We start from the raw sequence: 72,089 nt of genomic DNA on the forward strand, positions 1-72,089 counted from the left end.
CTAGGTTATCTCCTCACAATCCTTCCCAATTACAATGGAGAGCCAGGTAGTAAACCCCATGACCCAAGTGATCCCCAAATGTAAATGAGGCCACCATCTATCTCTGTGACCCCAGCAGTGAAGCCCATGGTCATGGCACATGCAGCAGCAGTAGCACATCAGTGACCACTCTGGCAGGGGCAGTGGTCCCTGGATACTGCCCTAGAGGCAGAGGAAAATTAGACAAATCAAAAATTAATGCTATAGCATCACCTAGTGGAAGCAAAAAGGAAAGACTACTGAATTGGAATCAAAGCAAAAAAAAACTTTACAAAAATCAGGTGTTAAATATACTACGTGCACAGAATTAGGAACAGTTCATCGAACACCATTAAAAATCATGGCAACATGGCTTTGCAAAAATAAAAAACAATTCTCTAGACACGGAAGATAGAAATGACTGTTCTCTAATTTGTAGAGAATTCAAAAGTATAATGATGAAGAAATTCAATGACCTAAAAGAAAACTCAGAAAATCTTTCAATGAGCTCAGGAATAAAATTAATGAGTAGGAGTATTTTGCAGAGGGATCAAAACTAAAAAAGAACCAGAAAAATTCTAATGCTTTAAAAATTCAGTAAATTAGATGAAGAATACAATAAAAAGCATTGGAAATAGACCACACAAAATATTAATGATAGAAATTAAAAAAAAAATTAAAGTGGAAGAGAAAGAAATAGAGTATCTGACACCATAAATAAAGGTGTAACATAAGGACAATGGGTGTCCTAGAAGAGAAGGTAGAGAGGAGAATAGAAAGTCTGCAAATAAAGGAAAGCAGCTGGAAGAAAAATTGGTGGAGAAATCACAATAGGATATGGACATGGAAGATGTTTTTTGAAAGGCCTCACTGCAATAATTTTTAAAAAAGCATCTGAAAACATCCTTTGGAGACTTAGAATTTCTAAATTATTATTATTATTATTTTTTAAAATTTATTTATTTATATAAGCTCTAGGGTACAGTTAGAAGTGTGGGAGGGTGAGAGAATTCACCAGAGCCAGAGCTGAGAGCAGAACAGGCAGACTGACAAAGTACACTGCTGAAGGGAGCAGTGGGTGGCAGGAGAGGCCTGCGTGCCATGTGGGACCCTCGCCTGGCGGCCTGTGATCTAACCGGCGCTGCAGAGGCTGCGGGCAGCTTCGCAACCCAGCGCTCAACCGCTGCACCACCAGAATTTCTAAATTACTGATTTTTTTTTTAGTCACTCAAATGAAAAATGATTAAAAATACATCCACAATGCTATTTGAAAACATGAGTTATTATGGATGCTAGATGGCACCTCACTGTTAAAAGTTCTCTGAGAAATATACTATGTAAATCACAAAAATTCTGTTTGAAATTACAGAGGTGAATCATGGACATAAAGTGGTCATGCCATTTGGATAATGGCACTAGCAGCATTTAGTTGAGAAATAATACACAAAGTCAGGGCTCGTGATCTGCAAAAATAAAATTTTCTTGGCATTAAAAAAGAAAAAGAAACAACAGTATAATAGCAGGAAACTTCCTAAACTTGGGGAAAAGGGAGGCAAGGAATTTTAGTAATGCATCACTTTATGACAGGGATCAATTCTCATAAATGTAGTTATGTGATTTCTCCTTTGAGCAAACAGCATGAAGCACACTGATACAAACTGAAATGGCAAAGTTTACTACACACTTAGGCTACATAGGGACCATCATCTACCATTATGTGGTGCATAACTTTATACAAGTACATGAAGAATTATTCAAACACCTAAGTATTTAAATGCAAAATAACCTATTAAGTAAAATTGTCAAAAGTCAAAGATAAAAAATACTAGATTTTTCCCTTTCATCTTCACTATAGAAAATTCCATCCAAAACACAAATTAGGGCCTCCCTGGTGGTGCAGGAGTTAAGTCAGCGCTATCAAGCTATCAGCAGCCACTGAAGCATGAGTTAGATCACGCCAGGGAGCTAACCCACTTAGCAAGGCAGACTAATCCTATCTTGCACACTGCTCCCTTCAGCAGTGTGTTTCAGTAGATCTGCCTGTTCTGCTCCCCACGTCTCTCATGAAATCTCTCACTCCCCCACCTCTAACCTACACCCCAGTTCCTATATGCATAAATAAAAATCATTCTTTTAAAAAAACATACATATTACCAAACTCCAGAAGAAACAGTTGTGTATTTATAATAAAGAAACTGTACCTACATTTAAGAGTTTCCAAGAAAATCTCGAGGCCCAGATAGTGTCACTGACAAATCCTAATTCTGTACAGTATCTTTTTTTTAAGATTTTTATTTATTTATGCAGACAAGAACTGGGGTGTAGGCCAGAGGTGTGTGTGGGTGAGAGGATTCCCCAGAGACAGAGATGGGGACAGACAGGTGGATCTACTGAAATACACTGCTGAGGGAAGCAGCAAGCAAGACAGGAGAGGTCTGCTACTCTACGTAGATTAGCTCCCTGGATGGAGATCGAACTCATGCTATAGTGGCTGGCGAGAGGCTGATAGTACTGAATTTAACCCCTGCGCCACCAGGAGGCCTATAATTCTATACAGTATCTTTGAGAACACAGAAGGCTATACTTCCCAACTCATATCACGAAGCTAATAATACTATAAAACCAAGTCAGATGAGGACATTAGAAGAAAACCATTGCCAAGCTCTCTGTCACCCCGAGATGATGCAGGTGCCTCTTTTTCTTTCTCCTTTTCTTAATAAACGTGTCCATTTAAAATGTTAAAAAAAAGTGAAGAAAACCACTGCCAATAGTCCTCATGAGCAGAAATACAAAATTTATCAATAAAACTTTAGTGAATTACCAAACTCAAGAAGATATAGTCCTATATACATTTTATCTGAGAATGCAGGGCTGCCTAAATAATCATTGTTGTTCATATTAACAGAATTAAAAAACAAACAAACTATATTGAGCCAATACAGATAACAAAGCTTAAAAAACTCAACATTTGTGATAAAACCTCTGAGTACACTAGAAGGCTACTCCTTAATCTAATAAAGGACATGTATAAAAACCCACTTAATAGTGAAAACTGGAAAACAGGAACAGGCAAGAATGTTCACACTCATTACTCCTACTCAATACTGACTGAAAGTCCTAGCTATTCCAATGAGGCAAGAAAAGTGTAACACATCAATTAGAAAGACGTAAAATTGTCTTTATTTAGAGATGGTATTTGTCTATCTAAAAGGATCTAACATAAACTGCAAGAATTAAAAATGCACTTAGGGTCTCCCTAGTGGCGCAAGGGGTTAAGCCTCAGCATTATCAAGCTATCTGGAGCCACTGCAGTAAGAGTTCAATCCCCAGCCAGGGACCAATCCACATGGTGCAGTAGACCTCTCCTGTCACTCCCCTCAGCAGTGTATTCCAGTCAATCCACTTGCCCATACTGCTCTCCGCTGTCTCTTGTGAATCCTCTCATCTCACTGTACCTCTGGCCTACACCCCAGCTCTTGTATGCATAAATAAATAAACCTTTAAAAAATAAAAATAAAAATGCATTTAGCAAGATTACAGAAGATCAGCATATGAAAGTCAATTGTATTCTATTCTAAGCAATAAACCGTTGGAATTTGAAAGTAAGAAAAAAACATTTAGAATAGCACCAAAAAAGCATTTGTTATAAATCTAATAATACAGTTTGTGCAGGATGAAAAAATTTAAAAGCCTAAATGCAAAAATATTTCACTTAGAGATATTCAAAGGCTTGAGGATTCAATAAAGATAAGAATTTCCCCTTATTTGAACTATACATTCAAAATCTCAGCAAACTTTTTTGTAGAGACAAGCTGATTCCAAAATTTATACGGAAAGGCAAAGAAACTGGAATAGCTAAAACAATTCTGCAAAGAATGAAGTTGGAAGAATCACACTATCCAGTTCAAGGCTTACTACTGTACCCAAGGCAGTGTGGTAGAAGCAAAAGAACACACACACCATAAAACACCACAGTAATTGCCACAGGTAAGATCCTGTGATGAATGCTAAAATTATTGGATGAAGCCTTACAGAGGAACTGGATATTCCCGTAACCTCAAAGTATTTCTCCCCAAATTTACCAACTACTATGGTGGCTTTTTATGGCCACATGTTTTTTGATATTCCTTTCTTCAGGAAGCAAAGCTTAATTCCTCTCCTATTGAGACTATACATCTAGTGACTTACTTGTAACAATGGAAAGGCACAAACAATAACTTTACAGTAGAGAAACCCAGCAGATACTACCCTAGATACTACCCTGATGTAAATCAAAATGGGCATTATTACCTCTGTGGTATTCTTCCCCCAAATTCATACTTAGGCTAATCATGAGAAAACAGACAAATCCAAACTAAGGAACACTGCACAAGATTTCTAATCATTACTCTTCATGGTCAGGTCATGAAAGATAAAGACAGAAATAATCAAAGATTGTAAGAGACTAAAATATGACAACGAAAGGATCCTGGACTGGATTGTGAACAGAAAAAAATAAAAGATACTAAGTGGAAAAACTAGGGGTAGGACTTGCAATTCTTGTGCAAATCTAAATTTTTTTTCAAATAAAATGCTTAAAAAGTAAAAATTACCAGTTGTTATGACTTATTCAAATCAGATGTTTAAAAATACTATGAAACTACAAGTAAAAATAAACCAGATGCAAAGACTGGTAAGATTGTCATTCATAAGCTGAATTTCATCAAAATAACTGCATTGTTCATCAAAACAATCCATCATCCTTAATAAGCATTATCAAGTTGAACTCATAAAAACACATTATACCCACTTTTGTTTTATGTATTAGGGGTCCCTATAAAGATTTCATTGGAAAAAAAATCTTCTGAAAAAAGACTGCACATTTTAGTTATGCCACCTGTTAGTGACTGAGATAACTGCTGACAAAAAAGATTTGATATTACCAGTACTTCTGATAAATGACTTAACTGGGAGGAAAATGTTGTCTATGTGGAATATCCATATTGATATTATGAACCATATTGGTCATCAGTTAGAATAAAAAACATTAAAAAATTAAGACAGTCTTTTGGTGCTATTATTGGCTTCATAAGCTTAGAGGATATCTGAGGTATATTAGACGAAGCCCATTTTATATGTCCATATTATCCCTTATCAAACACCACTTTAACACAGAGTCACACATTTCTTTAAAAGAACTGGACTACAATTGGAAAAGAGGTGAAAACACAGGGGCATGGAAGAGAGTATTCTTGAATGCAGGGGAAAACCATAAAAAACTAAGCTTATTTAAAGGCAGGGTTAATCACGCCATTATATACAGGATGGAAAAAACAAGGTGTAGAAGCAATGGAAACTGAGTATGAGAGAATGTAAAAGGTGGATTCAAAGAGCCTGTGCTCTACTTGACTTCTACTGTGATTCCCATTGTAGAACACACTTAGCCCCTCTGAATTCCTAGTCTCAGATCTATGGTTTGATAAAGAGATGTGATACAACAAAGGGTTCCCGTTAAATTCTATTATTCTATCAGGCAATCACAATTTGGGAAATATTCCCTAAACATAAAGAAAAATGTTGTTGGCATCAACTTAATAAAAACCATCAAGAAACAAGTAATATATATCACTAAGCATATTTCCTGTCACAGTGAGGAAAGGAAATGGAAGGGAAAATTAAAGGAACAAAGAGGAAAAGGGAAGATAAGTCTAGCATGCAGTATAAGTCTAGCATGTCATTCTCACACCATCAGAGATTTAATACCTTCCTCATAAATGTCACCTAAAAACATCATTCTATATGAGGTATTTCTTTAGGAGTTTAGGAAAAATAATGTCACTTTCTGAGGGGCAAGAAAAAGTCTCTTTACACTCATTTTTATTAAACAAGGCTGATAGTGGAACTTTGTTTATTTAATGCAGAAGCATATAAGTCCTTCTATTAGAGAAATTGTACATATTGGTGAATATGGTCAATGATCACATCTATTGGTCAATTCTTCAAAAATCAGAACCAGTATTTAGAATAGATTCTATGCTCTTCATTACATTGTGAAATGTCTTGTGTAGTCATATTCTATTGTTGGAATGACAGCTTGTACAAATTTCAAGAAAATCAAAAGATACCTAACGGTCTTCAGTTAAGGCAAATAAATTAGCAGAACAGTTTTATGATTTAAGCAAACACTGTAATTATTCATTTTACTAAGGAATAATTTCTCAGGAAAAAATATAAAACAAATTTTTAAACCAAGTATATCAAATAAATTCAGTCATGCAACTTTATTCAAGATGAGACTCCCTGTAACCTTGATGATTTACTATTTGAGTATAAAACTCATGTAAGTCCAATTATTTTTACATAAAAATAGGGACAAGGTTGTTTATGTTTAAATGAGTGGAAAATAGTCCCTTTACTACTTCTAAGGTTGCTACAGTAAGTCAGAAAATTAGGCAGCATAAAGAATATAAAAGTCCTAAAGAAAAAAAAAATTACATGTGCAAATCCTTCAAGAGGACTGAATCTGGGTTGGTATATGTGCATGCCACAGAATCTACTATAGTGAACTGTCTGGAAAGAAATTCTGAATTTTTTCCTATGTTCACTGAACTTGAAAACATTGAGCTTCACATTTATTGGAGAAATGGATGACTCAATTATGAATTTTATATTTGAATGTAAAAGTAAGAATTTTCTAAGTTGCTACCTAGTTTCCAATTTGAATGTTTAAATTATGCTTAATAGGATTTCAGCAGAAAAATCTGTTTGGATTAAAAGTTCTTGTTTCCTTATTAAAGCAGTCCAAAATTCCTCTCAGGGACCACTTTATTAGCAATGCTTAGGTAATCTACAGTTCCAAGACAGACCCTTCAGTCTACATCTGACCCTGAATGGCATAAACTAACAAGTCTAGTATTGATCTACCACCAAACTAATTCAAGGTATTTGTCCTCTAAATCATTAACTTTGTGTCCTTTTGATGACTCCTTTGTGCATGTATTTTTAGATCCTAGAGTTTATGTAATTTATTTTTCTTGTCTACCTCAGAGAAATGAGTAGGAAAACCAAAAGAAATTACAAGTATGTGCTCTTATCTGGAGTAAAATGAAAATACTGTTTTTTTAAGAATATCTGAAATATACTTCACATGCTTTACTTTTCAAAAAACCTATTGTTAAATTCTTTGCTTCAGAGACCTCAAACCAACATAACCTAACTTTTCTCTTACCTGATGGGAAAGCCCATTTTGGGCAAAAATGTTTAATACTCATTATGTTATCCTCTAATCTGGTAGGTTACTCCACTTTCACCAATACACTAATCCACTGAGAGTAATGGTTTGTTAACGGTTTGGAAAATTCTTACTTATTTATTCATTTATTCACACACTTACCCAGTGCCTCTGTAACAAACAAAAGCATCTGGCAAGCCCGGCCTAGAAATAAATATTGATCTGAGGCCCTGAAACAAGATAGGGTTACCTGGTACACACAGGTACATTTGCTAATCAACGGAACAAAGCAGAATATCACAATCTAATGTTTCTACATTAGTAAAAAGCTTCCACTAAGATTTTCAGATATGAGGAGCTAAAATCGAGATACAGTTATTGTGCATTAAGACTGTACTAAACTCCTCCCCTCCCCCACCAAAAGTAATCCTAAGAGCCAATCTATCAATATAGGTAAGGATACATGTGAACACCAAGCTCTCCTCCTCCTTCTGCAACAGTCTCAATGATTTTTTTCATCACCTCAGCATGCCTAAAAGCAAAAGAACAAATCGTAGATAAATTAGATCAAAATAAAAACAGTATTTTCTTTTGTGAAGATAGCTTCCTTATTATTGTCAGAATATTAATTTTAACAAATAAATTGTTCTTTCCCCTACTCTCCCAACATGTCAAGATTGTTTAGTCAGAAAGCTTTATTGGGGGAGGGGGTAATTTTAAAAAGCTACGGTAGCCACAAAGGAACACGGCACTAGTGAATTTTACTAAAGGGAGGAGGACAGTAAACCAGAGAAAGGGAAATCACACCAAGGTCTAAGTGCAGAGCAATGTCTGCTCTGAAAAACAAAAAATCAAAGCAGGCACATTTTTAAAAACTCCATGGTATCAGCTGGTCAAAAAACAGTTTTTATAATTCATAAAATTTATAATGCTGTGATTTTGAATATTTAAATATTTAGCTGAGAATAAATAAGAACTGGATTTTTGAAAAGCTACTTGATCAGCCAGCAAGATCACATGATTTTTCCTTGTCTTAATTTTATTATACAATTTATGATTTAGAATTATTTTTGGCTTTATATAAAAAATATTTGAAATTTGTGTCTGATCCACAAATCTACGCATAGCCAACTGATGTTTCTCCTTTGCTTTGGAAAAGAATGCTATCAAAATAATTGCCTAGGCATACAAACTAAGAAAATAGTAATGTACAAAGAAATGGGCAATCTTTCATACATACTCTGCTTGAATAAGGTCCCTTTAATTGTTACAAATATAGCCTCATGACAGAGGCAGTCAACTTAGAACAGTAATTGTATTAGCACTGAGGAAATGAAGGTATAATCTGGGTTCAGGATGGCCCATGACAAGGAAGGTCTAAAATATCCTTGAAGTCTTACTTTACAAGCTTCTAGTTTTTCTGCCCCCTTCACATACCATTATTAAATATTTAACATTAATTACAGTTAAATTATTTATCTCTTTTCCCTGATTGAGCAAAATTTCTACCTCAGAAAGAGACATTTGATAAGCACCAACATCCTAAAACATCTAACCAGAAAAAGGAACCAACAGAAAAATTCTCAAATTAAAACCTTTTAGATCAGATAATTCAAAACCTAAAACTAATGAGTCCTGAATTTCTATTCACAGTTAGCAATATTGACAGTTTTTGACATAAGCTAGAAAAATGAACTAGGCTTTCTATGGGATAAAGTTATACAATAAAGAGACTACAAAAAATGAAAAACTGTTAAAGGATGTTCTTAAAAACTAGAATGTTGCATTTAATTAGTCAATGGGATATCAGTTTTCATCTAAAAAATATTATCAGTTAATCAATGATCCATTAGCAATAACTAATCCAAAGAAATTACATGTAACTTTTTTTTTAAAGGAAGATTGTGAATAAATCATGCATATAAAAGAGCCTGACTTACATGGCTCTGTAAAAACAAACTGCTACAGAGAAAATCCCAAATTATAAAATACCCTTGATTTGGTAGTGCTAAAAATCCTCTTAACAGAATAATAAAGACGACTAGAAACTCTGTATACATCTTCCTTCCCCTAACCAATGAGTGGGGGTAAATAGGGTATTCCAGGAAAAGCACAAGGTTAACTATATTCATTCAAGAAAAGGCACATACCAATAGAGCAAAACATGTCTAAATGATGAATACTTTTTAATCTAAGAAGGATCTTCCAAACTAATGTTAGAACTAAAAACAGAAGCAAAATCAAAGAGAATACAACTAAACACATGCACAGAATACACTTAAATTAAATAAATTTAAATTGATTAGGTTTTTTTCCTTTTATTTAAGCACAAGAACACTTCTAAAGAAGACAAATTTTATTTGCTTATTATTAAATAAAATTTGTCTTTAGGGTGATATGTTTATAGATTCCCAAGTAACAGGTCCATGGAGTGTGTGTGTGTGTGTATATATATATATATATATATATATATAAATACACACACACACATATATAAAATACACACACACATATATACACAAACACACACCTGCATGGGTGAACTGAACACATAGGAGGTGGTGGGAGATGAGGATGGTTTTCAATGGTGACTGTTTTCTTCACATGATCCTGACTGATGTCTTCATACATGTGCTCAACTGTTAAAGGCTGCCGTTGCTGAAACCATTAAAAGATGCCATGAAATGACTGTTAAAAAAATTTAGGTCTAAACGTCAATGGTTGCATTTATCCCCACCCCCACAATCACTTGCAATTTAGAATTCCAGCTTATTTAGGATTACCATATTATTATGGAGAAAGTTTAGAATTCATTTATACCAGGGAAGGCAAGGAGGATAAAGTCTATACATTAAAATTGTGTGACATCAGTCACCACCTATTGCAGTAAAGATCTCATAAAAAAGGCAGTTTCTAGGCTATTTAAGCACTTTATAACTCAGTTTTTAGGCCTATTATATTTTTTTGTTTTCCATTTAAAGTCACCAGAATAATGGGATAAAGTTAATTTTATTTCAGTTATCTTTTAATTCAATTAAGTGAATGAGTTAAAAGAAAGTTTTCTCAAAGAAATTTGTGACACAATCATTCTGTAAGTGCTTTATGTCCAATAAATATAATCCTGAACAAAATTTAACACAACAAATCAAGTTCAATTTTCCTTCTCATTTTGAAGAGATAAATGCAGAGGCCAGGGAATAAATATGTAAAATTATATCTGCTTAATTCTTAGTATTGTTACATTGAATAATTCATAGCTGCTTCCAAATAAGAATCAGTATTATTCATAAAATTGTAAAACATATGATGTTTAAAAATTAAGACTAGAATATATACCCATGGGGTTAATAAATAAAATATTAAAGCCAATAATTTAAAATATTTACATTAAATATATTTTTATCTTTACCTCATCATAGCCAAACAACCAAAGTCGTGGTGTCTGGTAATATTTATCATAAGTGATGTAAAGGTCGTAAGTTCTGGTTTGCAAAATAGCATCTTCACTTCCAGCATCAGTTTTAGCTTTACAAGATTCTACTATTTTCCTTGTGTCAAGGGTAGCCTGGTAAAAATGGAGAAAAATTTGCAATCATTAAAATCAATATAAATGTGGTATTTTAGAACATCTATTTTTCCTATCTTATATTTTATTCTTTTTTTAAAAAAAACAATATAACATGACTCAAAACTAAAGTTATGTGCAATAATCAATGTAAACACACAAAAATTTATGTGCAAGATCAAGACATTAATAAGAATACTAATCCCTAAATTTGTTCATTAAAAGGAAAATTCAATTCACAAACCTCATCTGTTTCCAACAGTCCACTCTCTTCATACTCTGTTAGAAAAAGCAACAGAATATGATCAAATTCAAGATTATTTCCTAAACCAAATTATATATTACTTGACAATATCATTCAAAAAGTGGTTTTTGCTTTGGTTTTTTAATGAAGATAGGCAACAGATATCAGTGAGCTAATTCTATACTTCCAAAACAGTACATGCTTTACCTGACAGACCCAGAGACAGTTAGCATGTCATAAGGCCTATTGTGCACTACTGTCTATTAGTAATACCAGTTGGCACAATAATATTGGTGACTCCATCATACCCAGGCTATTTATATAATTGTATAAAATGTGCTTATTAATGTTTTCCACTTTGCTGAATCCAGTAGCAAATATCCAGTTTTTATCTTAAATGACCTCCTGGGAACATCTGACATGATTTATTCCTTCCTCCTTTGAACAATTTCAATCTTCGGCTTTTGAGATACTTTATTTTCCTTCTATCTCTAGTTCTTCTTAACTATCTCCTATTCTGATTCCTCTTCAACACCTCATTTATTTCCCCCATTAACTTGCCATAACCAATGGCTGAGTTTTTGAACCTTGTCTCCTCTCTATCCATACTTACTTCCTTGATGATTTCATCTCAATGGCTTTAAATGCTGATGGCTTCCATGTTTTACTCCCTGACTGCAGACCTGGAGAGCTAATGGTTTTCTTACAGTTCCACTAATTTACTGTTTACTTACAGTTCCACTAAATGACTAATGGACATTAAAACATAAAATATCTAAAACTAAACTCCTGACTTCTCCACTCAGTCCTATAATTATCCCCTAATAGCAATTTTCCAGATGAAAACATTGGGATCACACTTGACTACTCTGCCATATCCAAACTAGCAGCAAATCCTTTTGGCACTACTCTCAAAAGTATATTCAGAAAGCTACTGTTTCTCATCTCATTCACTGTTTACTAAAAGCGACTACCCCAGCTTAAACAACTGTTCAAACAGTCCAGCAATTATTTGTTCAAGAAGATGATTCTGACATCTTACAAGATATCCAGAAGGAAATGAAACTAAATAAGCAGATATAGAGCTCAAGAGTTCTGGATTGGACATTTAAATATGGAAGTCTTGAGCACAAAGATGGTATATGAGGCTGCTGTGAAGATTTTGGTTTCAAGTAACTCATTTAGATTTCCTCAAAAAATGCAAACTTGCCATAGAAATAAGGACAATACTCTCACTAAAATTCCTCAAGAGATAAACAAAACTTTGGCTTTGAGACTCTTTAAGAATTAGCTTAAGAATCTATATCTTATAGCTATATCCAGCATTGAAGATTTAAGACTAATATTAAACCCAGTAAGAGTCAAGGCTACCCACTAGGTAGAGCGGATGTGTTTCAACATTAAGATAAGGCCTACAATGATTAAATTTAATCTAAACAAAATCCTCTCTGGGCTATTAAATGTTAAAAACTAGAACTCAATGGAATAGAATTCTTAATCCACATATTCCAAAGTCAATATTCAAGTGTTTAAAGCAAATTTAGAATAGAAGTACCTTCCATATCTGCAGCTTCTCCTTCTTCTTCCTCTTCGTCCTCCTCACATAATGTGGAGCAATCTTGGAGTTTTATACTGTCCTTTGATATTAATTATATTTAAAGTTACTTAAATCTGTTCGAAATTCAAATACTGAATACCCATGTACCAGCAAAGTGCAACCACAGTGAAATAAAAATATGACAGTTCTTATCCTCAAGAAACTTCCATTTTAGTGGAAATGACAAACCTACAAGTCTGTCATAAAAGTGATGTGCTTAAGTGCTATGACTGAAAAACATAAAACAATATTTCTAGCTAATTAATTCATTAGTATTAGAAAATCAGTTTCAGAGATGTTAACTTGCACACCTAATTTAAAGGAGAAAAAAGGTACATATTTATACATCACAATATATTTATAAATTACATTTCTTACTATAAATTACACTATTTTAACTTGCTAACATCTTGGCTACATTAAGCAAAAGTTATTAGACTTTATAGTTAGTACAACATATAAGAGAGATTCCAATTCTATATTTAACTATATGTAAGAATAGCGAGAATAATGCTAACCAAAGTCTAGTATAATATACAAATATCACTTTTTCACAAAATTAGTATTGAAAAAATTTGAAGTCAGTGTAGTTAAGTCAAAAAATCACTTATCTAGTTTCACCAAATTAACAATTCACTTTGGCATGATCTTATTTACCACTAGAAACTTAAAACATGCGTGTCATTGTTATGCCCAAGATGAGAAACCATAGAAAAAGATGGTCAGTATCTTGGCAATTATTAAATGAGTGAATATTTGGCAATCTGATAATTAGGTAAAAATCTTAATTATGTTAGTGAGGTTCATAATTGATACAATAGAAACTGACAATAAAGATTAATATTTGGGTCTGGATGCAAGTATTCTAAGAATATAGTATTCTAAATTATAAAAAATAATGTGAATTCTACATTAAATGGGACATGACAATAAAGATAGATTCTAGTTGTAAATTATTCTAAGTATGTTGTCCCTCAACATCTAAGCTGGATTGGTTCTAGGACTCCCCTTACCCCTCCTTCCATATCAAAAATCCCCAAATGCTCAATCCTCTTACATGAAATGGCATAGTATTTGCACAAAATTTACACATACCCTCCAATATATGTTAATCATATCTAGATTAACCTAATATAAATGTTATCTATATAGTTATTATACTGTATTGCTTAGAAAATGACAAGACAAAAAGACAACCAACCACTGTAGGCCTAACTAGACAGAACATATTTTCAATCTGAGATAGGTTAAATCCATTAATATAGAAACCCAACAATATTCATCCTTTAGAACCTAAGAATGTTGGGAAGAATACCAAGTACCTTATCACATATTTCAAAAATTTCTTAAAGAACTATCATAAACTTATCCAAAATAAGATATACATACTATTCTGCCACTTATCATTCTCAAAGTCTGATGTATAAACACTAATGTTGGTGCAAACAAGATATAAAGCAGCAAAGCCATTTGTGTGATTTCTCCTTAGTCATTCAAACTCTCCAAAAAGTAGAATTTTACGAAGATATATTCTCAGGCCAATGAGAGCATAAAATTGTATATTTAAAAAAAAGTTTTAATTTTTAAACACTTTCTGTTAAGTCCTAATTAAAAACCCCAAAATATTCAAATGACAAAAAAATGCACAAAGAATTATTAAACTGTAACCATTGTAGACAATGTTTCATAAAAACAAAAGGGATGAGATTTTCTACCCAAATATTTTATCTTCTAAGAGATTTGACTGTTAACAAGAGTTAAGATAAAGATTAAGATTTTTTGCACTATTTTTCATACCATAACAACTATATTAAAAATCTGAAAAAACAAAAACTGTAATCATTCTTTTTTGAAATGAAGAATATAGCCTGAATTAACTGAAAACTTTCTTGTAGAAAAATTCCATCTAACTTTGTTTTAATCCTCCCAGTAAAATAAATCATATAATAAAAATCTAACTGACTTAGTTTTCACTCCTTTAAGATGTCACAATTTTGACCATGTTAATCATTCAAAATTTAAACTTTACCTTTCAATTTTCACAAAAGAAAAAAATCCATTCAAATTAGCAGTAAATTAAGAAAAAAATAAAGAAGGAATGAGTAAATTGCTTAAGGCAATGTCAAAATGTCAAAATTTAAACAATATACCATTAGCATTTACTAATTAGCACCTTCAAACACCTCCACTTACAGAACATTTGGAACTTCAAAAATAAAGTTATCTCTTTTAAACTAGCTTAGAAGTCTTCCCCATTTATAGAAAATATTTTTTACCATTTATAATGTCAAAAAAAAGGCAGATTAAGGAAAAGAAGAGAGGCATTAGGAAACCATAGTGTTCTGGTATGCCGATATAAAAAAAGGACAGTAAAAAAAAAAAATACCTGGAATTTAAAAGAACTTGATGATAAACAGAGCTCAAATAAAGACATGCATAATCTCAAAATGATGTACATTATATATATAAAATGTAAATATTATACACATTACACACATAAACTAGGTCACTGAATTTAAAAATGTAATTAATTAGCCAGTACCTTGCTTTCCAGTGTAATCTCCTTAACTGCTTCAGTTATTCCTGCAACACCTGTTTAAAATGCAGCAGAAAATAAAAGTTGTGCACACCCCCCATTTACCTGATTCAAGCAATACAGTAACACTCAAAATATCTAAATTCTCTGAAATGAGGAATCAATGTTAGCAGCATTTTTTTCAAATGAACTCTAATAGGAATGAACAATTCCAAAGATACTGTTCAAAATAAAAAATAAACCAAAACATACCAATTTACTATTTTATCACAAAGTATCCTAATCTATCATTCCTCAATAACCATTGCTCATTTACTTTCCTTGTATGAGTCTTATCAAAATACATACGCATTCTTAGAAAATGAAGAGGTCAACAAACTATAAGATGCATATTTACATTTTATTTAAACCTGCATCAAATTTTCTTAGTAAGGTATTAGTTATATTAATATGCTTTTTGTTTCAGAAACAGGACTTCCAGAGGTAGTAATATCAGACTACATTTATTTAGAACATTCTATTTTTAGTTCCCACATCTTAATCATCATAAATACTATTTCATAAGGTAGGTAGGACAATAATTTATCTTTAGAGAAGTAAAATAACTTGTTTGAGTCTCACAGTGAAGAAAATGGGATTCAAATCTAATGTGCTGACATCTGTCTGGCTCAATGCTTTGTCCACTGCACCTCATTAAGCAACTACCTTGAAATCTATTTTTCTCAATAAAGGGTGATTAAGGCTATGGTAGCACCACAAGTTAGCTAAATAATATTTCTAATTCAAAATATATGTCAGTGTTCTCCATTAGATAGCTCAACAATGATGGGAAATATTTAAAATAATCACTAAGTATAAAATATACTTTGCTCCTTTGTTAATCTGAAACTGATTGATCCGTTTAACTTGTCCAAATCAAAGCTGAATCACTCCCTCCCGCCCCCACCGGGAATATGAATATTTTTTTAAAAAAACATTATTCAATGTTGATCTTCAAAAGCTTATATTACAAAATATCATAAAACCTACGGTGAGAGGATAACTCAGCAATTGTGTGGCCCAGCTTTTCCCTAACATTGTCCACATGTAGCTGAGCCTGGTGGTGAGAGGGAGTGTGGTGAGTTGAAATAGTGGGCAAAAGAGGGGAAAGATGGCCATAACTACAAATACTGTCACACAGTCAGTTTCATTAAGAAATTCTGGATTTGCTCAAGATATATACATGGTGCCAGTGTGTACCAACTATGTGCCAGACTCTCTGCTAGGTGCTAGAACAACCCAGATTTTAGCCAGGATTTCTCAGTGTCTCTAATATGTCAGTGTTACTACGACTGTGAAAAGCAAATGTCTCTTTGTCTAGACAGTTCCAGTTATTAACTGTTGTTTCAGCATCAGTAGCACCCCCCTTTCATTCCTGCCATCATACCTGTGACTCTAAGAGGGAGAGGGATAAATGCAGTGCACAGATTTTCCAAAACTTATATGATCACTGAACTACATGCATCTGCATTCCTACAATCATCTCCTACATTAGTGTGGGAAATACTGATCTATTCCATTCTCCGCACTTGATAGCTGAGGAAACTAAGGACCAAAAGACTCAACTAGGAAAAGGTTGAGATAAGACTAAAGCCCATGACTCCTGGTCTCTCTTTCTGAGGTGCCATCAATTACAGATTGCCATACTAAACACTTTCAACATGAAGAAAATGTCCTGTGATTGGGTAACAAGTATTATATATTTTCTCCTAAGACAAAAATAAGTCACCCAATCATATATTCTATTTTTCATTAAAATGGAATTCAAGTTAATTTTTTCTTTAAAATCCCAATTGTAGAATAAACTGAAGATGGATTCAATGAGGAAAGTTGTTAGCTCTTCAAGCTTGTAAATTAGTCCATTTATTTCCTACTGTCAGCTTGCCTTCCGCTTGATCTCTGATAAATATGGGGTGTGTTTGGTAAGGTAAGGGAGGAATAAATTTACTAACGAACACACTTTTCACTGCCTACCACTAAGAATCCTGTAATATTTTACTCCCTTCTTTGATTTTAAGAGTACTTGAAAATGAGGGTAGTTGTTTCCTGGGACATACAATGTCCATGAAAACTCTAAAGAGGTTGAATTACAATTACAATACCCTCAAAAGATGACTTGCTTTTATAAATGGAAAACATATCACAGCTCTAGCATGAAGCTTTTACGTTAGTTTTTCTAGAAATTTATTACATCGTAGGTATGATTATTTTATAACAGTAAAATCCTAATTGCATTAAACTTGTATTACAAAACAATTCACTGAATTGAGTACAGAGAAACAAAGAAAACAGATTTGATCAATGTGTTTAAATATAATTATGCAGTACTATTGCATTAAACCAGACTCCTCTAAAAGTAGGACACTGAGGAAGCAAAAGAAAGCTCAAAAGACAGTCCCAAGGGTTGTGGTTAATTTTATGTCAACTTAGCTAGGCTATGCATCCAGATGTTTGATCAAATACCAGTGTAGATGTTGCTATATAAACATTTAAATCAGTAGATTCTGAGTAAATTAGTCTACTCTACATATGGATGAGCCTCACATAGGCAGCTGAAGAACTAAGAGAATGAGACTGAGGTGAGGTAGCTCCTGAAGAGAAAGGAATTCTGTCTCCCGGCTACCTTCAAACTTGAGCTAAAGAATCAATCCTTCCCTAGACATTCAACCTGTTGGCCAGCCCACCCTATATATTTCAGACTGCTAGCTTCCACACTCACATGTCAATTCCTTAAGTTAAACCCACCTCTTACCTACACCTACACATCTATTTAGGTATAGACATACACATTCTACTGATTTTGTTTTCCTAGAGAATCATAATAGAAGGGTTAACAGAAATAAAAGAAACCTGAAAGAAAAGGAGGATGATGCAAAGGAAACTGAGGTAAGGAACCAGGCACCAGGCTTTGTGAGTCAGTTTGCAAAACTGCTTTAATGAAATCACCATATAGTTCAAATCTAAAATCCTCAGGGTATCTCATAAATATATGTTAAAATTTATTATGTATATCAAATTAACCACAATATAATATGTTTCTACATATGAAAGTGACATGTTGTCCTCCATCAGTGGGGCAAATATTTTAGTTGCTGGATTTCTCTAATAGATATTTGTCAATCTATCATAGTGATACCTACTTATCTCTGTAATGAAGACCTCTGTAAATATCCACCTAGATTTTGGAGTGTAACAAGTAACTAATTAACTTGGCACCAGAAACAAAATGCCCTTAGTCAGGCAACAGAAAATTGCCCACAGATTTGTTGCCCACATCTTCCAGTCATGGGAAAACTAAACAGAGCAGTTTAAAGATTTTGGAATGAGGGCCTTCCCTGGTGGTGCAGCAGTTGAGCGCTGGGCTGCGAAGCTGCCTGCAGCCTCTGCAGCGCTGGTTTGATCCCTGGCCACCGGCGAGGGTCCCACATGGCCGAAGACCTCTCCTGCCACGCCTACTGCTCCCCTCAGCATTGTATTTCGTGAGTCTTTCTGTTCTGCTCCCCGCTCTGGCGCTGGTGAATGCTCTCACCCTCCCACGCTTCTGAGTATACCCAGTGCTTGCATAAATAAATAAATAAATCTTTTAAAAAAAAAATAAAGATTTTGAAATGATCAGGGGGAAAAAAGTCTAATAGCATTACTCAATAAAGGAAAAGATTCATGGAATATTTTTGAATTTTTAAAAGTCGCTCAATTTGCTGTTTTCTGGGGGTTTTGACTTAACACTGAACTCATTAATAAACAAGAGTCTCAAATCAAGAAGCTCAAGTTCTAAGAGTATACCTATATTACTATAAGGAAATAAATGCCAATGCCTCTTTTTCAGAATAGAGGAGAAACTGATCTGACTAGGCACTTTTTCCCGTGCAGATAACTCAGCCTTCTGCCTATTACAGTGGGTTTCAATGGAGGGCAGCAATTCTGTCCCTCATGGAATATTTGCTAATGTCAGGAGGCATTTTTGGTTGTCATAACTGGGAGAATGCTACCAGTGACTAGAGCCAAGAGATACTGCTAATTATTCTTTAATGTATAAATGCGGTGAATACTATTACAAATAACTCAGTCCAAAATGTTAGTAGTATTAAGATTGAGAAACCCTGCTCTACTACTTTTGATATATCTGCTAGTCTCTAGGAATTAAGAAAAACTTGTTTGTAAGTATCCTAGATTTAAACTCAGAACATATTTTCTTCATTAACACTAAAAAATGGTAATAAGCTATAGCAACACACAGCAATATTCATTTACACAGTTATATAAACACAGTGGCAAATAAACTTTTAGGACTTGGAATAAAAATCATATTCAGAACTCCAAACACTTCATGCAAACATACACTTATGAAAGGCTTAGTCAATTCTTTTAACAAAAATATATTAAATAATTTCTATAGATACTACGATAGATATTGAGGATTCAACAATGAATTTTACCTTTGTGGAACCTAGACTCCTTACAATTCATCTACTAGTGATTCAATAAATAAAGAGTTTTATTTTTTATTTTTTTAAAGACTTATTTATTTATGCATACAAGAACTAGAGTATAGGCCAGAGGTGGGGGGGTGGGGGTGAGAGGATTCTCCAGACAGAGTTGGGAGCAAAACAGGCGGATTGACTGGAATACACTGCTGACAGGAACAGCGTGCGAGACAGGCGAGGTCTGCTACGCCATGTCGGTCAGCTCCCTGGCTGGGGATCGAACTCATGCCGCGTGGCTGGCGGTAACTTGATAGCACTGAGACTTAATCCCTGTGCCACCAGGGAGGCCCCTAAAGAGTTTTAAATGCCCTCTAAGTAAAATAAATGTGAGGATGGTATGATTTTATCCTTCAGTTCATTATCCAGCAATGGAATATGTAAATAAGGGATTCTAAAACAAAGCAGTATTCTCATTATCTCTTATTGGCTTTCTTTTATTATTTAAGATGTTAAAAAAATACAGATATTTTGAAATTGCTACTGAATAACCATTACTTTAGAAATCAGGTATAATTCAAGGAAATTTTTTCTTCTTTTCCAATCTGTCTCCTGATTTTCAAGTAAGAGTCCACTGGGACAAAATTGTGCTTCCCTTTCTCTCTCTCTCTCTCATTTTTTCTTTTTTAATAATCAAGGCTATTATAAAAGATTGTAAAAGTTAAAAATTTAAATATGTGCCGCCGCTCTATTTTCCTCTTACCTGTGTTATGGTAAGTATCTACCCATCCCCCATCACCATCATCTTCTTCAATGATAGCTTCCAATTCATCTGAGTATTCCATTTGTTTGCACCGCTTATAGCACGGTACTATTAAAAAAAAAAAAAGATAAAGACAGTAGCACATAATCTTGCTTTCTATAAATCAATATAAGAAAACATTTATTGCATAAGATATAGTGTTTCCACCACCAAATATTAAGTGAATATTACATTTTACTTCTAATGAACCTGACTGATTAAAGAGCTTCATCCAGCCTATAGACATATATTTGATTACATTTATCTTTCCCTAAATAACTTTGTCAGAAGATAAGTAAAAAGGCTTTACTGGGAGTTTTTACTTTTAAGTAGTCTTTACTCTGATGACCTGTGAAGAACAACAGGCTGAAACCAGAGATAACTTTCAGCTTCAGATTAATGTGTAGGTTTAATGGCTTTACTTTCAAAACATGGAGATACCACCTGTCATTGCCAGCGAAGGTAGAGTTGACATTTAGTTTGAATTGCCAAAGTAACTTGCTATATGAATTAATTCATATTTAAGGGGCATTTATTCATAATGAATAAACCAGTATGTAATTCACTAAAATGCTAAACTATACTCTTTTATGTAACATTGGTACCAAGTTTTTCCATACAATTATACATTATCATACAATATCAACAAACTCAGTAATCTCCTGATTTTTCTAAAACAAGCAGAATATAAATGATCAATATGAGTAAAAAAATATGCTACAGGAAGGAAAAAATTGATTTTTGGCACATAGTTTCTCTTTCCTATAAAGGCAAAATTAGAATAAAAATCAATGTACTTTTATGTGATAAAAGAGGGACCAGAATATCTTTCCTATAATGGGTAAATTAGAAAAAAAATCAATGTATTTTTATGTGATAAGATAGGAACTATAACAAACTTTTGATATCGTTTTCAAATTAACTTCCTAAATAAGATTATCTGTTTTAAAACATGTCGTGCACCTATTAGCAATCTTTCACTTACATAATGGCTAACAAAGCCTTTAGGTTTGAACTTTTATATTTCAAAAGTAGTAGTATCCATTCGTTTTCCATGAAAAAATTATATTTAAAAAAGGTTAAAATCAACAGCTAAAAGATTAAGATTATACTTTCAACTTTAAAACATCTAATCAAAAGTCTATATTTAGGACACTTTTCTTCCATAATTTAAAACTAAACCTTTTGGAAAAAGAAATTAAAAAATTGAGTTAAAATCAAGTAAGAAAAAAATACTCTAGCAACACAAAATGCAGAGTATCTCATTAAAGTATGCAAATATGTCTGAGAGAAGCTGTACACAGCTTTCAGCACAAATTAAATCTGTAAGTGCTAACATTTGTTTTTTATTTTAAATATAACTGTGCAAAATTTACAAATATATACAACATAATTCTTACCATTTTTTGTGACCAAAAATTGTTTGCCTGTTGGTAGGTATGCCTTTACTTTCAATTCTTCCCCTGCAGCCCTTTGAGTGAAAATCACCAAAACACAAAAAATATTTTAAAAGGCAAAGACAGAAATGATATCACATGTAAATTTCAAAACTACATAATCCATAGCCCTGAGAAAACTGTTTTAAGACCCATTTGAGAAGGATGCTATGAAAAGATGTGAAAGCATAGAGGAGCACAGTAACATTAGGTGAACTGCACTAGAGCTACAGACAGAACTAAGAGAATTAGGATTACATATTAGACCAAAAAGGCAGAATAATATAAACTATTAACCAACTATTATGCCTGCATCTAAGAAAAAGAAAATGCTCTTCCTTAGTATAATCTCATTCAGATTTTTAATCCTCAAGTACTGCTCATCCTGAGATCCAGAAGAGGCAGAAAAATAGCAGCAAAACTACATAAGAAAATAGCTGGTTGGCAAGATCTCTGTTGCTATCACTATTAAGAGATAAAAGGTGATCTGAATCACAAGATAATGTTGAGAATGACTGAAAAAAGAAAACTGTTACGGAGTGCTTATTAAATGCTGGACTTAAAATGTTAACATTCATTATTTTTATTTAATCCTCAGAATTCAATATCCCCATTTTACAGGTAAATGAAAACTTAAAGATGTCAGATTGTCCACTGTCAAAACCAGAAGGTAGAAGAACTGGGATCAAATGAAGTCCATGCTCTTAAATACCATTCCCTCTGAGTCAGAACCAGCTGTAACATTTCTTTTATTTCAGAGCTACTCCAGAATATCTCATTAACAATTTGTTCAATGATTCTTCTGTAGATCATCTAGAATTGGCCAAAGCTGGGGTGGCATGTGGTGACAGTCACAAAGATATACGCATAAATTTGGAACTCTGTTGTCTTCTGAAGTTTCAGTCAAAAGTTCACGCCATAGATTTGAACACAAAATAAAGTCAGGAAATGAGTTAATATCATTTGGTAGCTATCTAGACTCCTCTAGAACATTCCTAAGCATCAAATTCAACAATGTCATGCAATGACTAAAGTTCTGAAAGAAGATGCTCTTGCAGACATGAAAAACAGCATGGAGATAATCTGATTTAACAAGAGTTGTTATCTTGGCCCCGATCTGTTGAGTCAAAAATGTGGATAATGGCACAAGGTATTACTGAATTCTAAGCTACAAAAAATTATGACATGAACAGGACATTTCAATCATCACAATTCATAAACTGTAACTATAAATGACCAATGTAGGGTAAATGGTTTTCAGGCTTTTCTGCCCTCCCGCTATTAGGATAGCCCTGCCTACTGGAGCACCTGCATTTGTTACATTATTATAGCTGTGTTGTTTACTTCTGTGGGCCATGGCTGGAATATTGAGATATATCTGCCAGGAGAAGATAGAGGCAGGAGAAAGCAGGGGAGAAAGAACAGAGAAGCCCAGAGTGAAGACATGCCTGGGGCCTGGAGGCCTATTGGCCTCCTGGCCCCCTAGCACCCCTGCCTGCCATGTACCTTGTTGCTGCACTACATGTAAAAGCTCAATAAAAGCCTGAAAAAGCCACCGAGGGCTCCAGGACTCCTCCTTTACCCGTCCGGTCTGCTCAGATCATAGAAAACCTGCACTGTGGCCATCCTGCCCCTACAACCACCTGTGGAAAGAAGATCCTGTGCATAAATAAAAACCTCTAAAACAATACTACAAATCATATCTCTAAACTAACTGGGCAATTAAGGGCTATGACAAAGCAATTTGAATAAGGAAAATGTGTTATCACATTGAAGAAAATCCTAAAATAGTTCCTTTTGAAAAATGATTATTATTTAACCCTTTGCACTCCGCTGTCCCCTCTCAGGAGACATTGGTAGCCAATGTCCAGAATGGTTCGGAGTGCAAAGGGTTAAAATTTTATATACCTATTTGACTTGAAATATGTATAAATTATAGGAAGAATCTTAAAGTTTTAACAATTTAGGAAAGAGAAAAACAAGTTAACCACCCTTGAAATCAGAACGCATCTATAGGGACTCCCTGGTGGCACAAGGGGTAAGCACTGCACTATGAAGCAATCTTCAGCCTCTGCAGCACAAGTTCGATCCCTGGCAGGCCAGGGAGCAAGCCACATGGTGCAGAAGACCTCTCCTGTCTTGCCCGCTACTCCCCTTAGCAGTGTATTTCAGTCTGCCTTTTCTGTTCCCCACTCTGTCTCTGGTGAATCCTCTCACAACCCACCACGTCTCTGGCCTGTACCCCAGCTCTTGTATGCATAAATAAATCTTTAAAAAAAAAAAAAAAGAACACGTCTATAATAGTGACTCAATTTTAAATATGAAACAGATACATATAAGAAAAACCAGTGCATAAAAATAAATGAATCTGACATTTTGTCTTTTCTTGGTACATAGGAAACAATGCTATAAAAGATAAAGGGATATTGATAAAAAGCAGTAACAACTATTTTGGATGTGTTAAATATAAAAATTAAGGAAAACAGGTAACAGAAGACACAATTCTAACTCTGGTTTAAAACAGTTTATTTAGGTTCTTTAAAGAGATTAAGGAAAACATTATCAATTAGAATCTCCTGCTCCCAAATAAAAATTGTTATCTTACAACTGTAATTAAAAAGTGTCACTGAGGGGGATAAAAAGGATATAACAAATTGAATCATTTACATGCAAGCAAGTGATAATTCCAAACGATTTGAGTCTAATTAAAATTTTATAATTAAAAGAAAATTTTATGAATGAAATAAGAATTTTATAAAACAGTTACAGACAGATTTCCTATTAAAACTTTCATCAGCATTATGAATCTCTTAAATTTTGAGCTAATTCCTAAAAGGGAAGCATATTTGTGAGTCTTAATAGATCTTTAAACAACATGACTGCAGAATTTCTGCATTTATGCCATAAAAATATTCACTAAAATTTTTAACTTGAAAAAATGAGCTGATCAAATTATTAAACACTTGAACATTATTTTTTAAAGATTAATCACAAAAGCAGACCTAGACAATATAAAGAAATATTAGTAAAGGAAACAAAGATACTTATCCTCAAAAATGTCCATTTTTTGTGCTAAAAGAGTAAAACAAAATAGGTATAGTGCTCAATTTTTTCTTTATTTTCCTTTGAGTGTCACTGTGACACTGCTAAAGAAGAAAATCTACTAAAAAAGCATTAAACTGGTCATTCTAACTTCCATGAACAAAACTATTTTGCAAACTGCCGTAATTATGAAGTCATGCCATTTAATAACTTTTTTTTCTTAATTCAAGATTACTTACCATTGCCACGTTGGGCAGTGGTGGACTAAGTGATCTCCAGCTGCCACAAACTATTCACAATTTAGAAGGAATATGGAAAAAAAGAAAAAGAAACAGTAAACATCACTGAATACAAGGTAGCAAAAACACCAAAGTAATTCTCCTCTGTAACCTTGATATCCAATAACCAGTTAAAATAAGAATAGCACCAAAATTATTCTACGAGTCTAAAGATTTATATTTGGTTATTATTAAAATTGTAAAAATTAAAATATCCATAAAAATAAAATACTATTGGAAGAAAATCATGAGATATTTTTTAAATATCTGGATTAAATAAAGCCAAAAACATAAGGAGTCATAAAATGAATAAAGATAACACACAGGATTTAAAATGTCAAAAACCATTTTACAGATAAACAAAATATAGAGAAATTCTTACTAACGGTAAAAAGTTCAATGAAAATCTTCGAAAAATTATTAAATAAACAGGCTTATGATGTAAAAACAGCTTATTACATCATAATGCACATTTTTCCTTCCTTTTTTTTTTTAACTATGTAAGAGACAATTTTGAAAGCTTTTTTATGCTTTTATAGGAATCATTAAGAATAGTGAGAAATGTCATCCAAGCAATGGAGAAAAGTTAGCAGCTTTTAAACTAACTTAGAAAACACCTAGATAATTAAGAAATTGAACCTTCTAAAACATCTTACACTTTCTGGTCAAGCTGAATAAAAAAAGTTTTGTTTTTCTATAGAAATAAAAAACAAACTCAAGAAGAAATAATCTTTTTGAGAATTTCCATTATACATGAACATGAAGTGACCTTACTGAAATCATGCTTATTTTGAGAGTAGAAAATGAAGTCTGTTAAGCATAACTGCAGTGACCCAACTCAAGCAACACGTGCACATACTTTCTCAATCACTTTTTATTTCAGATTAGCTTTTGATTAAAATGTTATTTGTGGCTTTATCACATGGCAAAAAATTATATTATCTTTAATTTTCTAATGTCTGAGAAATGCACATCTATAATACAACTCTATTCTGAGTGTAAAATTGTGTTAAGAATTATGAAAGTAACTTTGTTTGAGAAGATGTATCACCAAGGTTAAGATTTAACAGTATATTCCCAAGGAAAACTTTACACGTGTCACTGTTTTTTTAATTTCAAATAATCTCTCATTAAACTGGTTAAGTAAAGATAAAAACGCAAAAGAGAACAATATTCTCTTCCCATGTTGTATTTTGGTTTGCTGCAACTAACTGCTAGGAAGGAATCTAACATTACCAAGAGTGTTAATTTAGCAAAATGCAAGCAAAAAAAAGAATTTTGAAACATATATTAATGATATCACCTTGAGGTCACAAAACTAATATTTTATTCATTGGCACCTCTGATGGCATCTATTTAAAAAAAAACAAAAACAATACTGGTAGGTAAAGAAAACTATGGGAAAAAAACAACCCACAGAATTGCTGATAATTAGTACATGTGGACATCTGCCTTCATTAACAATGGACACTATCACGTTTCATATCCTCAAATTTCTAAATTCTCAATATTGCATACAGCTTTCTCTTAATGATTAATTATATAATAGTGAATGCTCCAGTAAGATGGAATCAATATTAACATTTTGATGAGCTATATTTCTCAAGCTACCCTCCATTACTAGTGCTTTTCTTAATCAAGTCATACACACACTGACTTTAAGTCAGACAATATTATATTAGATAATGCCTGTCACTCCTTTAAATACAGTACTTGGGGGTGTGGGGGTAAGATAGCTGGAGGCTGCAATCCAGAAACCCAGACACAGTAAGATAAAAAAAAATTGAACAGATCAACTTAGTATTTATTCAAAGTAAATTATGCCTTCTCATTTTCCTCCTCTAGATTCAGTCTAATCTCACTCAATCCTGTAATTGTGCTCTATCCCAATACAACATTATGTGATTGGTACACAGCTGAACTAGTTTTACCTTGCATTTTTTTTTTTTTAAAGAAAATTCACAAACCACTTAATGACACAATTAAGTGTAACAAACATTCATTCTAGGATTAACAGCTGTTTTAGAAGTTTGCTTAATTCTATCCAATGACCACAGACTTCAATCTCCCACTCCAACTATCTATTTACCAATTAGTCATGTTCACACAAAGGAGATAGTCAGTGCATGAAGATAGCACACTTACATCTCTGTTGTTGATTTCAGCTACTTAGTTTCAAAAGTCACTTCTAAATTACACCTTTGTTTGGTATGAAAGTTAATGATATCCTTAACATCAAAACTTATCTGGCATTCAAGTTATTATCTGGCATTCAAGGTATTTATCTGGCATTCAAGGTATTAAACTCCTAATTTCTATGGTAGAATGGGTGCTTTGAAGACTGTCTAGCCAAAATCCCTCATTATATAGATGAGGAAACATAAGATTTGTCCCTAGCAAGTTAACTGATTTGCCTGAATCAAAATAAGAGATTTCAGATAAATACATATCCAGAAAGTAGGTCTCTTGTATTCTCCCATACTATCATGTGTCTCCACTAAAAATAGACAATTAAGACTTAACACAAAAATCACTTTAGCACATTGTTCTTAGAATTTCCAAGAATTTGGGACTAGAGATATTTATAACTGAAAATGGAAAACAGTTAATTTTCTGGCTTGACGTCCCGAAATGTGCAGCAACAGTCAGATCGTACTACACGGCTTATTTTGAAATGTTTTTTTAAAAACAGTGAATAAAATTCTATGGCAAATGAGTGGTGCTTTTAAAAAGCATTTCTTTATTTCTCTGTCAAATAATTATTTGCAATATATTATGCCAAAAATAAATATGATGCAATTATATTCATAAAGTTGAAACCTAAAAGGGTTTTTAGATCAGTATTTATTTCTTTAAGGATAACAAAAAAAATCACCCAAAGAGAACCTTTTTTATTATATTGATTTGGTGGATAAGTAAAACGATTCCTCAAAACATAACACCATGTTAAAAGTTCAATAAAACACAATTATCCTACAAAATAGGTATTAGTTTCAGCATTAAGCATATTCAACATTACTTGGTTAGTAGAAAAAGTGAAAGAATGGTTAAGAATATACTACTGCACAAAAACTTAATACGCAAGCATTAAGTGAAATTTAAAATGGATAACCATGAAAACTGATGTTTGGTGTAGGAAGAGGCAAGAGATGGCAATTACCAGTGTTTACTGCACAGTTCAATTTAATACAAACATTAATAAAGGATTAAGTGGCCTTAGGAATTTTTCCATTCCCTCTCCCACCCTCATTTCTAAATAAAGAGGAACCAGAAATATGAGAAGTGGAAAGGTGAAAGGGAAGTTACACAGGAAGTAAAAAATCCCTATAATATTGCTAATACACAGCAAACAATCTAATTTTACTCAATAAAGATTAAAGTTCAAATATTTTCTTGAGAGTATCTTCAACACTCACCTCTTCTGGAGTGATAACACCTGTTTCCTTAAACTTTGATTCCTAAAGAAAACAATAAGAATAACAGTGTTACACTGCTTTTCACTTCAAATTAAAAATGTTTGTGGGGCAATTATTTGCCTAGCACTCTTCTAGGCAATGGAACACATACAAAAAAAAATATCACTGGTATCTGACCTCATGGAACATACAAGTCTAATGGTGAAAATGACATAAAAATATTACAATATAATTTAATCAGTATTATAATACTGCAAAACTCTGGAAAAATATTCAAAATTTTGTGCAAACATTACGCCTTACAATGATTTTGTTTACTATTGTTTCATGAAACAATAAAAATGTCTTAAAGACTTAAGACATAATACAATTCAGGTAACATCTTATATAAACTGAGTAATACATTGGAAACCAAATCTAAAGACATGTCTTTTGATATTTTCCCATCTCATCTCACCAACTTATTGTTACAATAGCCTCTCCTTTAAAGCAAAGGTATTATTTACTTTTTATCGATATTTTAAGTTATATGTAAGATTTTGTAGTAATCTACAAAGATAAAAATTTATGAACATCATTTATTCAACAACTATTCAGCAAACAATTACTAAGTGCTAGACACTATTTGAGCTAATACGAATGTTGGCATGCACAGACCTAATTCATCCTTGACCTCATAAATTTAAACTATGGGAGAAAAAAAGGCAAATTTTAAAAATACCTTGAAGAAAATGAGCTAAGAAACTAGTAGAGGGATAGGAGAGAGATGACTATGAGAAGTAGGATGGTCAGAGAACAGACTTCATTAACAGGTGAATATTGAGCAGAGACCTAAACCAGTCACAAGGCTGTCTAGGGGAAGAACATTTGAGGCACAGGGAAGAGTAAATGCAAAACAAAACAAAACAAAACAAAAAAACCCCACAAATACAAACAAACAAAAAACCCCAAACAAATGAAAAAACACAAAGCAAGAGAGCGCATGACAAAATAACAAAAAGGACAGTCTGGTCTAAGAAAAAGCAAGCAGGGATGGAGTAGTATATAAAACAGGAGCTTCAACCAGGTCAAGTATAAAGTCTTAAAGTTCATTGTAAGGCCATTGGCGTTTACTGCTAAGTCTTCCAAATATGACTATTCTTAATTTTTATTCTGGGAGAAGGCATCATTTCTCTCCTGGGGTTTTTAGGTTTTTTTCTCCTTGTTTCTCCCTATCTAGTAGTAAACTTCAAGGATCCTCTCTGTAAACCAATAGTTTACACAAGGATTGGTGGCAAGGAAAGGACATTTCTCTTTTTATTAAAACTAAATACCATACATACTGACAAGTTAACACTTCCTTTTCAGTTTTGTGAAAAAGTAAAATGGATTTAATAAAGCAAAACAGCTAGTAAGATAGCAGTTTTCTATTTAACCCAGGAGATCTTTTTCTCTTACTCCTAGCTCCAGAAAATTAAAAAAATTGTAACAATTGCATATTATTCAAATATCTTATTACCAAGATGCCTGTTTCTGAAAAAAATTACATAATATGCAAAAGCAGCATTTGATTCAAATGTCAAAATTATTTTCAAATTCAAAGTTGATTGAAAAATCTTGAAAGGTTTCACCATGAGCACAGCAAGAGTTGGAATTCTCATTTATAAATTTTCTTTACTCTTAACTTGACCAAACAAGGTATCATTTTATTATCAATTTTAGAAATAAAAAAACAAAGTATTGGGCAAACATTTTCCTATGTCATGGAAAGAGAGAAGTAAAACTGTTCAGTGTTCTAGGAATACCAAAATAACTTCTTGAATACTAGAACTAAACATTTCCAAGGATATTTCAGCTGTATAACAAGATTTGCAAAAATTTAACTGAAAGCTTAAAAAAAAAAAAGCGACAACTTGCTATTTACTATCACTGTTTGCTTTTCCAAAAGGGAGAATAAAGTTACAATAACAAAATGTTACTCTACATGAATTGAAAAGCCTGAATGCACTTCTTGAAATTTATCTTGAAAATAAGTCAGGCGCTGCTATAATAGCTAATATGTTACAATTTTTACTTTAAAGATGCTTTTTTGCCAAAGCGGGTAAAAATTATCTAAGTGGGTCAAGCTGCAACTTATGATCACTGACGTCCAATATCAACAACTCGTTTCGGCTATTTTTAAAAATTTATAGGGAAGGGAGATTTGGCTTGCTGAGTTCAATGGCACTGACAAAGTAACACTGCCAATGTTTCTTGTTCCTCTGAAATCGCACAACTTGGGACTCTGTCACAACTACGTCCAACAATTAAGAGATTTCATGAAATTTGAAAGAAAAAGACGACATATATTACTTTATTTCATTTTTTTAAAAGGATAAACAAAATCCTTGTTTAAAAAGTTCAAACGACTTTCGAGCTCAGGATTTCCTTACGTTTTAAATCTACTCAGCTGCGGACCCCCTTCCAGTCCGACGTCCCCCGGATTCGCCGCGCTCCGGCGGGTGGAGACTCGGGGTGCGCAGGGAGCGTACCCAGTTTCCCAGCTGCCAGAGAGCCCTGGAGAACCGCCGGGCGACACCACGGGTGTGGGGCTGCACCTTTTTTGGCGTCCCATCCCGCCCGCCTTCCCACCCCACCTTTCCCCGCCGGGAAACAGGGCGACTCGCCGGGCGCCCGGCCCCGGGTCTGCAGAGCAGAGCGTGCGCCTGACAGCCCCCGCCCAGCCCGGCCCAGCTTACCTTGAGGACCGGGGTCAGGTACTCGGCCACTTCCAGCGCCTTTCCCTTCACCGTGTTAATCACATTCTGCATCCTGGGGCCGGAGTCGCGGCCGGCCCCGCGGCGGGGTGGGGAGGGCAGCCGGGACTGGGGTCGCAAAGTGAGAAAATGTCCCCGCGGCCGCTGACTCACAGAGGCGCCCCGCCAGCGACACCCGAGGGGACGGGACGCGACGGGACGGACGGGACGAGGGGGAGGGGTGGCCGGCGCGGCGCGCGCGAAGCCCGGCGCGCGGAGGACCGGGCCCGGCTGTCACCCGGCCCCGAGGGCAGACAGTCGGGCCGAGGGGAGAGCTGGGGAAAGAAGTGGGCCCACGCGCCCCCCTCGCCCTGTTGGGGGCTGTCGTCCACTCGAGCCCCCTCCGACTTCCCCTTCCCTCTCTGTCTCTCTCTCTCGCCGTAGCTCCACAGCCACCTGGGCCTCACGTGACAGAGGCTCTCCCGACACGTGACGCGAGAAAGGCCGCGCTGGGGCGGGACCAGGCCGCCCTTCCCCTCCCTCCGGAAGCGTAACACTGAGCGCGCTTGCGCAATGGGCCGCAGCTCCGCTTTTTCCCTGTCTGGACATTATTGTGTTTTTTTGTTCCGGAATAGGAGGCTCGGGGGCAGAGGCTTTTTCGCCTTTGTTTCCCATCCATAGCTTCCCCGCCTGTGGACCCCAAAAGCTGCTGCTGCTGCTGAGGAAATAGTTATGTCAGCTCGCGTCTGTGCGCTCTTCCGCTAGAAGCTCTTCGGTGGGACGGAGGTAACCGCGCCCCGCGGGCAGCGATCTGCGCGTGCGTACGGGGGAAGGCGCGCCAGATGAAGTCATCCCTACTGCGCATGTGTAACTAGAGGGCTTTCCTAGACGGGGAAGGGAAACCTACACTTCCGAAGGGGAGGAGTCTCATTGGCCTCTGTGCGCTTGCGCCGGGCTGGGCTGCCGGGGTTAGCATTTCAAATCCATCTCTGACCAAGCCTCCAGGGTCTATGCGCCCTCCGTGTACTGGGAAGCTTTGGGCAAGTTACTCACTATGGGCCTTGGAGTTTAATGTCTTAAGTATATCAGAACAGGGCCTTCAGAATCATTGATTTCTAAGATCGTTTCTATTTCCAACATTAACTAGTTCATTAAAAATTAACCTCAGTGTTTCAGGTATTTCCATTTTGGTCACTCTTGTAACACATTATTTTCCAGTAAACTTTTTTTTTTCTCCTCCTAAGGAAGCGCTGCTCCTTAGGAGAAAAATACTAATCTGAAATTTCCTTCTCCTAGAGCATAATTGCTAATGAGAATGAAAGCTGAAGAATTATTTTTCTGCACACCGAAAGTGTCAGTTGCTTACGTGCTGCCTTAGGCAGCATATCTAACTTAGCTCTTTTTCTATCTCTAGTGTTGCCCCACATGAAATTTTGACTTTTTTCTTTTCTTTTCTCAGTGTTTCTCCTGTAGACCTCAAGTTTCTTGGTTTTGATATAACAATAGACGGGCATCTAAAAAAAATCCTTTTTCTGGTCTTCACAAATCAATGGTATTAGCTTTACGTTCAGTTGGCCAACATGCTTATAAAAATGTTCTTCTCTTTAAGGCAGTTAAAAACCAGTGGAATGGAAAGCAAGTACTGTGGTCATCCTTTGTCATGCTCCTTTTCAACAATGTATACATTCCTGCTAGGGACCATATTCATTGCTTTAAGTTCCAGTCGCATCCTGCTGGTAAAATATTCAGCCAATGAAGGTAAGAGGAGACTTGCAATATGTAGGGAGCACTTCATCTAATCACATACTAACTCTCCTGTCTTTGGTTGCTTTGTATATAAAGTGGGGATAGCACCCTTGCAAGTTCTGTGTTTCTCATGATTGCAAAGAATGTTTAAATTTGAATCTTTAGACATTCATTCCTTGGCAAGAAAAATGGTGATGCTGAGTTAAATTTGGGTCAGTTAAGTACAAGTTTTGGTCAATCCCTTTACAAAACAGATCATAGCATCTGACTATTATTTCAGTTGGGATGCAGGGCAGTGCAGGGTAGTACTGGGGGATAATGGAGTGTGATTTCAGTGTAGCTTTGCATGCAGTAAAGAGAGAAGATGTTTTAACTAGGCTTTGAATGATGGAGAAAGTTTAATAGGCAAATATTTAAATTCAGGTGACCATTTATTAAGGCCTACCTGCTAAATGTAGAACAGTGTTAACAGCCAGGTATAAGAAGATCACTCTCATGGTCCCTTTCTTATAAAGAATTTATATTCTAAGAGTAAGACATACACATAAAAAACAACTTTCATAATTACAACATGACAAGTCTTTTAGAGGTAGTGCTTCAGGACCAGAGGTGATTAAACAATTGTTTATGCTTAGGTTGAGCAGGTCAGAAGAATCATAGAAAAGAGGGGAAAAGTTAAATAAATAAATAAACAAATTTAAAAAGAGGGGAAAAGTGTGTTCTAGAGAGAAAGAACGTCAAATTGACATATTTTCTCTATTTTATCAGTTTCTTTTTTTTATTATGATAAGAGAAACAAGTAGTTATCAAAATGGGGGGAAAGTACATTACTCAACTTAGTCACTCATGGAGCAAGTTCATAAAGTCTCTTAAGAATTATATCAGCAGTAAAGTTTGTTTGTCCTTGGCAAATTATAGAGTAAGTTGTTTGCTAAGCACTTAGAAAAGAAGTTAGAGCTAAGATCAAAGCATGCTAACCACACCTCATTTCCTAATTCAGTTGACCTATAACTTAGGCTATTGCTTCTCAACTTGTCAGAGGGTTTGGCTCTTTGAGAATATTTTGTCTTGGCTTCAGATGTAGCCAGAGCTCTGGACCAGTTGCCTCTTGGCCTCAGGTAGCTTCCTTCTTCTACCTCATGTACCATTCATTTATTCCAGAGTATCAAACAAATTTTCTATGTGTGTCAAGATATGAAACACATAGGAAACTCTGAGTAAGAGACAATCACAAAGTGTACCTTGATTTTAGCAAGACAAGTCACACAAGGTACCATGAACTGAGTAATAATTGGACCAGGAAAATTGTAACTATTTGATGAGTCAGACATTGAGTGTTAATGATCAATTTAGAACAAGATCTATTTAATTTAGAACATGATCAATTTAGAACATCTCAGAATAGTGCCATGCCATAGAACTTTCTTTGTCCTTAACTCTAGCCTCCTCGGCTTGTTCAGCAACAACTTGAATGAAAATCTGAGAGGCATGTTTATCAAATTTAAAGATTAATAATGCTAAATGGGATGGAGATAACCAATATATGAGGAAAATTGATTTAAAATCTAAAAGAGCAAAGCCAATTAGATGAAGTTTCATATAATCAGTATTAAAATCCAACTTTTAAGTTTAAAAATAGCTATAACTTAACTGTATATGAGCATTATATTGAACAAAATTTTTGGTTAAAAGTCATTTTTATTGTATTTCAGAGAACAAATACGATTATCTTCCAACTACTGTGAATGTTTGCTCAGAACTGGTGAAGCTTGTTTTCTGTGTGTTTGTGTCATTCTGGGTTATAAAGAAAGGTGAGTCTTGAAATGATCTTAAAACCTTGTTAAAAATCACAGAGCCAAAAATTTTTAGGACAGGAAGGAACATTTTATATTGTTTGGCCCACTCATTTGCCCACTGATTTATCTGGGAAGATGCTAAGATATAAACATCAAGTATCATTACCCATGTTTTTGAAGCAAACTCAAAGAGAAAGTTACATTGTGGAAATTGAGCATTTTCTAAATCACTGCTGTCCACCTTGATAGGTAGTATATTGCCCATCTGTGTCCATTTCCTACACCGGAGTCAGCACAGTGTATTGGAGCCAGACTGTTGTAGGACGAATGGGCTTAAGATCGCAGAGCTGCAGTTTTACCAGCTATCCAGTGGGGATACTAATCTTTATATCCATAGGATGTAGCATTTGTGACTCAGCATCCATGATGTCTTTTCCTCAGATCCCTGGTTATTGAGCCTCGGCTCTCTTATTGCTTTGATCTGCTTCCCATGTAAAGTAAACATAGAATTTAGAGTATTAAATATTGTACTCAGGAGGATAGGTTTTCATACTTAAGGATTTCAATCCATGAGGTTACTAGTTAGTGGAATGCACGCTTTATCTCATGGAATTCATGCATTATTTGCAGGACTTAACCTTAAAATTATTTTCAGTCTTTTCATTTTATTTTAGATCTGTTACATTCATTACCTTTCTAAGTTTAAAAATCTAGAGATGGAATAATTACTCATACCAAGATTAATAAAAGTAAATTTACTACCTCCATGTATAAATGAAAACTAGTATCTTCCTTCCCTAATCCCCCTAGAGGAAAAAAAATTCCCAGTGTGAATGGGTGATTTTTTCCCCCTACTTATTCTAACTTGTTGCTCTGTCTCTTGGCTTTAGGCTTTGTATTAAAAGAAGCCATAAATGTATCCAGAGTTGCCTTAAGTGAAACTTCTTTCTCAAGTTAACAGGAATTAGGAGAACCAGTATTTCTTAGGATGATGATGAATGCCAATGCTTTTAAAGAATTATATCAGTAATCAGATATAATTTCTGTAAAAATTTGGGCATTCTCATCAAGTTCATTTATTGTTCTCTTCTTCTCTTTAGGAAATTATCAAAACAAAAGCTTGAAATGTGCTTCCTGGAAGGAAATCACTAATTTCATGAAGTGGTCTGTTCCTGGCTTTCTATACTACCTGGATAATTTGATTGTCTTTTATGTCCTTTCTTACCTTCAGCCTGTAAGTAAATATGACAAAGAAAATCCCATTGGAAAAATGCAGAGAAGTTAATCCGAGGAAAAACTAATTTTTTTTAGCATTTTCCTTGGCATTGTTAGTTTCTCATTGCCCTCATTGTCTTTGCTGAGGTTTGTCCAGTATCATCTGACTACTGAAGTAATAATATGCTTGGTAGATTCTCTCACTGTTAAAGATTGCTGTATTAAACTGTATTATTGACTGGTGTGTGGGGGGATGGAGGGAGTGGTACTCCCTGGAAAATGAATCTAGAGCCATCTGTCTTTGTGAAATCTTAATCAGTCTGCCTAGTATCTGATCCATCTTGTGTCACCAACTTCTATTAGAAACTGCAGCATCCAGGCCTCCAAGCAGACTTCTGTGATTAACTCAGAAAATTACACACTTCATGTACGTCTCCTTCTTACCTGTTGTAATGTAGTTTATATGTATTCTATTTGTATGATTTTTTTTTTCTGTTAGTCCAGTAATTTAACCAACAAGTTCTATAAGGGTAGAGATTGCATCCTTCCATCTGTAAATACTAACTACACTTGATTATACTACAAACTACAAATTTTTCTAATCTCTTGCCATATTCTTTGCCAATTTAGAGAGTTATCAATTAGCAGAAATGGTCTTCTGTTTTTACATATTAATATGTATTACATAAATATTTTCCCTTTGATTTCATTAAATGAAGATTTCTATTGCCATTTTTAGCTAAATGTTTTTAAGTTTCTTAAAAGAGTAAAATCAGACATTTTGATCATAAATAGGATTTTTATTGGTACTAGACCTCATGTAAGATCTCTTAAATACTGCCAACTCAGTTTTACGGTAGAGTGAAAGGGGGGATTAATAGAGCACTGTAATTAAAAACTGTTATCAAAATTGAAAACAGAAATTCTTTTTCACAGTTTAAAAGCTATGTAACTAGGCAAGCCCCAGCTCCTCTAAGCTCCAGTAACCCATCTGTAAAATAGGATATTAATACTGTACCAACCCAGGGTCAGAGAGCTGGGCTCAAGGTCACCCGAAGTTCCTTTCAGCTCTGTGATCCTGTTATTAGTTAAGTATATGTTCTGTCTATAACATATACAGTTCTAAATTCTTTCATTCCAGACAATTCTTGTCCCACCTACCAACATAATTATTCACTTTCAGTATGCATATGTTGGTTTTATTTCTAGTTAATAAATTAGCGCTATTTTCAACCCTTTTCTTACATCCCCAATACCAAAACAAGATCACAACTTCCTTGTTCTCCTTCTAACTTATTGCTTTGCTTTTCCTTCCTCATACACAACTATAGATATTACAAAATAAACCTTACATGGCATATTCTGTGGTTGTTTCCATGTCTAGTTGGAAAGAATTCAGTAGCGATACATGTAAGTTTGCTGGCAAGAGTTCTGATATTTTGTTTATTCTACTGCATGGGAAAAGTTTTCAGAATTCATCATGCCTGCTTGTGATATGCATTTACAAGGCCATTATTTTGATTGATCACATCACCACTTACCCCCTTTATGCCATCCACTTGCTGAACTCATCTCCTCTCACTTTTCTACGTTAGGGGATCACAGAATGCATTTGTCTACAGGGGATTGTGAAAGAAAGTCTTAAAATAGTAGTTCCCATAATATAGTAGAACTTCAATAGAAAAACAACAATGTTTATTCTTGGAATTCTTGCCAGTCTTTATTAGATTTGCTCTTATTTAATTAAGTTGCATATTCACAACTCTTTGGGATTTAATCAAGTTAAGATGACATCAAGGAAGAAAGAAGAGTGAACTAAATCAGTAGGCTTTGCTTTTTTTAAAATATTAATATTAGAAGAACACATAAAAAATATTAGTATTGTCAGATCCAATAATGGGGAACAATGATAAAATTTCATACTTTCCGAGCTTTTATATATATATATATGTTAAGATTAATCTCCTATGTGAAATATGACTGAATTCACAAAAACAACACTTCCAAATCTTTAGAATATTGTGAATAAATCCAAATGACTATCAAATATGAGTTTGATGTTTAAGCACATGTATTGAGTCACTATATTTCAATATTGAATATTGATTCAATTCTTAGAGTAATAAAGATGCTTAAAGACCTGTACCTCAATTTTCTGATGTACAAATGGACCTAAGAGTGCCTGCCTCCTCGCTACCTGTAGAAATAATACTGTTGGCTTTGTGAGCTTGAAAATGCATGTTTCATAAGTATGATAACTGGTATTTCTAGACCTAACTAAACTTTTAGTTTGTATTTCCAGATATTTGTATATGCACACACAGATGATTTACACATGCATTTGGGGACTTTGAAAGCACATTTTCAAAGCCTGAACAATAATTTGATCATATCTGTGAACATTAGTAAGTAATAAAAATGGAATTTAATCTTCTAGTGAAATTGCTCCCCTAATAACCTCTGGTTTTTGGCTAGAAAGTTTTTTTTATCAAGTGAACCACAAAGCTGGGAAATTTCTAAGGTCAGTCTGTTGTTTGGATTGTAACTCTATCACATCTTTCTTTCTAGGCCATGGCTGTTATCTTCTCAAATTTTAGCATTATAACAACAGCTCTTCTATTCAGGATGGTGCTGAAGTAAGTAACTTGCTGTGAAAGCATATATCGTACTTTAAAACGTCACAGCCTTGTAACAGATGATATACTCAGAGCACTGAAACCTCTGAATCCCAAGATCGGGATTTTCTTCCTACTTGGCATTGTGTATTGGGCAAGTTATTTAATCCCTCTGGAAATCAGCTCAGGTGCTAACATTTTGGAATCCTCAGTAATTCAATATATGAATTTCTTTCTTTTCTTTTTTTAGCATCTCAAAGATAATTGACTGGGTTATAATTAGCACTTTAATTTTTAGTGCCAGATTTTTCAACAGAGAATTTATGAGCCCTTTTGTTTTTTGGATTTGGGTTTTTTTTTTTTTTTTCTTTTGTTTTGTTTTGAGATTTGCTGTATACCAGTAGGGAATTAAGAAGTTCCTAAGATTGTTGCTACATTTGTTACTTGGAGTTTGGAGTGGCAAATTCTTTATTAAGCTTCTTACCATGAGTACATAATTTAAGGTCTTATCTGGCAGAGAATTTGCATGAAGAGTTTGTCAGTATTACATTTAATGAGAGTGATAGGCTGTTAGATTTTTGAAAATGCTATAACCAGTCTTTCCTATCTCTAGGAAGACCTTTGAGTAAAATAAACATTTTAAGTAAATATCATGCTGCATAGCCATGAATAGGACAGAATGTCCTAAGACAGGATGGTAATACACATCTGGGTACTTAACTCTAGTTTAATTTATTGTTTAATAGTGATGATGATGATGATGATAAAAATAAAATTAACTTCTTGTTATATTTGTTGTGATTGTTTTTTTTTTAATTTTATATTCACCTTATTTATTTCTTTGACTTCTTGTATCTTTATTATATAATAGTGTGTTCTTTCATAATTTATGTGGACAGAAGGATGAATGACTTGGTATGCAGGCATTCAGAAAATATTTGTTGAACCTATGATGCATTCAGTACATAAATTATATGGAATCCTTGAAAATTTTCTTTTACCCTAGGAAACATTCAATTAATGGTTGATATAAGAGATGAAGAAATATATTTCATCTAGCTTAAATGTTACAGTACACTAAAATTTGCTTTTGCATCTTGTTTTTGTTTATGGATTATGAAAATAATTCAACTAGCAAGTTAAAAGATGCCATTCTAAAAAGATTTTGAAGTCTTTAAAATCAAAATGAAAGTTATTTTGTAGGATTAAAAAGTTGGCTGCTGGGGAAAAAAAAAAGTTGGCTGCTGAGAAAATATATGTAAATAATATTTTTATATTGATGCCGATGATAAAATTAGAGATACGCTTCCATTGAGGAAAAAACTAAACATGCAGTAAAAAGCCTACTATTTACTAAGGGGCAAAGTTTTCAAAAACATGTTTTCTTTTTTAGTTTTCATTTTTTTTCCCTGTGAAATGAGTTTGTGAGTGAGTACACATGGTGCTATACATAAGACATATAATACATAAGTATTTTGTCAAATCTACATCAATTTAAAACTGAATTTACCAAAGAAAATATGTATTGCCTGACTTGAAATTGACGGATATATCTAGTTTTACCTGAAGATGTTCTTTATTTTATTTGTTTTTAGTGGATCCAGAATCTTGACTGTGAGGCCTAGATGAAGGGGCCACTTGAAAAGGCCCTCCCCATGGCCAGCCAATTGCTATTTATAGGCAACAGAGTCAAGGAAATTCTAAGCCAGGCTGGGAAGGGAGAACACACTAAGGACTCTGGGCCACGTGGTGCCCTAAAGGCCTTTCTGCCCTATTTCAACTTAACCCCATACCGCTTCCCTGAGAGCGGGTACAGTTATTGCCTGGAAAGCAATAGATTGTCCTAAGCTGAGTCTGTGACCAGATCCCAGAGCCACTGCGCATTTTGCATCCTGTTGGTGGTTCCCTGTGACTATTGGGGAACACTGGGAGCATCTGGGATGGGCGAGGCTGGGGACAAAGGGACCAATTCAAAATGAGCTGCCACTTATTAATTTATATTAATAAGGAAATTCTTAAAACCAAATCCAAGTGTATTTATACTGTAAACATTAAATGTTTGCTTTTAATGCTATATTAATACCTTAATGCTATTATATTAATACCAGTTGTATTATTGCTTGTTTTAGTAATAATTGACAATGTTATGAACTAAAGTTTAAATTTTTACATATTTTGCCCCTTAATATTCAGAATAGTAATGATTTTTTTGTAGTAATAGTGAATGTGTTGGCCTTGTTGTTAATGTATATATTTTAAATTCTTGGAAGTTATTTATTTTAAAGAAACAATAAAAGCACTCCATATCATTTCCACAAGTACAAACTTAGCTCCCAGAGTGGATCCTAAAAATCAAAATGGTTTTTCACCAATTCACAAATTGGCACTGAAGCTACTTTAATGGAGCTACAATATGATAATCTATCATTGTCTTTTATGAGAATGCTTTTTAAATATTACCGTTTATTATGTTTTAAAATCAACTTTGTTCTATTTTCATCTCTCTGTTGTTGGCAGTATGTGTTGTTTTTGTTTGTTTTCTCCTATTAAATCTACTCTTTGTGAGTCATTTGATGATTTTTTTCCCAACCACGGAATTTTGAAGAATAAGAGTACCAACTTGAGTTCTATATTTAATTAATTTACCATAAATAACTAATTTTTTAATAAGGCTGTTAATTGTGTACTTTAAAAAGCCATCAAATACCATTCCCATACAGATAAAGAATGTAAGACTACAAAGATAGGAAAAAATAAGTCTGGTGACTAATGTAAAAATTACTTGCAGAAATTGACAAGTAGGAAAATGAAAAATATCACCATTCAAATATCTTACTATTGACTTTTCTAGAGAAACTCCATGTGAATATATAGAGCTATTCTATGAAGTATAACCAGTGGTTCAGATGAAACTAGTGGTGGGAATTATGCCTCAAAGCCATACTGGTTTGCTCTTAAGACTTGACAGCATTATATGATCTTCTTTGTTTGGGCTTTTAGTACAAAAGCTAAAGTCCAATTTTGAGTTGTGGGGGCCAAAGATAATCAAGACCAGCAGATATTTTTACCTAGAGATAATATATATTTTTTCTTGATTTCTTCAAAGAGAAACTATGGGGAAAACATTCCAAAACACATTTGAAAACATAGTGGGTGTTTTGGAAGTTGTGATAAAGATTAGTTAATCTCCAAACCAGCAGAAAAATAAAAATGCTAGTCAGTCATATAAGTATTTCTCCAAGATCATTCACATTTGTGTGACTAGTTCACAGTTTCTGCTTCCCTTGCATAGGACCCCATCACCCAGTACTAGATCTGAGTATTTGAAAGCAGATGCACAAGAAGACATGATAGTGCATGGAGGTGTGCCATCTAAACTAGCCTGAATATTTAGCAGTTCCAAAGCATGGAACTGTTTGGTGAAATCAGACACATCTTCCTATATATTCATCCCGGGAACTCAGAATTATACTTAAGAGGTGCTTCGGTCAAGAAGGAAGATAAGCACAACCATGGCTCCAATCCCTTATTTTTTCATAAACGTACAGCCTTAGGATGGCAGTTAATCTCTCAGAAGTTTCCTCTCTTACAGTAGGAATTGCCTGATGCAGTGGGCACTAAATAAATGTGGTTTACACTTCCACGTTCTGTTTTTCTCTTTTCTTGCTGTCCTTCTTCACTTGACAATTCATCTTCAAACGTCAAGATTTTATTTCCTCTGCAGGCCTCCCTTTTTATCCCACCCTTTTTGCTTAGTCAACACTGTTCATTCTTGTTGCCTCTGAATATACTTTTTTCTCAGCTTAGATATGTCACCAATTCCCTGTTCACATGGCAAACTTGAATTTATTCATCTTTCAGCTCAAGTATCATTTTTCCTTTGAAGAAATGCCCACATTCTTTATAGACCCGTGTCCCTTCCTCAGTGTTCCCCAGTTATTCCATGTATCATTTGTCACACATTATATTGTCATCATTTAGTTTCCTCCTCTCTCCTTATTAAAGTGGAGATAGAGATCAAATCTCTTTATCTCCCCAGGGTGCTTAGCACATAGTAACTTCTGATTAAATGTCTACTAAACTGAATGAGTTCACAAAATGAAATAATACATTGCCCTATATCTTACAAGTTTATCTTTAGGCAAAATAAGTAAATCAGTCGTTGTTAGCACTTTGTAAATTGAAACACTAAAAATAGTTTTTTCTTGCCTGGTAAACATTAGTTTGCTGTATGCTGCATGACTAGCCCATGGCTCTTGGAGCTAGCTTCCTCCTTAAATCTTTTTTGAGTCATGAATACCTTTGAAAACTTAACAGTACTTTGAAGGGTCTCCTGGGGACTAGAGGAGGGCTGGGAATTCACCTATATATTAATAGAAGATTTGGCACACACAGCAAGTATTCACAGATTTCTGTAATTCATCACATTCTTTCTGTTTCATGGAAACCGGGGTGAGAATTCCTCCTATAAATTACTTTATAGTAAGCAAGATTAGAAGTTACTGTACCAAAGACCCAAGGTCAGCTCTAGAGTCAAAAAGGAGGCTTAGTTACATCTATTGGTTAAAGGAAACCTACAGTGAAGTGGACTAACTGAATGGCCTTAAGGGACAGTTATTATAAAATTGAATAAAAATGTCAAGTTTGAGAAGCAGAGATACCACCAAGTTTTCTTTGAATTTTGGAAAATGCTAATTAAAATAGAGTATAGTTTATTCAATCAAGTACTCAGGTGTTTTCAGTAGAAACGATTAATGTGGGAGGGGAAAAAAAGCAGTAAAATATGTTTTTCATCTTTGAACAGGAGGCATCTAAACTGGATACAGTGGTCCTCCCTCCTGATTCTCTTTCTGTCTATTGTGGCCCTCACTGCTGGGACTGAAACTTCACAGCATAACCTGGCCGGACATGGATTTCATCATGATGCCTTCTTCAGCCCATCCAACTCCTGCCTTCTTTTCAGAAATGAGTGTCCCAGCAATGGCAATTGCACAGCAAAAGAGTGGACTTTTTCTGAAGCTAAATGGAACGCCACAGCCAGGGTTTTCAGTCACATCCGTCTTGGCTTGGGGCATATTCTTATTATTGTTCAGTGCTTTATTTCCTCAATGGCCAACATCTATAATGAAAAGATATTGAAGGAAGGGAGGCAGCTCTCTGAAAGCATCTTCATACAGAACAGCAAGCTCTATTTCTTTGGTGTTCTTTTTAATGGGCTGACGCTGGGCCTTCAGAGTGGTAACTATGATCAGATTAAGAACTGTGGCATTTTTTATGGCCACAACGCATTTTCAGTAGCCCTTATATTTGTAACTGCATTCCAGGGCCTCTCAGTAGCTTTCATTCTGAAGTTCCTAGATAACATGTTCCATGTCTTGATGGCCCAGGTCACTACTGTGATTATCACAACAGTGTCTGTCCTGGTTTTTCACTTCAGGCCTTCCCTTGAGTTTTTCTTAGAAGCTCCATCAGTACTTCTCGCCATATTTATTTATAATGCCAGCAAGCCTCAAGATCAGGAATATGCACCTAGGCAAGAAAGGATCCGTGATCTCAGTGGCACTCTCTGGGAGCGTTCCAGTGGGGTAAGTAGGAGGGGATACTACATTTTGTCCGTTGTTGACAAATTCAAGAAGAGAAATCAGTCAGTACTGATTTATCAAAAGATCTATCTCTGTGACTTAAAAATCATTCAACATTCATTGAGCTCCTTATGTTTGCAGGGACTCATGATAATGGTATCAGGTAGATAAAAAAGTTTAAAGCACAATCAGGGTTCTTATATGTTAATTATATCATAGGCTATTAGAGATCCACAGAGTTAGAAGATTTACCACAGGTTATCTTGTCCAAAACTATCTTCCTACTTTTACAAACCAAGAAACAAACTCAGGCTGAATGGTTTATAGCTAAGTAATGAAAGAACTGGTACTAAATGCCTACTGTCTGACTCCTACACCATTACTCTTTCTGCTTCACCATAGCTGGGGAAATGAACCTCACTCACAAGAAAATTTGATCTTCTGCATGAGTACATCTTACTAATTAAAGTGGAAAGATTGGCTCCTTCATTTTCCCCTGTATTATTTATAAACCAGTCTGTCAGAAGGGTACCCTGTTTATTGCACTAGGAAAAGAGTGTTCAAAAGGATCACAAGTAAGAGAAAATTATTTTTTAGAAAAATATGTATGCTTATAAGCATCATGCACATAAGCAACTACCAATTGCTGATAATCGGAGAAACTGCTAGACATATTATTAGCAAATTAATAATGCTCTTTTGAAGCTAGTAAGGCATTAGATGTAAGTTTAAATAAAAGATAAAATACACTCTAGTTTTAAATTTACAATTTTCATGAACATACTAAGTATGAAATATTTCACAAAATGAACGTCTCACTGGGGGTATTATCTGTTGCTTATTAAGAGTTGTGGCAGAGCTTCCCTCAGTAATTCTGAAGTGGTGATTACAACATATATTTAAGATGGCAAAACTAGAATTTTGGGCCCTATGTGCCTTGATCACAGCCAGAAAAGACATTCAGAACTCATGTACTCCTTTCCAGTGTTCTGATCATACTGTTTGCCCTACTATTTTAGGTAAAAGAAAAATCATCCGACCTATCTTTAGTCATTTCCCCTCAAAACCAGCAGAGGGTGCTCCTTCTCTCATGTTAACTTTGAAACTCAAGCACTGCCGTGTATTTCGATGTTTCACGAACCCATTATCCATCTAAAATTAATTCTCCAAGAACTAAAATATTTGATTTCATTTGACCAAATTAGTTTAATGATATAAAATCCATGATTTGTTAGTAGTTTCTTCCTACTAAAAGTGCTACATTTTCTACTTTTGTTTTAATTACTGATTTCATGTTTCCTTTTAGGATGGAGAGGAACTGGAAAGACTTACTAAATCCAAGAGTGATATTGAATCAGATGAAGATGCTTTCTAATTGCTCTCACAAACCTTATTTTCACATTTTAAGCGTGTGTAATATTTATCTTTTCTGTTGATAAACCAAGAACATTTCTAAAGCATAATATTCTTTGCATATGTCTATCTACTCTAAACAGTTCCATTCAGACTTACAGTACCTGAAAACTGAAAGGCTTTAAGGAACTGACATAGGAGTGCTAGGGTAGAAACTACTTTGACACATAGGCAAGATATATTCACAAATTGTTTTCCTTGTTCTCTAAGGTTCCAGAATGCTTATACAGTCACGTTAACTGTACCCTATAAATATGCAAATAGTGATCAGTGTGCCAGATATCCATAATTAGGTAGTTTTGCTTTGCATGCCAAAATCTTCCCTTTTATCATTATTTATTATTACCTCGGTCCCTTGAATTTTGGGACCCTGGAGATACTCATTTTGCAGTTAAAAAGTGGCATGACTAAAAAAATGTGCTTGATGGACCTTAATATTTGTGTACAACATTGATTTAGGGTAACATAGTCTGTGCTAAATGTTTTGCCAAAGAAGCAATTTTTCAGAAACAAAATATAGAATTTTAATTTTTAGAAATTCATAGGGAATTTGATTTTTAATAATAATCTTTTGATGTTTTTCTACAAAAATAAGCTTAAATTTAGGTGGAAGTTGATTCCCACAATTATCACTTGTACTTTTAAATCACTTAAGCTGTGGTAGGTTTTTTCCTCCTCAGTTTGACTCCATTACTATTGGACGATTATATTTTGGAAAATTAATGAGGCATTTCATTTTATTATTAATTAGAATTTATGATTATTATCTATCTCGATAGCCTATCTTTTTTCAAGAGTCGCATTGACATCAGAGTCAAACCAGATTGTCAGTAAGACTACTGCCTAACGGTTTCTTCTAAAAGATTCATTTTGCAAATAAGTGAGTTTTACTGAAATATAGTTAGTATTACTCTAAAAAGAGGAGGATCAGTAATAAAGTACTTTGCAGTGATGATATATTGCACATTAAGTACATGGTATTCTTCAAGGTAATTTTGCATGCAGCTAGTTCATTATGAGGTAGAGAAGTCAGGTGATAGTTTAAAAATGAGAAAACGTAAGTCTCTTGTCCAAGGTTGTGCAGCTGGGTGCTAATAAGATAAAAACTGAGTCTTTAGGTAATAGGCCTGTGTGTTTACAGAACACTGCACTGTAAATATGAGCTTTCAGATGTCATTCTCATGTAGTATATACATTTCATCTCTTCTTTCTCCTAACTTTAATACAGATCAGTACAACATAAGCTATTATGTAATTTACCTGTGATGTCCAGAATAATATGACTGGCAAGAGTTGGTGAATATTTATAAATAAAACAATTATTAAATCTATATCACTGTCTCTGTTATATGGAGTCGGATGCAGAGGACTTTAAATTTTTATTTTTATTTATTTTTTAAAGATTTATTTATTTATTTATACAAGCATTGGGTACAGTCAGAAGCGGGGGAGGGTGAGAGAATTCACCAGAGCCAGAGTGGGGAGCAGAGCAGGCAGAAGGACCAAAGTACACTGCTGAGGGGAGCAGCGGGCGGCAGGCGAGGTCTATGCGCCATGTGGGACCCTCCTCTGGTGGCCGGGGAGCAGCCGGGGATTGAACCGATGCTGCAGAGGCTGTGGGCAGCTTCGCAACCCAGCGCTCAACCGCTGCGCCACCTGGGAGGCCCAGGACTTTAAATTTTTAAAAGTGGCATGAGGTTAAAACTCAAACAACTTTTAAAACTTTCCATAGATCTTGACTTCTGAGAATACAAAGGTGTTCTCTTATCCCAGGTCTTCCCATCAGAGTTAGATGAAACAGGAAAATTGTATATGGCAATCTATTTTAAATATATTTTATTTTAAAATATATATTTTAAAGATCTATTTTAGATATAGGAAGACCTCACTTTTAGGAAATATAACATAAAAAACATGTATCAAAAAGATAAAATTACAATATAATTTGCAAAAGTATTGTCTATAAAATATATTAAATAGAAAATTCTACTACTTCATTGAGAATATCTGGAACCTGAGAGCTCTAATATCCATACCCTATAATCTTAGATGATCTTGGAGAAAAGAACAATTGTAATGTGGCAAAAGAAATAGACTACTTTGCTATTATGAAGAATCAAAAATTAAAGGATGTTGTTGACTCTCCTTATGAGAAAGACCCTCCTGTCAATACTTTCCAATCATAAAAAAGGGTCTTCCTGAAGAGTAGTACAGAGTATTAGTAAATACTCTATCATAAGAGTTTTAGGGAAGAGATTATATACCAGGATGGTCTTAGAAGAGAGTCTTTCATTGGTATAGAAGTTGGACTAAGTGATTTCTTAAGTCCCTTCCTATTTTTAGATTCTAAGCAGTTTATAAGTAATACACTGACTATGCTCTCTTCGTAATTTCTGAATAGCCTTTATTGGGACAAGTATGACATAATTCCAGCATTATCTTTGGTATTAGGCCCAAACTTCTGTCCAGCATGTGCCTAATCCTAAGGGGAGACAGGAAGTAGCTGTTGGTTATAGAGGGAAAGATGGCTGACACCCAGGATCCCAGATACTTGGCCAGCTGCATCCTGCTGCCAAATGTTTCCAAAGTCCACGTGCTGTAGAGACACTTGGGGCAGAATTATTTTGTTTATAACTCTAAGGCATTTGTCTGATTCCCCATGTGGAAGCCCTGTGGCTTGTGAATGGGATTGGACTCCATGAAGCCACAGGGAATTCTTTTATCCTTCGGTACAGAGCCAATGGACTTGACCAAACACAGTCCGGGTTCTCCCTTGCCACCTTTCCTATTTATGTTCTGAATGGCCCACATGAATTCTTATTGGTCTGTTGAAGAGAAGAGGCAGAGAAACTCAAAGGAATGAATGATTTTATAAAATTGAGTAATGAACATTCCTTCTTTAAAGGACAAAATTTTCACAGTTCTCAGGGTAGACCTTTATTCTATTTTACTCAATACCTACAAACATAAACTTCTTTGTGTACACACACACACACACACATACTGCAAAGATTTCCTATGTTCTTATATTTAAAAGGACTCACTGACACCACAGAGCACACCTACATTATACTTTTATTAAAGGCAAGGAATATAGTGCAGCAAGAAGTGGAAAGTGTGAACACTGCAGTCCCAGAGACATCCCCACATTTTTGTTTGCTCATATAGACCACAGTCTCCACTATCTCCAGCTTGAACTACCAAGACCTGTGAGGAAACTTGACTTTGGAATAGCTCAGAATTTGGAGATAGCTCAGACTTTGGAATAGCTCAGATTTCTCAGAATTTGCATACCTCACTGGCCATATAATCAATGAGATTTACTTAATCTATTAAGCCAGTTGGAAACCATATTAAAGAAACTGACCCTGGGGAGCACCAGAATAGTCTCAGACTTTAAATAACACACTATAAATCTCACTCTTTATGTTGGCCAAAAGCCAGATGTCCTGGTGGTCCAAAGATAAGATAAAATTTTTCCAAGCTAACTGTAAACCAACTTTGTCCTCTATAGACACTTATCTCTGAAACTGTCCTGCAATTAGGAAGCACAGGGGTGGGAAGGTGGGGAGGAAAGGTAGAACACAGTCATGTCATTTATCTTCGGCTTCTCAGTCACAACTGATCCTCACAGGAACAGCAAGTGTATTACTAGTCTTTCTGAGTGCCCAGTTCCCCCAAGTTGGGGATGGTAAAGAGGAACACATTTTCAAAGTTCATGCTAGGTTAAGGCTATTCCTTGCTTTCAATCATGATGAAGTTTTCTTTGATAAATTCATTTTCTGTTCATTTTGGTTCTTTTTTGAAGGTGGTGGTATTTATAAATGAATACAAGTGCCACCAACTTTCTGGACATCCTGACAACTTCTTAAATCTGGAGGAGCTAAGAAGTTCCCCAGGTAAGCAGTGCCAGTGTGGTGACTGTCCAAGGGCCGTTGACCCTAGTGACAATGGTGTGATTATGAGTTACTTGCTCAAATCAGAGGGAGTATGACAGGGAGAGCAATGTAATAATTCTAGCCTCTGAAATACTAAAGAACTGTCCTCACTCATTCTCTGCTTCCTTCTTCCCCTCATATCAGGTCCCATCATTGACTTATACATACTATTTTACAACTAACTGTGTACATGACTGTCCTTTACTGCTCTGTGTACTTCTGTACAGGGAAATGCCTTTTTCAGTTTTGTATTTCTGGTTTTTAGCAAAACACATAGAAAATATAAGTAAAAAAATCTAACCTGATTCTAAAAACGACATCTGGGTTCTCTGAGAATTAAACACCAATTTGATCAAGGGAAGCTTCTGATCTTAACAGTCTTAACTGTAATAGTAAAAAAAAAAAATCCATTAGAGTTAGACAGAATTTAGAGATCTAATCCTACTCTTCTATTTGGAGATGAAAAACTGAGAGATAAAATGAAACCTCAGGTCGCACAGATAAATATATGGCAGGACAAGCACTAGCAATTTCCCCAAGGGCAGTGACTTTTAAAGGCATCCATCAAATTCTGTTACAACTGACCCTTTGTCCTCATCACCTATGGTCTAAGCATCTGTCAGCTTTTCTGATTATAATGCAATTTGATATGCCACATATAAAAATTAAATTCTTTTTCAAAGGCAAGGATTATATTTTGTACTCCAGCTACTCTTTTATACACTGTTTAGTAACATTTGCCTTTGAAAAAGAATCCCTGCATATAATCCCTGGATATAATCTCTTTCACCATACTTTCCTTTTCTAAGATGGTGATAGCATGGTAATAGGCCCCTTAAACAATTAAGTACAGAGGATCAAGCATGAGTCAAAGTTTTCTAGGCCAGAAGTCCATGAATTTGACCTGCAGTGCCAGATTCTCATGGTGATTTAGGAATTCTTTTGACCTGATCTAGCTCTGAGAAATACTAAAGATAACAGAAACAGGGCAGGAAGTGACTAAGCTGATTTAGGTACTCTGCTGGCTTTGGTAGCCAATATTACTGGACTCCCAAGGTACTGAGCTTCATAAAAGAAACATAATAGAAAGCAGAGCCAAGTTAGATTGGATTGGCATTTCAAAAGGTGGTGAAACTATTAATATCTGTTTCATCTGTTCAGGTGTATCCTGAAAACATCTGTGCTGCGATTTCTAATTTTTTTTTTTTTTTTTTTTTTGGTGGGATCCTTGCCGGTGGCCGGGGGAATGAACCGGTGCTGCAGAGACTGCAGGCAGCCTCGCAGCCCAGCTCTCAACCGCTGCGCCACCAGGGGAGGCCCTGTGATTTCTAATTTTAACAACGATGGTTTTCAGTTAAACCAATTAATCCCTTTTAAAAAAGTAAAAGGAAGGTATAAATACTAATAATTTTATAGAATTTTGTATGCCAAAACTCCTATTTTTGTTAGCAAAGGAAAATGTCTATTTTCAGGACCATTATTCAGCCCTAGGGCACCATCCAGTTAGAGAAGCAAACAATTCTTTCAAACATCTTTATGATTTAAGATTTCAATAATTCACGAATAGGCAAAAATTTGCTATTTATTTAATCGTGGAAGAACTCTGAAAGAGAGAGGCAGGGAAGGTAGGCAATGTGGAAGAACTCCCTCTGTAGCTGGCCACATGTGGCTTTAACAGCCACAGGGAAAACTGGGGCTAAGTTTACATACTTCTGTTCAGTACGGGTATCCATGGTGGTAGCTCTCATGATGACGGTAGTCATCCTGGTAACCATCCTGGTAGCCTTGGTGGTAACTATGGTAACCATAGCCTGCATACTCATCTTCCGGGCAGCGCATTCCCAGTGACTGCTGAATGGCCATTTCCTGTCTCCGGAGTTGCATGGAGTCAATTAAGTCGTACACGATCACCATGGACCACATGGGGGAAGGATACCAGGATTTTACATTTCCATCCTTCCCAACTAGAAGCATGGAGAAGTATTCTGGGCTCACTTGAAAATAGTTACGAATGTCTTTCACCAAATGAGCTGGTATGTCTTCCCGATCCACGACAGAGCTCCCTAGAAGAGAAACAGAAAAGGTGTTGGTGGATTCAAGTTAGAGCTCAGGCAAACCTCCACTCGAGAAAAAAAATCCCTGTGATAATACAGGACCCGGGAGTCTGTTCTCTTTAGCTCAAAATTCAATTGAAGTTTATAATATTTTTTCTACTAGAAATAAAATGTCCCTGATCTTCTACAACATTATTAATGTCAAATGTTGGGGCAGGTAATGTCTCTTTTATAGGAATGTTACTAAATATAAAACTAGAATCTTAATTTAATCTTAGAAAGATTCATTAAAATTTACCATGAACAAAGATTTTAATATTTACATTTCTAAGTTTATTTCCAATTAGCTTAGTTACTTCTTTGCAAGGATAGTTTTCCTTTTGATATTATTATATTTATAACGAAAAGTGTATTTCATTGTCAAAGGTGGAAAACACCAATTAGGATCAAGATAAAGGTATTTAAACTCTAATGATTAGTCAAAAGAAGAAAGAGGGAGAGGGGAGGAGACTGACACTTGCTGGGCGTCCACTCTGTCCAGTACTGTGCCAGGGATTTTATACACATTGTCTCATGTAAAGAGTTTAATCTTAGACTAGATTTGCTTCCTGTAACTTCTAGTCACTAGTCATTTTCTTTCAGTTTCTCTGAGCCTTTTTGAATATGTCTTCACATGTGAAAGGGAATCATTCAGATGATTCCCAATCAATCATGCAATCTATGGCCCACAAAACTCTGTGCCTCATAAAATTACTGTCAGAATTAAATGAAGTAACATAGATGAAAATGCTTTGTAAACCCTAAAACCAAATTTATACAAAAAACATCATCTTAGTTAAAAAAAAAATTTACTGTCACTTATGAATGTGTTTATATTACAGGTATTAGGGGTTGTGTTTCATTCACACACACACACACATATACACACACACACAACTTGGGAAGGATTCAGCGAAAGTTCTTTATTACAGTCATACCACTTCTTGCATATAGCTTGATATGATTGAACTGAACTTAAGACTGCTTGAAAATTACAGCACCATACCATTAATGGGGAACAGTTCTAAAACTCCCCCAACTTCCTCTCCAACACCTAGAAGCTTCAGAATGGTTATGTGACGCAGACCTGAGGGGGAAAAAAAAAGAAAGCCATAGGATTAGCAAGCCATTTTTTTACTTCCAAAGATTGGATGCCTGAATTAAAAATCTCTAAGTTTAAAAAGTATATAACCTTATTTGGTAAAATAATCCATTTTTAAATTTTCCCTAAAAATGAATACCTTTAAAATCTTGGAAAAGACAAATTGTAGATTTTAGGGTTAACAATAGAGTAAGATGTGGTTTGGTTTTGTTTGTAGATTAAAATAGAATTTCCTCTTAAACTGTGATTCTCACTGTGATTAAGTGACAAACAGGAACATTAAAATATCTGAGATGGTCTAAGCTGATGAGTGTTCTGAAAAATGTCAGACCTGAAGTCATAAAAACTAATCTGGAAAACCCAACTGTCTCTCAGGAAAGACTGCAGACCCCAAAATGTGAGTGTTAAAGCAATAGGTCCTGACTTCCTTTGCACAAACATTTGTTGGCTTAAAAGTCTGGTTCTTATCATTTATTTTGAAGATTCAAAGGTGCATTTGCTTCTCACCCTTGGCTAAGGTTGCAGGAAAGGAGAAAAGGTCATGCTTTGGCAGCTTCTTGGAATTCTTTTGAAGATGAAGAGCATGTGAAGAGATTCAGAAAAAAGAATATAGGAGGACAAAGAAACCTACACTCATATCAAGATTTCATAGTTTCAGAATCCTAGACTAGCAGGATCATAACTCAGCACTAACACTAAGAATGTCAATGATCCCAGGGAGACGAGAACTAGAAGTTGTCTGGGGTAGAAGAGTGAAAATCTTTATAAAGAAGAGTGAAAATCCAACCAAAATGCTATTCCTTCCCCTCACAAATGTTGTGGTCTTTACTCTTCTCTCAGAAAAGTGAAACATTCCTTTTTACATGTTGTTGAGTCATGTGTTTAATAGGGAAGATTATAGATTTAATTATAACTGGGAAATGTGAATTGTTCTTATTTTCTGCATGTTATATTTATGTTTGCCCACACTAACATGACTTAAGTTCTGTGTGCGGACATTAAAGATAAAACACCACTTAACAGCTGTTGCAAAGAGACCATTAAAAATTAACAAGTCATGATTTTATTTATATTTTTATTGTGAAGGGTGATTAACTGTTCTAAGAACTGTTACCTAGCACCACTGGTGGCTATCAATAATTTAAAATATGCTTTAAAATACTGGCACAATCAAATCTTATATATTGAATATAAAGTCTTAAGTCATTAACCTTGATTAAAGGGATAAAGGCAAAATTTCACAACTATTCTAATTATTCTTAATATTATAAACATGTTTTCTGTTTTGTTTTATTATTTCACATCTCAAAACTTAAATGTGTTTACAATTTACAGAATCTGGGTCACAGCCATGCCCCAGGCTCTGTTGATGCTTTGCAAAATGTTTACTTACTCTCTCACTTAATAACTCAAGAACATGTTGCTTTGAAAATAACAAATGATTATTCTTTCTAATAGATGCATCAAAATAAATTTGATTCATATAGGTTCCAATTATAAATGTTTAAATTTTGGTCACCAGTTATTTTTTCTCTTCTTTAGTGACTTGCACAAAATTTTTCCTCTGTGGAAGTATATCAATTAAATGAGATTTCAGTTGTGTTTTCCACTTTTGAAATATCCATTGTCTCCTTGGCTCCCCACTGACTTTAACAATAAATTCAGTGTACTATGCATTTACCTTTCTTTATGTTGATATTCAAAATGATTTAGCTCTTTCCACCACTAGGATAATAATGTTTGGGAAAGGAAGGATACATCAAAACACCTAACTACAAAATAATCAAAATAACTATGTTTCTCTTTGACATGCTTCTCTCAAAAATAAATTTCTGTTTAACAGATCTTGCTATCTTCTTGGTGCCCAATTATAAATCAAGTACTTTTTAAGGGAATGGCAATATAATATAGTGCGCTTCAATGAATACATTAACTCCCAAAAACCCTGTTTTACAAAAGACACTTCATTTATGTATATGTACCCAATGTCAGTTAAGTACTATCTAAGTGAATGATGATACCTAAAGATTTATGATCTTGAAACAAAGTAAAACAAGTAAGACACATACTATAGATCACTGAAAGCCAAACAGCAAATATTTTCAAATACTTCAACAAAGAACCTGAAAGGATTGAGAGGGGAAAAAAAAAAAAGAGCCAAGTTGACTAAGGCCACAGTCTGAAAGTAACTTTATACTCAGTAAAACTGAGTAAGTGTCTGGAAATCAGTCTGAACTGGGGAATATTTAGATGATCTAAGCTACTATGTTCCATTTCAGAAATGACCAGGATGAGAGGGTGGTATGGGAAAGCAGGGAAGATGAGGCGCCCCACTCACCAAAATTGCATGCCTGGCCACTGAGGGCAGAGAGCTGCTGTGAATAGGCCCAGTCTTCATCATTAGGAGCAGAGATCACCAGCAACCGCCGCCTCCATCGGAACCTGGCAGAGAAGCAGAAGCTACCATTACTGCTTCAAACAAACAATAGAGGTCAGTGTGAGGAAGCAGGGTTGTGTTGCCTGCCAGTTTTTCCTATGCCCAGAATTAAAAAAAAAAAAAAGACTGTCCCTGAGAAATACCTCATTGCTCCTCAAAGCCATTAAACTGTTCTACCACATTACTTGCCCTTTTTCTGTTGTTATTTCATAGTCTCCCTCTGTGGCAATTGCAGGAGGCCTCAGGCCTGAGTCTGGTCATCACACCTGGTGGGGTCACATAGGGAGAGATGAAGCTCTTGGGGAGAGATGAAGACTGGCCAAAATGATATGCTAAATTGTAGCAACAGAAATAGGGAAATGAGAAGAGAACTAAAGAAAACTTAAGTTCCAGCAGAGTGCCCTAGAGTTTGGAGGGTGTTAAGAAATGACACTATGGGTATCAAATAGAGTAGAAAAAGAGCTGCATGTAAGTAGATGACAGTGGCAGGGGTAAGGAAAATATGAAAGTATGGGTCAAGGAGGTTTTCTGGGGGGAAAAAAGCTCTGTGTGCCTTCCTCAGTAGCCAGTGGTTTCTTTCAGAGGCCAATGTAGGTTCTAAAATTTTCATTAATTAGGACCAATGCACACAGAGTGCTCCTATGATGTGGAAAGGTCTAAACCTAGAGCCACAGGATTTTAGAACAAATAGTAAATTTGATTCTGCTATTCCAGTTCCAACACAATAAGGTCACAGACAGAGTATTGTGTTGTACCTTGAAAACTTGAGTTTATGTTTTGGTACCCCTACTTTTTGGGTGTCCTTGTGCATGTCACCCAGTTCATCCCAGTCTCAGTTTTTTGCTAGTCAAGAACAACTACTTCAAAGAGGTGTTAGAAGAAATAAACTCTAAAACCCATCGATGTAACCTCTCTATGTTATGACATAACTATAGGCCACGTCTTCACTGGCTGATGTCTCCATGTAGAACTTTGCCTATTAAAGACTTTGGACATTATCGATTACAATGCTCTATGTTAATCTATTTAATCCTTATGTTGTATGTCATTTTATAGCTTTCCTTCACCTACAAGGTATGTGTTCCCTCATTAGAGCTCAGTGAAGGAATGGCTTATTTTCTGCATTTTACAGATGACAAGATGAGACTTAGAGAAGTGAAGGAGTAGCTAAGAGGTGGTACCAAAATACAGATTTCTCCAGTTTCTGGTACAGTGGTTTCCCTAGCTGGGCACCCATAGAGATGCAGATACTTGACTGGGCTGTCATATCCTTAAGAGGATATGAAAAGGGGGGGTTACATCCAAGGGACAGTTGAATGCAGTTGTCTCAAATTCCACCTTCACTAGAGAAGAGGTTTTGTTTCTGCCTTCAGGGCAGGAGACTATGGGGTATTAGTGCACTCACTGAGCTGAAGCCAGTTGATTTTATTCATGGCTTCTTTCCCTGTGCCCCTTCCAGCCTCAGAGTGAACATGAGCGTTTTCAACCCCAAAGAAAATGGCCTCTTAGGGGAATAGTGGTTTGGGTGAATGAGAGAAAATGATAGTCTGATGAAATCCAGCCTCTGAATGGACGCCTGTAGCAAGGCTGGCCAAGAACTGCTTGCTGTGGCATTACATTCACTTCCTCAGCTTGTTTTGCTTCAAAAGGAAAGAACAACTAAAATCTCCACTGAGGATAGAGAGACGAATGTATTTGGCACAGAGGAGGGGAGAGGAGCGTCTGAGACTGTCCGAGTTTCCTGGGAAAGGGAACAGCAACTGCTATTGGGTCACAAATACCCTCTCCAGTACTTTCTCTGCTTCCTTAGGAGGCATGCCAGACCAGCACCAGCCCCTAGTCGGCCTCCACACCAGGCCAGCCTTCCTGGCCTCACACAGAGCTGTAGGGTGTCCTTGAGGGAGTTATTTTGGGAGAGGTATATTTTAACTTGTTTACCTGTGTGCACCACTGAAAGCTGTCGTGATTGGCGAGGGCTGGGCTCTGAGACACAACCAAGAGAAGGTTGCTTCCTCCTAAGTTAATGATGCTTCCACTCACAGACATCTACATTAAGATACTAAACCCCAGGACAGACACTGAAGGAAATAACTTCCATAGGATGTAACAAGAGATATTGAATGTGATGCAGAGCCTTATTTTAGACAAACTGTTCTTCTGTCACTTTAGGCTCTTGGCAAATAAAAATTCTATAAGCTGTGCTTGTATGTACTTCTCTTAACCAATATTCCCAAATTAGTCTGCATCTGCCCACCCTCTGTGGCTTCTCTCACAAAGAAAGGTAATTATAGCCTGAACCAGATTAGTGTTGCTAAAAACTAGACTAACTTCAGAATCTGGTCAGCTGAAACCAGGCTGTACAGATTTACCAACAACTCAGCAGATTTGAGGGAAAATTCCCATTGGTTATTGGTTTATTTATAGAGCTATTATTTTTTTTTTTAAATGTCAGTTTTATTTGCCTGGGTTTTAATTTCAAGGTGCCTATTAAATTTCCTACTCTTGCCTCCACCTTTATGACAAAGTTCTCTAATGTGGAGCTTAATAATTGATCTTAATACTACTGAAAGCCAGAATTTATTGATTACTTACTTGTTCTAGGTTTGGGTGTTCATTATCTTTAGTATTGAAAGACATCTTACTTAGTGAGAGAAGATATTTGCACATCTTATGTTTGACAAGGAGTTAATAGCCAAAATATACAAAGAACTCATAAAACTCAGCAATTAAAAACAAAAACCTGATTAAAAATGGGCAGAGGGGGCCTCCCTGGTGGTGCAAGGGTTAAGATGCAACCTATGAAGCTGTCTGCAGCCATTGCAGTACTAGTTCGATCCCCAGGCCAGCTAGGGAGCAGCCCACATGGCACAGCAGACCTCTCCTGACTCGCCTGCTGCTCCCCTCAGCAGTGTACTTCAGTCAATCTGCCTGTTCTGATCCCCACTCTGTCTCTGGTGAATCCTCTCACCTCCCACACCTCTTACCTGTACACCAGCTCTTGTTGCATGAATAAATATTTAAAAAAAAATTGCAGAGGATCTAAAAACATACTTCTCTAAAGAGGACATTCAGATGGCTAATAGGCAAAAGAAAAGATGTTTAGCATCTCTTACTATTAGGGGGACACAAATCAAAACAACAATGAGCTACTATCTCACACCGATGAGAATGGTATTTTCAGAAGATATTGGTGCAGTCATTATGGAAAGCAGATAGAGATTCCTTAAAATATTAAAAATAGAAATTCCATATGATCCAGTTATCCCACTCTGAACCTCAGTGACTCAGCAGAATTTTGATCCAACATGGAGGAGGAGTGAAGGGGGAAGTTGGTGATATCATTTACATTTTTCTCTGTGTACAAACTGGAGTTTCCCTACTGTGGTTTTCAAAAATCACACTCTCCTAGGAATAGGGAGCTGGGTCAAGAGGATTTGCAGTCCTAGTGGGCTTTTTGGTCATTTTCCACAGAGTTGGAAGGAAGCATTCAAATCCTTTTTGGAACTAAATGGGTCCTAATAAATAAATATGTAAGTAACACCCTGTGTATAAAGCCCTCCAATACACTGACAGAATAAATTAATCTTCACAGCTCAAAACTCTATCATCTGTGCTCAAAAAGGAGAGGAAGAGAGAAAAAACTTCTCCAAAGCTACCAATCACCATTCAAGCTTGGAGCTGGCCCCAACCAGCCTTGTGACCAGAGCTACTCCCAACAGGACTAGACTGAACCCAGCGGCCAAAATGTTGTGGATAAGACTGCTTTCAGCAGGAAGTTCACAGGCACACAGGTGCTGCTGTATTACTGGGACATTTTCATTAGCTCACTCAGAAAACATTCCCATCTGCCATCTGGAGGTCTCCAAAGGTGGGGTACCTGGATAGAAAGTTCTCCAGTGACTGCTTCTTGTCTTCCTTGCAGACAATGCCCTCCTTCTTCTGCTTTTCCAAGTCTTTGATTCGGGACTGAAAAGTGTCAATCAAGTCGAACACAGACTTCATTGCTATAGGCACCTCATAGTACTGCTGTTTAAGACAAAATAGAATGGATATAATGTATAAGTGTGTTTCTTCCCTCTGTTTAGAGGACAGATAACCTGGAAGAATTCAGGGGAGCTCTGGGGAAATCAGAACCTAGAAAATTAGATGATTTATAAACTTTCTCCTATAGTGGCACCTTTTCTATGTTTTAAGGCTCACTATCCATGAAACAACTGCCCCTTATATTTTACAAGGATTTCTTTTCAACTGCACTCCTTTTATTGGAAAGGGTCCATGCCTTCCTCACTATACATATCAGATTCATTACCATGCCTCTGGGACCAAGCTGTTCCTTACTCACTATACCACTGGAGAAAAAGTGGGAGAAGCTGTATATAACACAGGATGGAATAAGATGAGAATCTGACCTGAGCAAGAAGGGTAATTTTCCACTAGAAGGAAGCATGTTCTGTGTCATCAGGAAGCCACATAAACCACTCAAAGAGTACTTTATTGAGTGAGTATTACTAAAATTAGGTCATGTTTGTTTATGTATTCTCGGGAAAAAGTTGGGATCAACTTAAGGATAATGAAAATCAGTGTCCTGGATCATAACTGTCTGGATTTACAACAACAATCTGAGATGGATTTGGGGCTGGATAAACAGAACCAGCATAAGCCAAAGAGCAGCTTGGAACACGACTTGGAGCTATGACCTCATTGGGAATTCAGTAAACCATAGAATGTGAAAGCTGGCAAAGACCTTAGGGATGATCCTCCAAACTTCTACATTAGAGGTGAGGCAACACAAATGTGGATTGAATTGATGAGGAGAACTTGCTCCAGATCTAGAAAAATATTGCAAGTTGAATCAGCTTTTCAGAAAGCCCAGGCAGTCTTTTTCATAAACATAATAATATCGACATATTAGAGTCTTAAGCCAGTGGGCTCTGGAGTCAGCCTCTGTGAGTATCAAGTCCATCTCTTACTGGGTGAACATGGGCATATTATTTAATAACCCTGGGTCTTTGATTGTTCCTCTGTGAAACAAAGATAATACTTGTTATTCATCTTAGAGGTTTGAAGTAGGGGTTGTAAAGACTTTAAGTGAGCACCTGGCAAATTGAAAGCACTCAATAAAGTGAATTATTTTTGTTATTATTCTTATGATTACATGGCACAGTTTTTCGTGGTTCAGAACCTTTGTCCCTAAGTATAAGGAGAAAGTTGTTGTAAAACCCTGCTGTCTTGTCCATGTTAGATCAGGGGGCAATCTTCCAGAATCTTGCAAAATAAGCCTAAGTTAAACCTGGCTTTCCTGAAGGCAAAGACCAAACACTCTCCTTTTAGCTCCACAACCTGGCACATCATAGCTATTAAATGTCTGATGAACACATGTACTGATGTTAGAGAAGAATTTAGTCTGAGTTAAGTAGTTGGCCTATGGGAAGTCATCCAACCCACTGTTTTATAGAAACCACATTTCTAGACACAAATTTTATAAGATAAAATGGAATATTTTCTCATTTTCAAGTCCTTTCCATTTATAAAATAATCTGGGTTTACTCATGAGTCTAAGACTCATTGAAAAATAATTTAGTCACTATCTTAAGGCATGACACTGTGTTATCTCAAACAGGAGCCCATACCTTGACTCTCAGGTCTGTATCGGTCAGCACCATGAAGAAGTCATTGTAGGTCATTCCGTATTCTTTCCTCAGCTCGCTGATGAGATGCTGGTCTACCAAATCCTCATCATCCACCACTCGCATGGGTTTCTCATTATCTTAAGGAAAATGAAATGTGAGTAAATCTGGGTGTGTCAGGACAGAAATCAGTGGGGCATAAGTGAATAGAGGCTCTGGGCCTCCATCTTGAGACTTAGAACAGTTTTTATTAGTTGCACTTTTTCATTAACATTTTGTTTGAATGAAAACTTTCCAATGTGAACACATAAATATAAAAATAGATAAGTGAACCCATTTTGAAAGTCCCTCGTCTAAAGATGATGAAGCCCCAAGTCTGCCCATCCTGGTGGCAGTGAATCAGAAGCAAAGCCAGAGTGAAGACTGCCGAGTCACCCCTGGGAGAAGACTTGCCGTCTCATCCCAGTAATGAGTCATCACTCCCACTCACCAGGGACCTAGATCCACATACAGAGCATGCAGAGAGTAACATAGGTGCATGGTAACTAATGATGAAATTGTTTATAGTAACAAAATATGAAAACAATCCAAGTGTCCATCAACAAGGATACTGGTTAAGTAAACCATGGTAGACTCTCACAGTGGCTTAATAAAGAATGAGGACAATCTCTAAATACTCATAAGGAAAGACCTCCAGGAAATATATTTCAGTGAAAAAGTAGAGTGCAGAAAAGTACATATAAAAATAAAGGAAACAGAGATATTTATAATTATTTACATAGAGAGGCACTAAATAAATAAACAAGGAGTCATAAAAATAGCCATAGAGGCAGGAGTAATAGGATAATGGGGTCAGGAATGAGTAAGACTTGTCTATGCATACTTTTTAGATAGCTTTGACTTTGGAATAAAAAGCAACATCATTTATTTTTAAAAACTAAAGACAAAAAGTACCTCAAATAGATTTATCACCTCTCAAAAATCTACTCAGTTTTCAAATCCCCTCCAAAAATCCACTCAATTTAAAAATTCTCTTAATATCTTCTAAGATGACTGCAACTGGAGATCTAATCTCTTCCCTACATTCTTCAAACACTTATATTTTTTTATATTTGATTGATCAGGTGCTTTTTGTCCCTTGATTGTCGGGGGTTGACCTTGACATACTCTTGATGTTGGAAATATCCAGGGCAGAAGAAGGGTAATGAACAAGTTAGGGGAAGTCTCTCTACCTTCTCTACCCTCTAGATTATCAATCTAGAGTGACTGATAATCAGGCTGAATAATCAGAGAGGGACACCATAGCCGGAGACTGGAAATTTGATCACTCCCCCAGCATTGCCTCCCCACACGGGGTGCAGGGGCTATGGAAGGCAGTTAACTGCCAGGCATTGTCACCACTGATAAAAGGAGGATTTGGGCAAAGTCCCCTCCTAAGTGAAAGCAGCATTTTTACACTGTTATAGATCAATCCTGGTAGTTGTGAGACATTCATAAAGAACAGTTATCTTCCACAGGATCAAAGTCAGAGTTGTTTAGGCTGAAATGTATTCCATCATTCTCACAAAAGTTATTTTAAAAATTCACCTATGAGTTCCTTGCTCATGTAAATAAAGAATCAACACTTTCTCTCCTGTTTCCACATTCCACTACCATCAACTATTCTACCTTCTTCTTTATCTATTACCCTCAAAGTCCTCTTTCTTTAGAAAAAGTTATCAAAGAACTTCCTTTGCCTCATAAAATGTCTTATGGGTTCTAGTCCTTAGAATTTGGTGATCAAACACCAGCGTCAAAGTATTTTTTATCCCTATATTTTCCTCAAAAAGAAGCATGACTGCTGGTTTTCCCCCAACTTCTCTTTCCATTCTGAAATAAAGTACATTTAATCAGCTACATATCCCTATTTGACAATAATTAATCCTCTTAACATATACACCGATGTTTCTATTCTAGATTGTTATGTTAAATACAACTAATAATTAAGAATGCCGTTTAATGTCCAATCATTCTCAACCCTCATATATTTGGGATGGTTAAACTAGATGGACTTATTCTGCTCTGGAATTTGCTGAAGCATAAAAACAACATTTTATGCTGATATCTGGGACCTTAAGGTAAGTGTCCTGGTGTTGTAGGTCCATCACAGATGTTTCAAATACATTTATGGAGGTTGAACAGCTGGTGAGTATAGCTCATACTGGAGTTGAATATGAGGCTCTGCTTTTAAAGTCCAGTAAATATCTGGAAAAGTAGAGTGTTTTATTTTTTAAGGAAAGTAAGGCCATCTGATAGACATCCAGTTGAAAATTGGTCAAGGCTGGAGTTTGGTTCACTGAGAACATGGTGCATGCCAATTCCTGTTTTCCCACGGCAGACTCCCAGACTTGGCTGAAAAATACTCCAGTCTTGCCCATGAAGGTAACTGGGACATGACACAAGGAGAGAAAGACCTTCCAGGAATTAAATGAGGAACAAAATTAAAGGCCCCCCAAATCATGTCCAAGCTGCCACTCAATGAGAGGCAAACACCCAAATTGCAATACCTGATTTCCAATAAGACAGAAAAGAAAACATCAGTCCCTCTAGAATCGTATTCAATCCAGATGTCTAGTCTAAAAAGCAGCAGGAATGGTGCTAAAAATTGCCAAGGCTGCACCAGATGCTTATAACAGTTAAGACCATATAAAGGTTGAGGTGGAAGATATAATGATTTTTCCAAACTTCTCTGAAATGAGGAATGAGAAGGAACTCTGTGTAACAGTTGGTGGAACACATTTGACACTGGGAACACCTGGTGGAAAAGGGCTTTTATCACCAGCCAACACCAATTCTGTATGGGGCTGAAGTCCTACTTCCTTTCTAGACATCTGGATTACAATTAAGCTTGCTGGCTCATGCTACTATTTGAAAATGCAGGAAGCAAACAATGGAATCCTAGTTAACCACTAAATTTGTGGCCTTATAATATTAGTCTCATGGGCTTCAACTTTGTCACCAGGCATTGTCAGCCTGACATTGAAGAGCAGCTGTGAGAGTTCGTTGTCAACATTTGTCATCAGCAGAAAGCAATTATAAGTGCTTTTCAGTTGTAAGAGCTCTAGTCTCCCGTGACAGTTCATCAATCTCCAGATAACTGCCAGAACAAATGGTGGTAATGATGACCACAATTATGTACTTAGTACATGACAGATATTCACACACATGATCTTACTAAATCCTTACCATAGTTTGTAATAGATATAATTATTTTTTAAGCTGAAATTTAGGAGATAGCTTGCTTAAGGTCACCCAATAAATACATTGTTACTGTGAATTTGAACAGGTCTGTTTGACTCCAAAAGGCCTGTGCCTTCTGCTAGTATAATTATTGTTGATTTGGTTAAGGATAGTTTTGGTGGTGGTGGTGTCCTGCTCCCCACCCCACCAAATATACACACAACACAGAAATAAATGTCCACAAACCAATCACCAATTCAAGGATTTATGATGGGACATTGGAAAGAGAGCTATTTATTTCTTTTGGTGCTATCTCAGTGAGAGGTGAGCCAATAAATGTAGAGAACACATAAATAAAACTTTCTTCCCAAGTTAAGTCCTAGAGATACACTGGCCAGCATTGTGCCTGTAGCTAGTAATACTGTACTATCACTTAAAGGTTAGGAGAGGATAAATCTCATGCCAAGTATTTCTATCACAATAAGAAAAGCTTAGATCATATTCAAATCAAATTATGGCATAATTATGACTGATTGATGTTCAATTTTACCAGGATCACAAGACAGAAAAATTGGTGAGGTAATGTGTTATATGTGCAGAACTTAAATGTTCACTATTGGGGAAAATATATTTTGTCTTAATGCAGATGATTTCAAATTAAATATTTTATGAAAAATATGCAGAATATGCAAATAGTGGAACAGGAAGGACTTTCATTGTAGTTAAAAAGAGAACTTTTTTAAAAGTAGAGAATGCATGTAAGAAAAAAGATTTAAAAATAAAATTCTAGAGATGGAATAATTATAAAAAACTGCATGGGTCATATTTGGAGATTCTGACTAGGAGGCTTAAATACTTACAGTAATTCTTACCATGTGCCTGTAAGAACCACAGTAAGTTAAATTTCAATTGCCCAATGCCAAGCTGTAGGCCCCTCAAGTCTCACATGCATCATTAATATGAGAAATCATGAAAACTTTATATTTAGCCAATTTTTTTTTGTTCTCCAGCATGACTTGGGCACACTTCTAGCTATATTTTCAGTGACTTTTTATTTAGCGTTATATCTTCTTTCAGCCCTGGTTATTTCCCTCTATTACCTGGCCTTGCAGGTCCCCACCTGTAAGTGAGTCACTTGCAACCTAAAGGCTGTTTAGGCTGTTTCTAAAGGAATAGGAGATAGTGATCTGGATTCCTCCTGACTGGGTCTGAATACTTCTCTGCTTCTCTCCTACCCCAGGCCCTTGCCCCCCTGCATTACTGCCCTCATTTTTTTCTCTACCTTACTGACTTTCAAACCTCAGCGTACTTGTAGGTTTTTCATTTGAAATTGCCAAAAATTTAATTGCCAGAACCATCAGGAATGAATAAACTGACCTTTGTTACCACAACAAAAGAGCCTTCTGTACATCTGAATTTTTCTTTTGATTCCCCAGCAACCTCTCCAATAGTTTGTCCCACTTTAGAATGAGAACTATAATATAATTCAAATTTTTAAGCAAACCTAGTTGGAAGTGGTCGATTTTCATGGTGCTGTTGTGGATAGGGCCAAAGATAGTGATCACGGAGATTTTCCTGGTGGCCATCTTGCAGAAACTTTCCAGATACTCATCTCGCTGTTGCACATACATGTTGTTCTCAACCTTAGGAGCGGTGATCAGCTGGGGTTGGGTGAAGACAAGCACAGGTTAGTTCATAGTGATAGTTTCACACTGAGGCAAAATTTCATCTTGATTTGGAAGAGAGGGTTAGTAGTGACTGACAACTAAATTAAAGTAAATAGCTGTTTTGTTGGACAGTTCACATAATTAGGTTCAAAAAAGAACACTGGTGGGGCCTCCCCTGGTGGCCCAGCGGTTGAGCGCTGGGCTGCGAGGCTGCCCGCAGCCTCTGCAGTGCTGGTTCAATCCCTGGCCACCAGTGAGGGTCCCACCAAAAAAGAACACTGGAAAGGCTTTTTTAAAATGGCTCCACACAACTTAGAATTTTCTATTAACTTCCACAATTTACTTTCACTACTAGTCTATGTGTGTTTCGTTTGTGAACTCTGTATAGGAATACTTATTTTGCAAGACGGTTGTAAACATTACATGAGTAGTTGCCATGTAATAATTATTCAATAAATGCTATTTCCCTTCCTTGATTTTGATGTTCATTATCCTAATGAGCTCAGATTTTTGTGAATTTAGAGTTTACTGTTATTATTATTCTGATCATGCCTCAAAGAATTGAGGGAATTTTGTACCCAGGCCCTGGGCACTATGGAACATTCTATGCTTTAGAAGTTGTATTAGCCCACCTTGTACAGAGCTTTCATGATGGTCTTTTGGTCAGTGTCTTGTCACATTGAATACGCTCATTGTCACTGCACAGAGTTCATGGTGGACTCCAACAGGACAGATTTTTCATTTTCACTTCAGCCTTCTCTCCAACTATGACATGATATTTTTCACCTAGCCCCTGTGTCTTTCCCCTTCACTTTGTAACCTCTAACTTCTTCTTGGGAAAAAGAGGAATAACAGAGCAATAGAAAGAGATGCCCAAGTCACCAGCCACTTGGGAAAAGGCACATTCTGTTATTTTGGATAAAATGAGGATACCACTCTTTCCTATGGATCCTTTTGCACCCTCTCACAAAAATGTCTCAGTGTTTTCATCTAGCCAAATAAAAACCTTTACTATTCCCTTGATTATTTTAGTTGCCCTTTCCTGAACCCTCTCCAGTTTCACTAAGTTTTCCCTAAACAGAAACCAGAACTGTGTATCATACTCCACAAGTGTATGGGTATGGCACTGTTTATCCTGGAGGTGGGAAGACATGAATTTTTATTCTGGTCATGTGCAGGTCTTGGTTGAGCTTTTTGATTCTAAATAACTCACTAGGCTGATATCTGCAAAGAGCATGTCTTATTCACCCTTTATTGGCTCATCACTGAGCTCAGAGACCAGACTATTTTTTTTATGCCCTTTCTTCCATTAGACAACATTTATATTTATCAGTTGCTTTTCTATTTACTCCATCTAAACTTACAAAATATATCTTGAATTTGGGGCTATTAACTTGGTATGTTTTACAAAAGGGAAATCACAAGTGGTTAATAAATCAGCTTAATCTTATTTTTCTCTGTCAGAGATGTGGTTATTGCTACCTACAGCTTTCCCTTCTAGGAATTCTCTGTGTCTGACAAAATATTTTCCCTCATGAGAATTAAAATGTGTTCAATAGAATTTGAGTGGAACATTAGCAAAGGTTTTCTGGGATGAAGTTTGTTTTTTGCTTTTCTTAGACCATTGAGTAGACATGATTTAGTTATTTTTGATTACATATGTATATGACTGTTCAGAAGAACAGGGTGGGTAGAACATACTTGGTTTAGAAATGCATTCTCCCAAGAGGAAAAATAATAAAATATCCCTAAATTTATTCATTAAATCATACTTAGCCTTAAAAAAAGATTTACAGTGGCTATAAAAAGATGTGGTGATGGTATTTTTGGTTTGTTTTTAATTAACTATATGACATTTAAAAATATTTCTTCAGGCTTTGATGGTGACCCAAACCTTGAAATTTTTATTGTCAGTCAGTATGTTTTAGGTTTTTCCTTCTGACTATTCTTTGTTCATAAACATACTGAATTGATATAAATAAAATTAACGTTTAAGGGAGAACACAAACTGGTCAAAAGTAAGTAAGAGAAAGGTTTACTATTAATGACTTTTTAATATCTTCTAAATAAAGGAGAAACCCATTTCAGAATACATTTAGAGGAGTCTCTATGGCACAACTGCCAAGATGCTGGATGACTGATAATGACCTGCCTCTGTAACTGAAGTTCATATATGGACTGCATTTTATTCTTCTCATACTTTGCTCTGGACCCTTAAAATCCACAGACATACCCTGATAAGATCTGATTTCAAGAATCCGCAAAGCTCTCTCAGTTCTTCTCCATCTTGTGCATAATCGAGATTTGCAGACAATATATAATCATACAGAACCTCACCCTTTCCTTCCTGACAACTTCTCCCATGAATCTCTGAACACAGTAGCAATTGGTCATGGACAGCCAGTCAGTGGAAATCACACTTAAATAAAGAGCTCTAATGTTTATTTTCACCTTGAGACCTTTGCCTCAAGATTCTTCAACCCACCAGTGAGGGGACATTCATTCTGCATGACTCATTTCCTAGCTTGGGCCCTCCACAGCCTGGCTTCAGACTCTCTTGCTAACCTTTCCTCCATTCCTCTCTCAGGTGACCTCTTCACAACATAGCCAGATTAATCTAAATTATGAAATGAAAGGAAGCTTGGCAGAGTGGCACAGAGTAAGGGTGACTGTGTCCATGCTGGAAGGCCTGTATTTCAGTCCTAGTTCAACCCCAGCTACTTTGTAGCCTTAGAAAGTCCATTTACTCTTATGCACCTCAGCTTTCTCATACTTATGTAGAAAAACTTCTTTGCCAACTTCATAAAGTAGTGAAAATCAAACAAAACAAAAACCAAAAAACAAAATGTGTGTGTATGTGAATGTACAGGAGCACATAAATATCTAGGTGCAGCCCACAAACCATTCAGCAAAAACATTCTCCCTTACCCTGAATCTGCTCCTGGAGTTTGCATCAGGGAAAGTAGAAAAGGCTGATGACCTGAACGTATTTCCAGGACTTTTCCCCTATATATTGACATCTCCATTCCATTTATTTTCTAGTTTGGAAATATTTCAAACTTTTTAAAATGGTAACTGTTTTCAGCCTCCTCTTCCTAAAAGAGACCCTAGAAATTCTCAGCAAACATTGTTGTCCAGCATTGGCCTCTCTCCAGTTTGGAGTTGATAAATCAGGGCATGTATCATGAGTTAGAATTGTGCTGTGGTTCTTTTTCATGTTTCTGTTTCAACCAGTGTGCTCACATAAGAAGTCAGTTTGCATAAGTAGTGAAGGGACCAACCAAGACTAGGAAGACGCTGGGGAAAGGGAGAGGTGTTCTGAGTCTCAGATTAGTTTAAATACTGTGTTAGGCTTAAATACTAGGCTTTCTAGAATTCTGAAAAATAACATTCATGCAAGTGCCTTAGTAAAGCAGCCCTTAATATTCTCTTCCAGAATTAAGCCAAATAAGTAGATTATTGTCCCAATATCCAAATTTCTGAGAAAGGTTTGAAAGTATAACTCACTTAAATGACAAAAGATTTGATCTCCAAAGAATGCTTAAACCTGAGCTTAACCAATGCAATTTCAGCCTCATGAGGACTCTTGTTGCTAGAAAAGCAGGTACATCTCAGGACACAAAATGATAGTTTATCAGTTAGACTCCACTTAGTGCTATGTCTTAGCGATAAACAGTTTACCTGTGTTCTCACTATTGTCAACTCCAAACTGACACCAATCAGTCTGAGGGATTAGGTTCACTGGCATTCAATCTAGCGTTCTCCCCTAACTGCCAGGAAAGTCAGGTAGTGGAGGTTCAGAGAACTAGCTGGCTATTAAGGCAGAAATGCCACATCTGTACTGAGCACAAAATGTTGCCAGTAGATATAGCCCAAATATTGGGGTAAGTCAAGGTTGAAAATGAATTTTAAAATATCTGTATTGATTAACAGGATAATTTCTTGTCTTTCTACTTTATTGCATATGTCCAGATGAAGCTCACTCCCTGCAGGAAGACAGGATGAGGGGATGGCTTGAGCAGGAACTTGGAAGACAAAGTCTTGGGTTCTAATTCTGACTTTGCCCCTTATTATCTGTCCACCTTGGGAAACATCTAAACCTCTCTTAACTTCCTTTTCCTCATCTGTAAAAAGGAGTTAATAAGTCCTTCTGCCTGGGATTGTTATGCAAATTAAACCACACAGTTTGGGCAAAGCACCTTGCAAGGTATGTCTTTTGTGGTTGATGGGCTGAGAGGCAGGGGAAATTGAAGGACTGATTTTTGACCTAAGAATAGGATCCCTGGCTCTACCTGCAGCTTCTTTGGAGGCCTCTAGACTGTTCACCCAACTGTTGTTGCTAGCATTTCTCTACATAATTGGTTAAATAGCCATCATGTTTTCACATATAAACAATGATATAAATAGATGTAAACTACTACAGGCTTATGATAAATTGTAGTTGGACACAAGGTTACTGAAAAACTGGAAATCTGGGCTAAAAAAAAAGCACAATTTTTTTGGAACGCAAATTTCATTTCAGTTTGAAAACACTGAGTGAGGTGGAGGCGAGTTAGAGTTATACGTTGTCAACAGTACTTGTCATTTTGCAGAGTGCTAAGTCTTAATGAATATTAACTGAATCATGGAACTTCCTGAAAAATATCAGCCATATTTGATAGGAAAAATAGGTGAAAAAAGATAAATGGCACCAACAAATTCTTTTATCCAAAAACACTGGTTTCCTCTGTTTCTGGGGAAACAGATTCTACTTTCTACAACTTCTGTATCATATCATTACACTTTGTCTTTTCTACCTCTTTGCCTCTTCAGAAAACACATTTCTGATATGACCATCAACTGGGCCCATGTGTAACGATGAGATTGAAATGTTTCCTGTTGGTACTTTATAATAACAGACCTGGTTCTCTCACCAGCCCTAAAGAGCAGCACTACACAGAGCAGCTCCAGCTGGGTTCTGTTTTGCTTCACATGACATCAGCAGAAGCTGTCATCTGAGTTTCATTTGGTAGAAATTTATGATCAGGAATACAGTTAAAAGCAGAAAAGACCCAGCTGGGCTTTCAAATCCCTGACTAAGGGAGTGGAGAGAGGGCAGAGTGAAAGGCATGACTAATATCAGACAAGCAGTTTGAAACCCTTTTCTTTTGACTCACAAACTAGGGGCAATGGGCTATTTGCCAGATGGGTGCACAATTACAATCCTGGCATTCTACCTATTGTTATGTGCCCCTGCTCAAAACCTGATGTTGAGGAATACTTCGCTTGCCCTGTCGCCTGAATGGGTGATGTGCTTTAGCAGATTGGACAATGTCCCAAGTACTCAGGAAGGAGGAGAGCAACAGAGCACACCACTGATATGCTAACACTCAAGCACCAGGTAAAGTTCTACTCTGAAATCAGTGATATTTTAGTACTGATGGAAACATTTTCATATACATTTATGTGCATGGAACAACCAAACAGCTGTTAAACCACTCTAATAGCAGCCTATCCTCTGCTAACCCTAGTTTATATGGTTACTTTAACGTTGTGGTTAAAAATAAGGGACAATAAAGAAAAAATACACAGTAAGACTCAACACACACACACACACATACACACCCCCACGCAATCATATTTAGGTTTTGTTATAATACACAGTCAATGGAACAGTTAAGAGACTTTTCGGACACCAGGGTCTCTGCTCTGAATAACATTTCAAATGTACATGTACATATTTTGATGCCACTAAGGATAAAAGGGCACCAGAGTTGCTCTGCCAAGATCATTAATCAAAATTTAGGCCAAATGAGAAAAACTAGGGCTCTGAGAGCTGAGTGACCCACTGTTTTTGCTGAGGGGGTTACAGGGTATGGAGGTGCCTTCCACCTTCAGCAGGAGGGAAATTGCCCCTGACAATGTCTCCCTTTAAAGAGATTCATTATTGAATCATATTACCCAACATGGATTTTTCTCTGAAGTAATTGTACCACACTCTTTTCCTCCTTGACAACCTAGAGTGTAAAGATAGCATAAGAAGATGGTGTAGACCTCTTGGAAGAGCACTAAAGGAGTAGGCAAGGACACACAGAGCGGAGAAGGAGCCATGCTCCCACCACTGATGAGAACCACCTTTGCATTTAGGATGGCATGTATCCTGTCCAAAGCCTGCTTTGGGTTTGACTAGATTCTGTTATTGTTCTTTGGATCTAGTAAGTTAGGACCAAAAGAGAGCTACTGAGAAGGACCTGTGACTTGCTTGATACGCCTGACACTTAGAAACACGGGCAAACTGGAGAGTAAGAAATGCCTATGTCCTCTGCATATACACATGCCACA

General features: G+C 35.9%; 3 protein-coding genes across 3 annotated transcripts in view; 1 reads left to right on the forward strand and 2 right to left on the reverse strand.

Moving 5' to 3' along the window:
- Positions 1-6,040: 6,040 nt before the first annotated feature.
- Positions 6,041-31,393, reverse strand: ATG3 (autophagy related 3; the record flags this gene model as incomplete). Its single annotated transcript, XM_084231910.1, has 12 exons — positions 6,041-6,122; positions 7,692-7,760; positions 9,759-9,886; positions 10,638-10,793; positions 11,038-11,072; positions 12,593-12,674; positions 15,177-15,226; positions 20,394-20,501; positions 21,833-21,903; positions 25,150-25,199; positions 28,605-28,646; positions 31,322-31,393. The coding sequence occupies 12 exons, from the start codon at positions 31,391-31,393 to the stop codon at positions 6,041-6,043; spliced, it is 945 nt and encodes a 314-aa protein (XP_084088036.1).
- Positions 31,394-32,946: 1,553 nt separating this feature from the next.
- On the forward strand, positions 32,947-45,647 carry SLC35A5 (solute carrier family 35 member A5; the record flags this gene model as incomplete). The annotated part of the gene is made up of 6 exons (XM_084232495.1): positions 32,947-33,076; positions 34,777-34,875; positions 35,961-36,094; positions 38,644-38,711; positions 43,495-44,275; positions 45,579-45,647. 6 exons carry the CDS (start codon positions 32,947-32,949, stop codon positions 45,645-45,647), a joined length of 1,281 nt encoding a protein of 426 aa, XP_084088621.1.
- A 5,692-nt stretch (positions 45,648-51,339) lies between these two features.
- The window catches only part of CCDC80 (coiled-coil domain containing 80), a gene marked incomplete at both ends in the record, with an annotated part of 23,660 nt that continues 2,910 nt past the window's right edge, over positions 51,340-72,089 (reverse strand). Inside the window, 6 exons of the mRNA XM_084232333.1 lie at positions 51,340-51,686; positions 52,723-52,803; positions 55,157-55,260; positions 59,133-59,281; positions 60,886-61,022; positions 65,606-65,762. Coding sequence (XP_084088459.1) covers positions 51,340-51,686; positions 52,723-52,803; positions 55,157-55,260; positions 59,133-59,281; positions 60,886-61,022; positions 65,606-65,762 — 975 coding nt within the window. The remainder of the gene's footprint in view (positions 51,687-52,722; positions 52,804-55,156; positions 55,261-59,132; positions 59,282-60,885; positions 61,023-65,605; positions 65,763-72,089) is intronic.

This window comes from Talpa europaea, assembly GCF_964194135.1.
Source record: "Talpa europaea genome assembly, chromosome: 4".
In the NCBI taxonomy this organism is placed as follows: domain Eukaryota; kingdom Metazoa; phylum Chordata; class Mammalia; order Eulipotyphla; family Talpidae; genus Talpa; species Talpa europaea.